At 39.6% G+C, this 56487-nt stretch overlaps 5 protein-coding genes across 9 annotated transcripts in view; 2 read left to right on the top strand and 3 right to left on the bottom strand.

Moving 5' to 3' along the window:
* The first annotated feature begins 5866 nt into the window (after positions 1–5866).
* On the top strand, positions 5867–22739 carry LOC127358411 (sodium/hydrogen exchanger 3). Of its 2 annotated transcripts, none has more exons than XM_051391494.1 (16): positions 5867–6382; positions 13144–13446; positions 13636–13796; positions 14808–14886; positions 15062–15239; positions 15349–15569; positions 15673–15875; positions 15989–16078; positions 18236–18306; positions 18396–18525; positions 18637–18782; positions 19202–19325; positions 19753–19926; positions 20368–20422; positions 20522–20608; positions 21240–22739. In XM_051391494.1, the coding sequence occupies exons 1-16, from the start codon at positions 6076–6078 to the stop codon at positions 21533–21535; spliced, it is 2625 nt and encodes an 874-aa protein (XP_051247454.1). In that variant the 5' UTR covers positions 5867–6075; the 3' UTR covers positions 21536–22739. The 2 variants fall into 2 exon arrangements, with proteins under 2 accessions (XP_051247454.1, XP_051247455.1); XM_051391495.1 differs by lacking the exon at positions 5867–6382 and adding an exon at positions 11310–11868.
* Positions 22740–22913: 174 nt separating this feature from the next.
* Positions 22914–26528, bottom strand: olah (oleoyl-ACP hydrolase). The gene is made up of 7 exons (XM_051391562.1): positions 26233–26528; positions 25924–26127; positions 25296–25434; positions 25054–25153; positions 23860–24029; positions 23698–23780; positions 22914–23453 (listed from the first exon to the last, which is right to left on the bottom strand). Exons 2-7 carry the CDS (start codon positions 26051–26053, stop codon positions 23311–23313), a joined length of 765 nt encoding a protein of 254 aa, XP_051247522.1. The 5' UTR covers positions 26054–26127; positions 26233–26528; the 3' UTR covers positions 22914–23310.
* A 956-nt stretch (positions 26529–27484) lies between these two features.
* On the top strand, positions 27485–47089 carry ago3b (argonaute RISC catalytic component 3b). Of its 4 annotated transcripts, none has more exons than XM_051391493.1 (20): positions 27485–27654; positions 27812–28107; positions 33315–33486; positions 33650–33770; positions 34036–34244; positions 35137–35273; positions 35760–35894; positions 36176–36263; positions 36364–36511; positions 37086–37205; positions 37564–37686; positions 38434–38567; positions 38977–39161; positions 39313–39472; positions 39770–39860; positions 40182–40376; positions 40520–40654; positions 40875–40976; positions 41357–41556; positions 41660–47089. In XM_051391493.1, the coding sequence occupies exons 2-20, from the start codon at positions 28089–28091 to the stop codon at positions 41766–41768; spliced, it is 2583 nt and encodes an 860-aa protein (XP_051247453.1). In that variant the 5' UTR covers positions 27485–27654; positions 27812–28088; the 3' UTR covers positions 41769–47089. The 4 variants fall into 4 exon arrangements, with proteins under 4 accessions (XP_051247453.1, XP_051247451.1, XP_051247452.1 ...); XM_051391491.1 differs by having other exon boundaries at positions 38401–38567; XM_051391492.1 differs by having other exon boundaries at positions 37564–37707.
* A 2289-nt stretch (positions 47090–49378) lies between these two features.
* LOC127358438 (free fatty acid receptor 3-like) lies at positions 49379–53449 on the bottom strand. Its single transcript, XM_051391539.1, has 2 exons — positions 53146–53449; positions 49379–51682 (listed from the first exon to the last, which is right to left on the bottom strand). Exon 2 carries the CDS (start codon positions 51643–51645, stop codon positions 50647–50649), a length of 999 nt encoding a protein of 332 aa, XP_051247499.1. The 5' UTR covers positions 51646–51682; positions 53146–53449; the 3' UTR covers positions 49379–50646.
* Positions 53450–56483: 3034 nt separating this feature from the next.
* Positions 56484–56487, bottom strand: part of si:dkey-211g8.9 (free fatty acid receptor 3) — a 3275-nt gene continuing 3271 nt past the window's right edge. The window contains exon 1 of the mRNA XM_051391538.1: positions 56484–56487. This exon is cut by the window's right edge and continues 3271 nt beyond it. The gene's annotated coding sequence lies outside the window, so the exon portion shown is untranslated.

Raw genomic sequence — 56487 nt, 5'->3', positions numbered from 1 at the left:
TTTTAGATAAATTCAGTGTTTTATTCTGTCTGATGCTTTATAATTAGCTCTTTGGTTGTTTTAACTGCATACATTTTTAATACAGGACATGGCTATTTCACATTATATTTAATATAATAACAATAACTGATAAATTGTACACTTAACCTACATTCCTGATATTTTATGGAAGTTTTTATACAATTCTCTGTCTGTATTATGTATTTTCTTACTATTAAATATCTTGTGTTCAGGTCTTAAAAGTTCTGATGTTAAATAATAATTTATCAGAGTTTTTATCTGAGATATTTCCCCCCATTAAATACAGTAATTTACCCTTTTATAAACATTGAGTAAACTGTCGACCCCTCACTTACTGACATATAGTATGGATATTTCATATTATATTCAATGTAAAACAATAAATTGTTCAATGAACCTAAATAATGAACACAATAACTGCAGGATGAATCAATCATCTGTCTTTTTTTCTATTTTTAACAATCTTAACTACTTAATAGGCCTTTTGTTTTTAGACATATTCAATGTTTTATTTTACCTGATGGCCTTTTATCATTAGTTTTTTGATTGTTTTGACTGCGTACTTTGCAGGACAAGGCTGTAGTAGAAAGTGAATAGTTTTAATGTAATGTTAAGCTATTGTCTTATTGAAGTTTATAGCAGACAAAGCACAGGCGTTACTAAGAACAATATATTAAAGGTTTCTTCTATTCAAGAGTCCCAGTAAGCCACAATAGTGTCACGGTGAGCTTGAAACTGAAGCATTATTAATCATTCACTTTATTTACACCTGTGGTTTTTAACAGTAATGGCTAGAAGACTAGTGCTTGTATCATATACTGATTATTCTGTTTTTATTGTGCGTATGTGATGAGGTTATGGGAGTCTCTAGTGGCCGTCAGATCACTTGCAGCACTCTGGGCATGAATTAAGTTCAGCTGTTTAAGGGTACTTGGAGTTTAATGCTCTTACAACCGCCCGGGCTTTTATTCAGTAGCCTAATAATTACAATTATAAGCCTAATAATTTTAATAAAGACGTTTGCATTTTCGTAATAGCTGTCTGAAATAGTTAAATAATAGAATAAATACATGTAAATAAGATACTACTTTATTGTTTACATCTCACCATGTAAAGTCTGTAAAATAAAGTTTTAATAAAGAGTTAATTCAGGTGTGTTATTTTGACAATCTTCAAACTTTTCTCCTCTGTTTGCTCTGTTGTCTCTCTGAACAGCATCACAAAGGAAGGCTGAGGGTTTCCTCACACCAATCAACAATATTAAAACAAAAGATATCCTGAATGAGCTGATACATTTCTGAGGTAAGTGACAAATCTTATGGTCTGCTATGAAAGAAATGTAAATTTTTAAGCTGACTCATGTTTGTCTGCAGAATCTATCAGGTGTTAAATGATATATTGGGTGTGGCGGTGATACTTGAATGTACAGTACCGAAGTCATTGTGGTCACTTTCTGTGTGTAACGCAGCATTAAGGTGCTGTGTCACTGTGTTTTTTATAATGCAGACATCCCCTGTTCCTCAATTATAATAAACTATAGGGGTTGTACAAGCTTAATAATACCAGATTGGTGCACATATCAAAGGTCACCTCTTATGTTGGCTCAACATTTCTGTGTTACTTACTTGAACTGTAAACCTAAACACGTCCTTCATCTGACTGATGTCCATGCAGGTTTCACTGCTCTTATTTAACATCCTCTCCTCTGTAATTTGACACCATAAACAGACTGCGAGGCAGACGAACACGCAGTGACTTTTACTAAACAGCTACATATAGTAGTGGGAAAAATGCAGTTGTATTTGTTGTGCTATGTTTCAGACTACTTAAGACCTCCTTGTTCCCCTTTTGTCACAACGACTGTGTTGTAAAGATGTGCACAATATTGAGTCTGATAGAGAAGAATAATCCCACTTATTTGGGTTTGTTGTAGATGTCATGATTGAAAGTACTTTGTAGTCTTTAAAAATGGTTCAGATAATTATTAATCAATATAATATATATTGATTATGTGGAGGGTTTGTGAGCGTGAATAAAAAAGCAGAGTCATTTGGCTTCTCCTTGATATTTATTAAACGATACAAGCATGCCAAATCAATCAATAAGGTGTTGTTTGGGGGAAATGAGGGAAATTCCAGTTAGGTTTTTATCTCTTTGACTTTCTCTGATGTTTCTTCCTCTCTGTGACTCATCATTCTCCACCGTAAACGTTCCTATCACAATAAGTTCTCACAACAATCAGTTTACACGGTCTGTGCTTAAATCTATAGAGTGACATACTCTGGTGGTGTCTGAGCTTTGTGTGGCACTGTGTGTTTCTACTGTGTGCACAGTTGGCTATGTGTACATACGATCACTGAGCTGCAGGTATGGCCCTTAAACACTATTGTTCAGACACGACTATAACTCTTATAACTGTATAAGATGTCAGGAAATATTGAGTAATGTTATCCAAGGCTATTTTAGAGCCGGCTGTGACGTCTTCAGATTGTTTCTTTTGTCCGATCAACAGTCCCAAACCAAAAGATATTAAATTTACAATCATATAAGATGAATAAAAGCAGCAACTCCTCATATTTCTCAAGCTGGAACCAGAGAATGTTTCTCATTTTTGCCTGAAACTGTTATTTTCTGTATATCGTCAGATTAATTGATTGACAGATGTGCACAGAGTTCACAGTATGCCCTTTGACAATATATGGTTTTAATGTGGATTGCTATGAGATGTTGTGCAGATATTCATTATTTTGATGATATCTAGCGCCACCTGCAGGTCAGAGTTTTCACTCATACAGTTAAATATCTCAACGTCTAACAGATGGATTGGAAATGTTGTACATGACATTGATGAGGCCCTGAATCTCCACCATGAGGCTGAGCTTTGTGCTTTTATGTGAAATGTCTCAACAACTTTTGGACATTAGATTCATTGTCAGGATAATTTGTAATAACTTCGGTGAGCCTCTGATTTTTTCATTTAGCGCAATCATCAGGTCAGATTTTAAATTTGTCCAAAATTTGGGTTTGAAACTAAATACTGACAAAACTAATGACATTCCCATTAGCATCAGTTGTTGATCTTGATAAATAATTTAAACAAACAATTGATTTATCAGATTTGTTGATTATTTTAATTTTGTTGGTTTGGAATAAAATTGTTGACTAATCACACTTTCACGACACTTTCACTACAAACTGATGTTGATTTCTTACATTTGTGACTCAGGTAAATCTAATTATAATAACATTAGGTCATTCTTTTCTTTAATTTATACCACAACCCCTGGTGGTCTTATCTGGTTCCTCTCAACAAGTAAGTCAAGTCAGAACCACAGGCACATCTTTGTTGGCTGCTGGCCTCAGAAAGACCCGTTGATTACCACCGACCTTAGACACAGGTCAGACAGATCTATCTTAAGACAGGGAAGCAATCAATGTAGCCAGTTTACTCATAAACTGTCAACAGAGCTGCCGTGCAAACATGTCTCCTGAAGTCCATGCTGGTGTCCCTGGAACAGCTGACGGTGCAGGTTTCAGTGTGGTTTGATGTGTTAAGATGAGTTTTATTTTCTGCTTAATGCAGCTAATAATAACAAGAGCGGAAGAAAGAGGACAAGTGTGTTTGGAGATTTCTTAATAACTAATTTTGTCATCTGCCACACAGGATATAAATTCAGTTCCAGAGTTCAACTGAAGACAGCCCGATTAAGAATTCTGTCTCAGTCTGATTCATTGAAAGGCAAATACAGACACCCTGTCTATTACCCTCACTAAACATCCCCAGCTCTCTATGCCAATGAGACAAACATCAGGAAAATATTTCCTTAAACACTCTCTTATCTGGACATTTGTTCTTTGGGACTTGTAAAATATTAAATTTCTCGAAAGGAACTAAGCGCACATTTCCTCAATGTCATAAATGTATGCCGTGACTTATCCAGAGTGAGAATGAAAGTATCCCGAGGTTCCTTCCAAGGAGAATAGGAGCTAATATGGTTGTTTAAATTTTAACTAAGGGAATTTTGCCCAACAAGGAGGCAAATCTTGATTAACGACTCATGGAAAAGGAACGGGACGTCCAAACTAAGGTTCATTTGCAAGTCTCTGTCACCTAAACACACCTGTATAGTGGCTCAACAGAGTCACTGTTGTGCAGTGGGGGCATGAGGAGGGAAGGTTGGGGGTGCAGGCGCCCGCCTTTCCAGTAAGGGAGACAAATGGGTCAAACTGCCTTCCTGTTCTCATATCATTGGATACTTTATATATGTAAAACACTGAGAAATACACACATAGATAGTCACAAAAAGACAAGGATACGGTGAGGGACAGAAGGCTCTGTTTCACTGAAGGAAGCCACCAGTAGGAGGTCTCAGTTCATTCTAGTGATTTATTATTCTTTATTTAGACAGGAAGGTGGCAAGTATATTTGTTCTTCCAGGAAATCCTGGTTAAGATGACAACAGTCAATCTACATAGAATTAGTTTCATTAGGTGTTTAATAGAAAATTATATTTTTTTAGTTTAAACTTTTAAAAGTAAAAGTGAAGGTAAAAAATGCAGGTGAACATACCTGAAATGTGTGTTATATTTTTATATTTGTGCTGAAAAACCTGCAGGGTTGAACAAGGAAAGTAACTCTCCCGTCTCCCTGCAACCTCTCACAACAGGCTGCATGAATTGTTACCGGTTTAAAAAAAGTGTGATGTTTATGTGGGAATTGTTAATCATTTTATACAGAGTAAACTTCTTTTATGATTACAAATAAAACTGAATTGAAAATGTCCACTATAAATAATACAATGCATTTTAACTGAATTCGGAAGTGATTTTCAGAAAATTTGGTTTGTTATAAACTTGAGGAATTGACCATGATACTGGTTAATTGTTGATCTATGCAAAAACATTAACCTGCTGAATAACTTCCTCTGGGACATGCAGGCAACATCTGTTCTACATCTGTTATTAATTTTCTAAATAAATAATGTTTAAATTGAGAAGTTTGGACTTATGGTACTGTTTATTGCTTCTTTATTAAGTTTAGAGAGTCAGGTGAACCCAGGACGCTTGGTTACAATATTATTATGCATCTTAAATCAAACTGAGACTATATTAAACAAAAAACACTTTGCAAACCTCCGTTGATTGTCGGAGATCTGCACTCTTCTTAATTTTTTCCTTTCATTAATTGATTTTCTAATAGACACTATACGCGAATCTGGGAAAACATTGCATCTATGTAAAATTAATCCTTGGTCATTGGTTCCGGTGTGCATCTTGACAACGTTTGACTACAACGCTGTTTGTCTGATTGGATAAGCGCTTTTCTAACTGCAGCTTCTTGTCTTAAGATAAAAAAGAAATGAGATTAAGACTAAGTGTTAGTGAATAAGTCTCTTAATATCAGAACAGAATCAGTCAACATGCTGGAGTGGAAAGCAGTGACCCCTTAACCTGGCAAGTAAAAGTAGAATTCATGGTCAAAAAAAGATGTGGGATGTAATTATATATATTTTTTTAAATGGAGAAATATACCACCCACTTTAACCAAGCTCTTATTAAGTTCTTATATGTGACAACAACAGGATTCCTTGAAATTTGTTTGTAAAAGGACTTTAAAAGTACAAGGAATCCAACAAAAGGGTTGCTTCTAAAATTTTACAATAAATTCTGTACAAAAGGTTTATACTCAGTGAGAAGTGTATAAAGCATTCACAGTCAATAATGAAAGGAGTAGAGCATCAAATCTTCCATTGAGTGAAGTGGCCAAACTAGCTGGTCTGGGTACAAAGTGGGTGGAGACTAGCATCAGGATGGGCTGAGCTTCACCTGCTGTAAAAAGCTGCATCCTTGCCAGAGAGGAGAACAGAGAGGCCACAATGCTCAGCTTAGATAAAGATGTAGACATATGTAAGAACAAAGTGAAAGAAACCTAAGCTAGAAGGACACACAGACGAGGAATGAAAAGACTCACACCCTATCTGAGGTTGACCTGAGCACTTGACCCAACCTACATAACAGTTGCCTAAGAGTTTGTGGAGCAATTTTTCCACAACCATGGCAGCTACTTGGCAATTTGCACTTTTCCTCTGCATGATGCTGATGGTGTCCACAAGCCCGAGCCTGGCAAATGATAACACAGAACACTTCACGACGGCGAGCAGTGATCACGGGACCGCCTCAGGCTCGGACTCCGAGCAGGGGACGCACCCAGGCAGTGAGACAAGTGACACCTCACATGGGGAGAGTGGTCATGGAGGAGGGCCCATCACAACTCTACCTATTGTGAGCTGGAAGTGGGAGCATGTTTCCACCCCATACCTGGTGGCCCTCTGGATCCTGGTCAGCTGGCTCTGCAAACTCGGTAAGTCCTAACAACTCTTGTGCATGGAAGGCTGATCTGTCCTTAGAGACATCTTTTTGATAAATGTGATGGAGTGGCTTCATTAGGGGTAACATTTGATTGAGGGTAGATTGATAGAGGGCAGAATGAATACTTCAATGTAAGGGTGGTAATTAGATCCTTTAGTTAAGTTAAAGTATAAATACAGCTATTACAAGTAAAAGTTTTGTATTTATAACTGCACTTAGGCTAAAGTATTATCAGCAAACTCCATTTTAAGAATCAAAAGTAAAAATAATATGAGGAATTGCTCTTGTATTCTCATATATTGGATTTTTATTACTGATGTGTTAACATGTGAGCATTTTAATGTGGCAGCGTGTTGAGGGGGAGCTAATTTTAACTACTTTTATACTGTAGGGTAGTTTCATTTTTAAAAGCGAATAATACACAGTTATTGTGTTGTTTGATGATGATTTGAACTCATGTAAAGTGTCGTTAAGTATCGTGAATACATTATATAAATGTAATGTTACCAGTTTATTTGGTACACCACGCAAAAACTACAAATTCTGCCCTCGTGGAGGTTATTATGTCCAGATTTTTAAGTGTTCATTGAACTGTTCCTTGGAAGCTGGAGTTTATGATCTTGTTGATTTGTTTTGAATTATAATAAGTGTATCCATCCCTCTTATATCAGTGAATATATAGATTAATTCCCCCTGAAAATTGCCTCTATGTTAACAAACAAGAACATGACTATTTCTATATAGTTATTGTTAATCCCTACGGGGTCGCATTCCCCTTGAAATCAATGAAACAAGGCAGTGGGAACACTACCGCTTCTGTCCACAGGGGGCGCCAGAATCAACACAAAAACATCCTTTAAGTTTTATGTAGAGGCTTTAAAGTTTCCATGTGTAAGATTCTGAAGCATTGTACGTATTATTTTTATATATGAATCACTTTTATTGCCAATGTGTGAACGTGTTGTAACGTCATTTTAAAAATGAGACCTTACCTGACTTTCTCGGTTGCCTGTGGACTGATTTTTACTCGCCTCTATGTGCAGTATCAACTAGTTAACATTAGCTCATAATTGAAACGTCCCATCACAACACAAAGTCCAAATTAAAAACTAAATTTGTGAAATGTATTGTGATCACTGATATGGCTTGCTATTGTGGACAAATTGTAAGATAGCTAGAAAAATGCTGTCAGTAAGCTTCATTCAGACTCCGGGGCTGATCTGGAAACGTTTGCAAAATTACTTCACCAGCTAACGTGACGCATGATACTAAATTATGAATTTATGAATTATGAAACAGTGTTGACTTTAGCCAACAATAATTGATGTAACAGTGGATGCGGCGGCATTCAACTGGCTGTGCGGTGTTGGTCTGGCATTGGTTGCGTTGTGTGGCTGATGGGGTGATTTGTAAATGGCAAGTTTGTTGCATGTAGTCAGCGGTTGAGTATCTGATTATGTATATTTAATTAAATCCAGCATTGCCATAAAGCAGATATTTAGGGTATCTTTCTCATTTTATTCATCCATTCACTCGTTCCAAGATTTAGGGTTTGGTTGCAACTGGGTCTATAAAATATGTATGAATTAGAAAAAATGTGTTTATTAGATTTTAATTATTTAATTGGACCTGAATGACACAAATGGGGGCCTAAAGAGAGTTTGACCTCTGTTAGATATCTCACCAGATGAAGCCTCAGTTCTTGTCTTGTTGTGATCACAGAACATGGTCATTAGTATTTCATGTAAACACAACAGACGTAACTGGGTTGCGGCACTGTGGACAATGTAAATGAATGAGTGTGCATGTGTTTACACCTCCAGTGACATAAATATGGGACTGCGATTTTCAGTATATGATGCAGGAAATGACTGTGTGGATAACAAAACAATGAAATAGGACACAACTAGCTAACTTTTTTTTTAAAGTCTGCAAATAGTTACACTAGATAAGTCAGTTTTGGCAGCTTCAGCGTTAATCTGTGCTGCTTCTGTGCAGAAAAATGTTACAGCTGTGTTTGTACTGACAGTAACTTGCATGAGAGATTATTAATGAACAGAGAGATAGAAGGTTTCTGCAGCTACTAACATTTGTCTTTTGAGTTCTGGTGAAAAGTGAAATACTTGACTCAACATAGTTTAAGTTTATTTAAATCTAAAAACTGATTAGCAAGTACAGGCCTTTAGCAAATTTCTTGAATTAAAAAGATCGCAAAAGACAACATATTTCAACATCGGCACACTTTTACCTTAAGGTAATTTAGAGTTCACACTCGAAATTGTTTAAACAAAAATATTAGAAAGAAAAAAGGCTGAGTAGAGGGCAAACATTTACACAAGGATTAGAAGACACCTCTATAAAGTTTGCTGTTTCACATAGGGATTAAATTTAGACACTTTAGAGATAAGGCTTAGTCGGGACGACATTGTAATAAATGTGTTCTGCTGCGGAAAAAGATTAGCATGTACATAACTTTAAATATGTTTAGAAACTGGAAACTTCTTGTTAAGAGTGTACATTTATAATTAAAGGAAGTGGAACAAAGTAATCAAAACACAAATAATATGTGCATGCTATAAATGTTGACTCTACATAGTTTACTTAAGTGCAGACAAAGGGACCTTCTTTCTACAAATTTTATTTCCTCTTTACAGATTTACAATGCTTGCTTTCTTTCATCCTCCTCACTGCAGTCAATTTCCTCAGCTCTGCGCTAATTGAAGGACAATGGACAAGAAATGCAGGTTTAATAGTCCGTCAGGGTCTGGAAAGCTTCCTTTTCACCTGTCAGTCAGTGCATTAAAATAACTCCTATGGGCGGAAACATTTTGTATCATCAGACTGGAATTATTACACATTTCAGAAGTTTTAGGTTAATTTCAGGTCATGGAGTCACTAACTACATCTTGAAGTGTCCTTGAGCAAGATACTGAATCCTAAATTGCTCCTGATGCTGTGCTGTCGGTTAATGAATGTGTGTAAACAGGATTGGTTATTAATAAGCAGTTGGCACCTTGCATGACAGTTTGAGTGTGTGAATGGGTGAATATGACGTATATTAAGACTAGCAGTCCATTTACCTTTTACTCTCAGTGTCTCTGACCTTTTCACTCCTGACAGGTCCACCCTCATAATGTTGTAATTTAAGTTCATTGTCTTGTTTTACTCATTTGAAAAGAACGTGTAGCCAATTGTAATGGTCACAAATGACACATTTCATGGAGTAAAAATAGTTTTTTCACAACTGCCTGACAAACAATAACTACTGCACCTCCCAGTCTGATAAACAACCTTAATATGACCTCTCGTTTTCACCATGAAGTTGACCTCTCGTTTACAGGTGTGCACAGAGCTGTGGCCAATTTGGAATGATTGAAAGGTTTAAGTTTAAGGCCAGTCGCTGTTAAGCAAGATATATTAGGTCATTAGTTAATAAGGTTGAACAGGGGACGTCATGCTTGACAGTGCAGGCTATGCAGTTTAATGTTGGATCATTTACAGTATTTAGATCACACCAGAAACCAACAAGAGGTCTATTAGACATAAATCTGCTTCCATTATTCTATCGACCAAACTTAGTTCTGGTCGTTAAACATTATGCTGAATTATATTAAAGGACCAGTGTGTAGGATTTCAGTTGCATCTAGTGGTGAAGTCACATATTGCAGCTAACTGAAGTGGAAACTAACATAGTGGTTCACACCTGTGCTTGTGTGAGAGCTTGCGTATCAAATCATTAAACCAGTTCATCTTACCAATGAGGCTATTGTCCCTTGTCCTGCTCAAACAGTATGGGACTGTTGGCCAAAAGAAACAAACAACATGCAGATCATAATGCAACAGGTTCAGCGAATCAGCGCTTATGGGAGTAAGTACAGTATTTACAGGAGGAGAGTCCATTTCGCAATGTAGGCTAATCATATAATGTAATATAAATTTGAGATGTTGAATAAATCAAAAAGTCTCTTAATACTTTACGATCTTCTCTGCTCTGTCTATGGCACTCAAGCCCATTGATTACTACTGAACACATACATCTTTGATAATGTCTCACAAATATACTGTTTCATTCTTTTAAAGGCTCAATCATTTCCTGAAACAGCTGGGAACTTTAGTTTATAGTAAATGTTACTCAAACAAGAGTAAATACTGCATTTGATACAGACAGACTTGGTGCTATAGTACGGTATTTACCGCATTGGGACGGAGGGATTAAACTACAGGGCCCATGTTCATCAAAATGAAGGAACATGTCACCCAGTTCAATAGTGTACTTTTAATAGTTTGGACAACAATGGAGCTATATGGTACAGAAGAATGAGATATAACAGGTATTTCAGTCTTTCCATTGGATTTATTGACAGTCAAAAAAAACAAGGAATAATCTTATTAACTGGAACATAGCTTCATTATTTCATAGTAGGAGTTTATTTAGGGACTGCAAGTAGACAGTTTTCTAATTTCTCTCACGTCAAGGCACTGGGAGTCTTTAACCAGGGTTGAGTAACGTAAGTGTCAATCATTACTAAGCCCAAAGCTGTGAGACAACCCAGTGTAAATGTTCCTTCTTAGTAACACACACAGGTATTCGTTCCACATCTATCACATGACCTCTGCTCCATCACTTACTCCCTCACTCCCACACACACACACACACACACACACACGCACACACACAATAAATGTGTCATGACAAACTAGAGTAGATGCGTTAGAGACCGGAAAGCACAAACAAAGCAATGACTGGTGAGTGTTTTAAATGTGACTGAATAACTGGAGACTTCTCTTGGACATCCGTTACCCCCCCTTTAATCCTCCAACCTAAACACACACACAGACCCACACACACCCACACACACAGAGGAGATACTGCACATATAAAAGGCTGAGTCCAGCACACTTCTGATCACTGCTGACCCACAGACTGTGGAGGGAATGAGGATACAACAACGTCACAGAGATGAGCACTAGAGGGAAAGAGGAGATAGAGTAGTGAAAAGATAGTGATAGTAAACAAAGCGTGAGTAAGACAGAGGACGCACTAAGCCACAAAAAAGGAGGGATCAGGGAGTGTGACACACTGTTCAGTGTGGCCTTGGTACAGACAGATCACCTCCTTGACATCTGAGGTTGCACAGGCACAAGACAAAGGACCTTTTTTTTGGAGTGCCCCTTTTCTTTTTTACTATTTTTTAAATTAATTTGTTCAAATGCAACGCTGTGGATATGTACACCTGTGGCTGTTGGGGTCAGTGTTACTGATCTGCCTCATCTCAGGGGTCACACGGGTGAATGGGGACGTGGCGCTAACGCATCAAGAATCCCGTTTGAATCCGTCCAAATCGAACTTGAATCAGACTGAACATGGCCATGGCTCCGTCATCACAGGAATACCCATCGTGACCTTTAAGTGGCACCACGTGGAGACCCCTTATCTAGTTGCATTATGGATATTGGTGGCTGGTTTGGGTAAATTAGGTATGTAACAAACATTTTAGGGAATAAAAGTGTTTTTTCATGATGTAGATTGGTAAATGAGATGAGAAAAGAAGTTAAGAGGAGCCCAAATAGCGAAGCATCAGCCTGTTATGTCACACCTAGTTTGGATGTTGCAGTTCAACAAATTCCTCTCTCAAAGAAGATAATGTTGAGCTATTTTTAACCCACCGAATCTAAAATAATTACAATTTTGACCTGTTAGCACACACACAGGAAAACTGCATATGCATGAATGATTATATCTCATATTGATGTCTTTTCTTACATTTTCTGAAATAAAGAACATACGTGACAACTCAAGAGCAAGAATAAAAACTATAAATACAGAAATCTGTAATGTGAAATAACTCTTCAAACTTTGGCTGAAAGCTGTTGCGGATGTTCATCGGTTGTATGTACCCCAATGATATTGGTAGAAGCTGATTGAGAGGGCCTTTAACCATGCACTGTGATATGCCTTTAATATTGTAACAAATAGTGTCACTGGCTGCGAACGGTTGGCTGTCTTATCAACACAGCATGATGTTCCAAAGAACAGAAGAGTTTCTTTTATTTTTATGCATGTTTGTACTGTGTTGGAAGCACCACCGATTGTGTGGAAGTTCTAGACCTTTCCTAGTCACTTCATTGTTTAATATTTTATCTCACTGAATACTAAATACCACAAAACATTGTGTGTTAGAATTTGTGAAAAAAGATTCGTGCAAGCTTCTTTGGGTTCTCATGTACAAATGTAAACACCACATTGAAATATATCAGACTTTCCTCCAAAGTGTCCTTATCTTAATCTCCCACTACTTTTGAATGGAACATATCAGAAATACAAAAGTGCAGCCCCGTGTTCAGTAGGTTTGATTATTGAATAAGCTTTAGCGACACTTTGTCAGGCCATTAATCCAAGTAACCTTAAGCAAAAGTCTGTGTTTAGTTACGCAGAGAGATTTCTAAACTGTCGCAAGTACCACCGTGCTGGTTAATCATATGCCCAGGTCAAAAAGTGTCACTTTCTCAGTCGAGCTCAACGGTTGATCATTTGCAAATTTTGCAACCTCGCAAAGAGTTCTACTTTGATGGTTTAGTTATGATGCATTGTGTTTTAAACATTGTCAGTCCCAGGACCCAAAAGTTGAGTACAGGCTTGTCTCAAATCCTAAGAAAATTCATTCTTGTTATTGGTTAATATGAAGTTGCTACTTGCTGGCTAGAGAAAGTCCAATTTCAGGAGAAACCATATTTTTTCTTCTCTTTTCTCAGTCATCGAGGCCAACCACCATGTGACCAGTGTGATCCCAGAAAGTGCCCTCCTCATCTGCTTCGGCTTCATTCTGGGTGGGATTATTTGGGGTGCTGACAAGGTGCAGACCTTCAAGCTGACCCCAACAGTGTTCTTCTTCTACTTGTTGCCTCAAATCATCCTGGACGCGGGCTACTCCATGCCAAACAAGCTCTTCTTCAGCAACATGGGGGCCATCCTGATCTACGCCGTCATCGGGACCTGCTGGAACGCAGCCAGCTTGGGGCTGTCGCTGTGGGGGTGTCACAAGGGTGGAGCCATGGGTAAGAGCAACTTTGTAGTAGTTATAGTTATAGTGTTACTAGTTATTGCGATGCAAAAGGGCATCAAATCATTGGATTTTAAGGCAAGGGTGATTGAAGGGCCTGATCTCTTACAGGTTCTTCCAACTTCCTGTTCAGCTAATTAAATAAAAGCCCAATTTAGTGCCTCTCCTGCCCCGTGTGCTGTAGGTGACCTGGACCTCGGCCTGCTGCAGTATCTTCTCTTCGGCAGTCTGATGGCCGCTGTGGACCCCGTAGCCGTCATCGCCGTGTTTGAGCAAGTCCATGTCAACGAGGTCCTCTTCATCATGGTGTTTGGAGAGTCGCTGCTCAACGATGGAGTGACAGTGGTGCGTATGCCATTCAACTGCCGTGCAACTGCTGTGCTTAACTATTTATTTTTTTATGTTACTAAAGAAGTAGGACAGTTTGTGAGCTTGCTGAGACATCCATCAATGGAAAGTACACTTCAAATACATGAAGTATTAAGAATGTAAACATTATGCTCTTTAAAGTAAGGACCTTTACCCTGACTGAGGTTGTGTCATATTGCCTGAGCTTAATCCCTCACTGGTCATTCAAAGCGCTCTTTGAGGTGGTTGATTTAATAAGAATACGTGGTTGTATGTATTATGAATCATGAAATTCCACTCTATTCAAGGTACAAGTGTGATTTACTTATCGTTCTACACCACAGGGTTGCAAGTTGTAGTCCCTTTATGCCACTCACAAAACTTTACACACCTTTCTAACAGGGTTTAAGACGTATTGGAAAAAAGCACTGTGGTTTTGTCGTGTCAGAATCTCCAATTGTGGGGATTTGAATGTGGTAATCATCAGATGTTGCACGCACATACATATTGTTGTTGTTGTTGCAGGTGTTGTGTTACAATAATCTGCACGCTGCTGCTTTGTTCCCAGTTCCTCTTTCATTCTACACTTTGACCACAAATGGTCTTCATCATGAATAGATGAGATGAGATGACGCCCCACACATCATCTGTTAACTGGATAATCAACAATTTACATGTGACAATGATATGAATAATTTATTTGCTGGAAGTGAAGGAAACACTTTTCTAAAAAATATTCAAAACCTGTGGAGGCCAATTAAAAAGACATGTTCGTGAACAAAATAAGCAAATAAAGTTATTTGTGTAATATCTTTTATACAATGTCAATTGCCATTTAAGGCACAAAACACAAGACAGACATTGTGAGAGGCAAAGACAATACAGGAGCTGCAGATAAGGAATAATACAAAAATACAGTAATTATAGCATGTCTGTATGCCATATCTAATCTTCTTCTGCCTTATTCTGCATCCAAAGATACAACAATTTATTTTCTCCTTCTCTTAGGTGCTCTTCAATGTATTTGATGCGTTTGTGTCACTGGGAGGAGACAAAATTGATGCTGTGGAGATCATCAAAGGAATAAGTAAGGAGTGACTTTATTTACCCATTAATAGGGAAGAATGTAACTGTGCACGCAGCGATAGACTCTACCAGAGGGTTGGTTTCAGAGATGATGTGTGTGTGCATACATTTTCACAGAGGGCTTTTTTTTGGAGGAAGCCAAGCTGACTCCATGTGTCCTCTTTCTCCTTCTCCAGTTTCCTTCTTTGTGGTGGCATTTGGTGGTTCCCTCGTGGGCTTTGTGTTCGGCCTGCTCATCTCTCTTCTGACCAGATGCACTAAAAACATCCAGATCATTGAGCCAGGCTTCGTCTTCGTCTTGGGATACCTCGCCTACCTGACTGCTGAGATGCTCTCCCTGTCTGCCATCCTTTCGTGAGTACATCTCTTTTATATTATTTGTCTCCATTTTATTACATATATAGAAGGATTTATGGAAGGAAGCATGAAAGTCAACAATGTTTATGTGTTTTCTGTTCTGTAGGATCGTCTTCTGTGGTATGTGCTGTCAAAAGTACATCAACTCAAACATGGACGAGAGGTCCGTCACCACGGTCAGATACGTCATGAAAGTTTTAGCCAACGGATCAGAAACCATCATCTTTGTGTTCCTCGGCATCTCGGCCATCGATAAGGAAATCTGGGTGTGGAACACGGGCTTCATCCTCCTCACCCTCCTCTTTGTCTTGGTGTATAGATTCATCGGTGAGATTTAGTCTTTTTGCTGTCAGTTTTGTGTACATAACAGCAAATTATCTGACGTCAGAAGTCACAAAACAGACTGTCTTTGTGTGCATGTATACTACAGGTGTCTTTTTCCTCACCTGGATCTTGAACAAGTTCAGGCTGGTCCCTGTGGAGTTGATAGATCAGGTGATTATGAGCTACGGTGGCCTGCGAGGGGCTGTCGCTTACGGCCTGGCTGTGATGCTGGATGAGAACAAAATAAAGGAGAAGAATCTGATGGTCAGCACTACTCTCATCGTGGTGTACTTCACAGTTATTCTTCAGGTAACCGCTTTTCTGTCTTGCTGCCAAGATAAAATACAATAAACAGCTTACTTACACAAAACACATAACTGCTTGATTTTGCTAACTTTTGCATGAATCTCTGTTTGTTGCAGGGAATAACGATGAAACCTCTGGTCAACTGGCTTAAAGTAAAGAGAGCTGCAGTGGGCGAGCTCACACTCATAGAGAAAGTGCAGGACAAGGTAATCTTAAAATTGAACAACAGGAAGAACCATACATTACTAGGTGTGGGGGAAAAAATCCTTCAGGTCCAATTCTGTGGCTGGTTCAGATGAGTTTATTAGAGACAGAAGTTCACGTTTTTTGTTTACATACATGCAGGTCTGTTTCACAAAGCAAAAAGGCCAATTGAATTCCAGATCTTCTGGATAAAACAGATTACACTTCAGTGTTACTTAGATTGCTATTGTAATGACAAAAGGCCATTGGTCTGAGCCTTCCTCACAATACAACAAAAGGTTTCATTCTCAGGGATCTGGTAATCAGTAGCTGCTTTTCCACCCAAATTTCTCAGAACTTTTAGTCCCAGGACTACTTTTCAAGGAACTTAAAGGTTCCTTCAGCAAAGATTGGGAAAATTCTACAGTATACACCCATTAGGTTATATAGCTCTAATTACAACATATAAAGTTTCTTTTTATCAATAAAAATGATCACAGCTGCGCAACTCTTTTGATTCAACTTACACATCTTAAGCTTAGGGACCTTTTCTTATTTTAACCTATTACGTTACCTGTTTTAAATACTGAGGTTACCTGTGTTGTAAATATTAGAATACATTAACACAAGCATATGCATCACATGCCTTTATTCATATATTTATAAAATAGTTTAAAGGTCCAGTGTGTAACATTTTGGAGGATCTATTGGCCAAAATGGACTATAATATTCATCGGTATGTTTTCATTAGTGTATAATCACCTGAATATAGGAATCGTTATGTTTTTGTTACCTTTGAATGAGACGTTTTTATCTACTATTTCTACGAATGTCCGCCATGTTGAACCACCATGTTTCTTTCTACAGTTGCCCAGAAGGGACAAAACAAACTCCTCATAAGGCCTTTTTTGTATTTCTTGAGAGCTTTGGTTGAATCAAGGGGTTTCAGCTGGTTGCAGTCCGCAGTCTCACCGCTAGATGCCACTAAGTGTTAAACACTGTGTTAAACATCTGACCAGCCCTTATTGACTACCCTTACTTACCCGATCAACAATCACATTATTGATAAAGATATTTTAATGCAAGGCTTTTAGAGAAGAAAGGTGCAACTTAAGAACGATAAGAACTCAGTCACACTGTCTCACTTACTGCTGAAATATTTATTTAATTCAGGTATATAACATTTCCACAGTAAGGCAGACAGTGTGCGGGAGTTTTTCCTTGTTGTTTTTAGACACAAAAACAGCCACTATATACACATTTGGTTCCACAACTATTTATGTATCTGCAAAAACAAAGAAAAAGGCCAATTCAATTCTGGGCTTTCCTGGATGAAAGAGGTTACACCTCAGTGTTACTTATACTGCTGTTGTAATGCCAAAACCCAAAAGGGAGAGTGGCTCAGATGCTGAAACAAGTTGGGTTCCCATAATAGAAGCCTGGGTTCTCCTCACAATACAACAAAAGCTTCCAGGGATTTGTTAATCAGTAGCTGTGTTTCCAGTTTTAGTCCCAGGAACTACTTTTCAAAGAACTAAAAGGTTCCTTCAGACTATTTTTTGTCTGTGTTTCCAATCGCGGTCTAAAGACCCACAAAGATTAGACAAATTAGTCTACACCCATTAGGTTACACCCATATACCATTTCTTTTTTATCAATAAATATTGTCACAGCTGGACGACTCTATTGTTTTGACTTACACGTCACCTGCAATTCAGCATAAAGACCTTTTCTCACCGATACACTCTCCATTTTTAAATACTGAGTTTACCGGTCTATAATGGTGAATTTGAGCGCCACTGCTTTAGAAAACAAGCATAAGCATTACTTTTTTACCTTTTTACATATATACTAGTATGCTACATACGTACATATAGTGCCAATTGAAGCTTCAATCAATCAATCACAAATACTTAGTGCTGAAAGCCCCATCCCAAAAGTTCCTGTACTTTTGGAAAGTGCTACCCGACTTTTTGGGGACTAAAATAATGACCCCAGAACTTAATTTAATTTAGACGCAGTTCCTCCAAAGGTTCCTACTCCCTGGGGAAGGTTCCTCTGGTGGAAACACAGAAATAGTGTGTCTCAACACAGAGCTTAGAAAGGCAGGCACTTAAATGAGGATTTTCTTCTTCAGGCTACAGTGCAACTTTTACAGAATCTCTGTTCTTGTTGTTCAGGTGTTTGATCACATGCTTGTTGCCATCGAGGATATATCTGGACAAATAGGACACAACTACATGAGGGACAAGTATGTAAAGACGTGTTAAACATTTTAACAAGTAAAGTGTCTTTAACTCTTTGAATGAAGCTACAGTTATCTCTTCTCTCGCTGTGAAGGTGGAATAATTTTGAGGAGAAGTGGATGACGTGCATTCTGATGAAGCCATCGGCGAGGAAGAACCGCGACTACGTCTTCAAAGTCTTCCATAAGCTGAACCTCAAGGACGCTATGCGCTACGTGACTGAGGTGAGGGTTAATGTGCTGAAAACATTTGTGGACCTGAAACAGACCTTAAGATTCACCAGTACTGGTCAGCAGCAGCTGGTAAAGGTAAACTCTGATGTCTTGATGTTGCAGGGTGAACGTAGAGGTTCTCTGGAGTTTGTCCGCAATGAAACTGCATTTATCGACTTCAAGAAAAAGTTTGATGACGATTTCTCAGAAGTCATGCCTGACATCATGGCTGACACCTCCGACGATTACAGCGATACGTCCGACATGAGGTGAGCAGCAAACACTTTTACCTGATTTACACCATAATCACAGGAGAGCTGCGAGGTAGTCTAATACAAGCCAGCTGGAGAACAAACTCTTTAAGAACAATACTACTAAAAAACTCCTTTTTACACTTTTCATTTCAACTGTGAATGTAAAGACGTATACATATTTAAATATAAGATACCAAAAGCATGCCAACAATTAAAGAAGTTGAATCTAGAGTTGATCTACTTTGTTCATTGAACATCTGCTTACTCAGATCTGGCCGGACACTGCGCCCTGGTGGCCACAGACAGTCACAGCATTTGTTTTCACACTTGGAAACAAACCAAACTAGTGGAAATTACCTTGCAGTGGCCATTTATCTCCAATTCTCCTCTATCTCTTGTATGAGTGATAAAGTCATGATTTTTCCCCGCTGTAGAAGAGACCCTGTGCCGTCAGTGAGCCTGGAAATGCACGAGCAGACCATGAATGGTATGAGGCCGTTAGAGGACGTTAACAGTCACCACCTGCTGCAGCAGCATCTGTACAAGGGCAGGAAACAGGCAAGCAGTCACATCATTATATTATATATATATACATTATATATAATCGTTATATATACTGCAATAATAATATTAAAAGGGAACTACAGAAATGTAGTATTGCACTTTCGTATAGTTGGATTTTTATTCTCTAATATTCCTCAGAAATGTCTTATCCTACATTTCCCATGATGCAACACAATAGTGTCTTTCATTAGAGGCCTCCTGCCGCCTAATTGCCCATTTCTTTCAAACCCCACACTCTCAGTTTGTAGTAAGTAAACTGAACTGAGTGTCCCTTTAAAAACAATGACTGAAACTTATGATAAAGGTTCTGGATGAGTAATGAGTTACAGGCAGTCAGATGACTTTTCTTTGTCTTAACGAAATCCAGCTCTCAGATTCTCATATTGACTTGTTCTATGTTTCTATGCTGTCTGGTTTATAGCACCGACACAGGTACAGCCGGAGCCATTTCGATGTCAACAAAGATGAAAATGAGGTGCAGGAGATCTTCCAGAGGACCATGAGGACTCGCTTGGAGTCCTTTAAGTCTGGAAAGATGGGCGTCGCTCCACTAAAGCACATTACTAAGCACTTAAAGAAAGACCAACAGCAGAAGGTCAGAGCCTCAGAATTCATTTTATTAGACAATTTACATTATAACAATAACATAAGGGCTGCATATTGAACCTCGGTTGTCAATTAATTGCAAACAAACAAGTATCACAAGCTGTCATCAAATATTTGACCAGATTTCTAATCTTTAGAACTTATTTTCCAATTTTATTGAGACAATTAATGTGCAACTGATTGTGTTAAGATAAGTTTTAAGATTTTAAACTTTAGTTTCTGCTGTTGAATCAGAGAAACTTGATTGTATTTATTAAAGTCAGGTAATAAAAAAGTATAATTTGTTATTATACCAAAAATCTCCACTGGTACCAAAAATTACAAATAATATCTCGTCCTACTAATCACAAAGTGTGTTAGAGTTTTGTTTTTCACATCTTGTAACTTAGTTTTAGTGTAACATACTAATTAAATGATTATTCTACTGCAGATGCCAAACGGAAAATCATTGGACAAAAGTAAAACCTACCATTCTGGTGATGAAGGTTTGTATCTTTGTTTCAGTTTTAAAAAATGAATCAGAAGTCTTGTTGAAGCACTTAATGAAAGCCCTTTTTAAAAAAACAATTTCTCTCTCTTTGTAGATTTTGAGTTCTCAGAGGGAGACAGCGCCTCCGGCTTTGAGGCATCGGCAAGTTCATTCCCCATGAGGGTCACCTACAGAGCTGGAGGTAAACATGTCTACCTAACCTGTGGTGGAAGAAACAACCATATACTTTACCTTCTAAGTACCAATACAATATTCTAGAAATACTCCATCACACATAAAAGTCCAAGTAAAAGGACAAAAGTATTATCAAGGAATCAAGGAAGCATTATATTGTTGTAGCTGGTCGAGGTGCAGGAAGTTGTAATTACTATACATACAGTTAGGCATTATAAGGGTTGGGACCCTCCAAGTGGTCAGATAAGAAAACAAAACACAAAGTATTGCAACTCAAAGCTCCACAGATTTTTTGGATCTTCTCTAAACTTTGCTGTTTTTATGAAATATTGGATAATTTTACCCTTATGAGCCTCAAACAGTTATTTAGATAAAACCATTTGAAAAGTTTAGAGGGGAAGTTACTCTAAAAAACTTAAGGCACACGCCAAAAAAGGTTCGTAACCACTGGTTTAGTCTTTTAAAATCTATTGTTTCATTTAAAATCTTATTCTGAAAAGTATCTACTAACTCACAGCTGCCAGATAAATGTAGGGGAGTCGAAGTATAAAGTACTAAAATATGGAAATACTGTAAATAATTAACGCACTCTCCACCAAACCTTGGCAACACTAATTCAGTTTCTTTCATTCATCCAGCTGGAATTGAGAATCCTGCCTTCATGCCAGACCTGGACCCCATGGCGCAGGTGCAGATCCCTCCGTGGCTGGCGGAGGCCGAGGTTGACAGCAGCATGGTGGCTCCGTCGCAGCGAGCCCAGCTGAGGCTGCCGTGGACGCCCAGCAACCTGCGGCGCCTGGCTCCCCTTCGCATCAGCGCTCACTCCACCGACTCCTTCATGCTGGCCGACGCTCCTGCCGCGCAGCAGAGGGACAACGACCAGCTGCCGCCGCCTCCGCCCCCACCAGCACCCCCACATGGAGACCACATGTAGCGGCACGCAGCCCCTTCTTCATCTCCCTTTAACCTGGCTGCCAAAGACAGAACCTAACCTCAAGACTTTGCACTGTCTACTCTCAAAATATTGACTAGGGAATGTTTTCTTTTCCGTGCCAATGTTTAATCTTACTCCTGAGTGTCTGAACGAAACATTCACGATCCCATAACCTTTGTGCTCTTGACACAGCTTCCATTGTTGGTCTAACTTCACCCTTCACTGAACAGAGGGAAGCTGCAGGAGACCTTGTATGCACAGTGGCATGTTATTTAGCAGCACACGTTGAACATTGTCACATCCTCTCCTCTGGTTCATAGTGAACCAGTCAAACATTTCAGACCAGTCCCTGTGGAGTACCTTATCCCTGAATGCAGAAATGTTTGTCAACAATGTAGATGTTTATGAATTGTGTGATATGAAAATAATTCCAACTCTGTAATCTGATTATAACATTTTTGTGTGTTTTTCTCATTTGAGGTTGAAAATGAAACTTGAAGAATTAGAACATTGTAAAAAAACAAATGTGTGATAAAGACATAATATATTTATTCACAAATGAAGTTTGGTATTATGTGGACGTTTCCACCATCTCAAATCGGTTAGATATATTTTATGTACCTCCAACAAAGAACACTTTGACTGAACGACCTTTGAACTGTATCGATTTAGAAATAAATGAAGGAGAAAAAGAAGTATTTTGGAGTCAGTTACACTGTATTAAGTAAAATGATTGGTTTGATTGATTAGATTTTATTAGAAAGGTAATCTACTACTTATAATTTATTAGTAATTGATTAAATCATTTATCAAGAACAAAAAGCCAAACATGGGCTGCTTTTCTGTTGCTTTTCTCTTTTTCATATTATTTTAAAATCAATGTTGGACTATTGTAAAAAAAAATGTAATATTGTGGCAAGTAGCTGCTCTATATACATATATTTAATACATGTTAACATGCCCAGTTACCTCACTAAGACTGTATGTGTTGAGAACCAGGGTCAGAAACCTTTACTATTAATAAAATCTGTCTGCAAAACATACTGATCTTTGGATTTGGGATCGATAGCTAGCCTGGCTAAGGACACTCACGACTAGTAGCCACCACTACTGATGTTCAGCAAAATACAGAGGAAAGGAAAAGTTCAGACAGAGTTGGGGGTGCTGAAAAAGTGTCTATATAATGAATAAATAATAATAAATGGTTTTTGTATTAATTTGAATGGTCAGGATAATTTCTAGCCTATTTAATAGTTAACATTTTACACTAATTTTATGCTTTTTTTTAGCAGATAAAACTAATATAAAATGAGGTAAAACTTCTTTCCTGCCATTAAACCCGTGTACACGTGAATCCCAGTAAAAAGAAGACAAAGTCTTTTATAAGTTTAAACGTTTTTATGAACTAATTGTTTCCCCTCAGCACCTCTACGTCCAGCCCCCACGGTAAAGGTGTCAGATTTTAGTTAGTTATTTTAAACTGGGCTGCAGATGTGAATTAGCCTTTTAGCAAAGTCTTTACATCAAACTGATTAACGTGATGTTTTTCACCATCTTTTGTCCATTTTCTATTCTGAAAACTTACTTTAAAACTAATCAGATTAATCAATTATCAACAAATTGCAGCCCTAATAGTGACAGACTGACTCTTTAAGTTGTTTGATTAAATTTGTCACACAATATGTTGAAACTTATACAGAATTAGTTTCCATCACAATGAATTAGTAAAAAAAACAACTAATTAGATACAAAATACAGTGACTGTACATATTTCATTATAAATAGTCCATTTCTGATGTTTCCAGGTGCTTTGTGACGTAATCTAATATAATTTTTTCATTCCCAGAGTCCTTCAGGTAAAAATGAGATCCATCGAGCATCCTGACAGTGAAATCACCCGACGTGATGCTTTTCCAAGCTGTTGATAAAACACAGGAACATGATTAATGACATAAACATGGAGACGACTTACAGACAACAGATGTCTTTCTCTAGAACACTTTGTTATTTGGCACATCTTTAAACCCCTATTCAGTCTCCTAAACTAAATGAATCTGCAGAGACCAAATGTTGCATAATTTCTGATACTGAGCTTCCAGAAACCTGCATAAGCTCTGTCTATAATAGAGGTAGAGTGAGTGTGTAAACATCAGAGGACTGACCTTGTAAGTCATGAGGAATGTCATCCTTTCCATCAAAACATGTGACGGGGCAGGAGAGGAGTGGACTGTCGGGCTTGTTACACCTGCAGGAAAGTCAGCAACTTCCAGTGAAATGAATGGTTAAAAACCAGATTTTATTAAGTAAGAAAGTAGTCGGCGCACCTGTAGTTCTCCACAACGTGCAGGTCGGCCTTCAGGGCGGGAAGGAAGAGCTTCAGGACTTCGGGGTTCGCCAGCAGCTCAGGAGGAGTTCCTCCAATCGAACTCATCCACTTGAGAAAATCTTCATCGGATAAGTCGCTTCTCTTTGGGGTTTTTATACGCGTCTCTGACTAAAAGATAAAAGATAGTACGTTACTGGTAGATCATCGACAACAAGGAGTGAGAACTAGAAGTGCTCGTTTGTTCCAGTCGTGTACAGAAGGAACCAGATGTTTGTGCACGTGCACGCTACTTCCAGCTCAGTTTACAGGTTTGTTTTGCTCATTATGCAACTGTCATTAAACATTTAATGGTGTAGTTCAAGATCTTCCTCTATATATATTACGAAAGATATTAAATTAAGACGTTGTTGACAGCTGTGGATGTTGGAGGGTGTCACAAAGGCATCACAACTGGACTGATTGACCATATTATTAAAATGATTTCAATCAGGCACATTTGCAGCCTCACAATGCAGGTTTAGTTTAGTTAATTGGTCTCTGATTATATTTTAATAAATAACCAGTTTATCCAAATTGCTTTTCTTTGCAGAACATCATAAGGAATATTATTCTCATTGTGAGCAAGAAAGAAATATAAAATATTATGGGGCCTGTGATGGAACAAATTTAACTGGAAATCTGGACGTTAGTGCACTCAGGGCCGGATCTAGAGCAACAATCACTGGGTGGCAACAGGGTTGTATGACCACTTTAACGGGTGGCTGATTTAATATATTATATCTATTATAGATTTTTTTTAGCATTCATCTAATATTTGCTTGAAAAGATAAAATTAAGATATTTTAACTGAAAAACATTACATTCTTGAGTTTTCAGACATGTTTCAAAATACTTTTCCTCTTCTTTTTTCATTAAATTTAAGCGGATCATTTAGTCTAAAACGTGTCCATAGCAGATTACAAATTTATATTTCATAATTTCTTATTTTCTTTCTCTCTTATTTTTCAATTTCATAATGATGGCTCATTTTTAGGTGAGCTAAATATGCAACACAAGTCTTACATGTCACTGTTTGTAACACGGGGGGCTTTTATCCTTTGCTGGAATGGCCACCCTTGGGGGATAAACTAAGAGTATACCCCCCCTCCATACACCCACTGTACCTGTGGTTAAACGTAGTAAATAAACTCACATATGGTGCAGAGGCACCAGACAGGAAGATGTGAACCGGTTCGAGGTTGTGCAATCTCTTCAGAGCATCTGCCACAGCGAAACTCGTGAAGGCACCAAAACTAAAAACAGATCAGGACAGTGCGAACGTTAAAAGACAAGAAAGATGTACGTGGTGGAATAAAAACAGAGAAACACAAAGAAGCTCACAGGAGATAACTGAGCTGTGATGTCATGACAGATGTGATGCTACTGTCATCGTACCTGTGGCCAAACAGAGCAAACGGCTTCTCCTTCAGCACCGGCAACAACGCGCCGATAACCTCGTCCACAATCTGCTGCATGTTCTGAAAGAACGGCTCTTTGGCTCGACTCTCTCTGCCTGGAAGCTTGACAGCAAACACTGAAAGAGACGGTTCAGAAACACTGCAGGTAGAAATATAATCACACTGTAACATGTGTACACTTTGTTTTCACAGTGCAAGGACATCACGTTCAAGTTCCTCCATCGTTTGTTTTCTTTTTACTGTAGGTGAAAGGTTACATTAGCAGTAAGCAGTCAGAAACAGTATGAATGTAGAGCTTAACAGTGCAGAGGGAAGCACTTACAGGGCTGCACGATATTGTGATATTGCTATATGATTCACCAGTAGTGGAGAAAGATCATTTTTGAATCACAATCTTTCATTTTAACTGAAAAAAAACAACAAAAAATCAAGAATTTGTGACATTTTTGGGCTGGAGAACAAAGTTTGTAGGCCAGGACTTCTCTACATCTCTACAGTTCTTCATTATAAAGCTCCTTTGTCAAACATTTTATTAAAAAACAAAAAATTACAGCCATATTTCTGCAGCCCTCAGCCCTCATACCACCCCCCTCCAGGTGCGTTACCTTCTATGGAGCCGTTGAGGACGTTGCCCCAGCGTGCGTAGTGTATGGACCCTCCACCTGCCCAGGGGAAGCATATCAGCCTGCTCACGGCATCTGGCCTTCTCTTGAAACAGTTGATCACCTTCTCCATCTTAATGCAACAGAAAGGGGCGAAGAGCCAACACTGATTCCCATCTGCTGGGCCTGAAGTCTGTGCTCCTCCTTCTGTTGGAGAAGAAAAAACACACATCAACCAACAGAACAACTCACCCTAGAGCAGAGGTTGTTTCAAACTACGTCAGGGAGGGTTATAAAGATGTTAAGACACACCTGTTTGTTGCTGGCAGCTCCATCAACTTCTAGAAAGCCAGTGGTTGTCCCTCATGCTGAAGTGAACTAGTTCCTGGTTATTTTCCTCTGTGGTTTTATGTGTGGGAGCTGTTGTAGAAGTTATATCTGTGGATTGTGGAGACATCTACAGTGTGGAGTGTGTATGTCCATGCACTCAGCTCAAACACTCATTAGACACTGCGTCCTTTACTGGTTCCTGTCGGATTCATGTGTTATTGGTCTTTTGGTGCCTGGATGGATGGACAGGAGTTTATTTCAACACAAGACGTAAATAGAAACAGAGAAAAAAAAAGTTTCTCGGAAGTGACGTTGTTGTTCTACAGTTGGTATTTCCTGACGGGTTTCCCTCTGTAGAAGAGGAGGAGGAGGAGGAAGAGGAGGAGGAGGAGGAGGAGGAGGGTTTCGTCGAGTTAGACAAAGTTAAATAGCGCAATACCGGAAATCCCACGACAAAAAAAAGTCCAACATTCAAAATTGTATTCAAGTAAAGGTTCTTTAGAAGCATTCAATCATCAGAAAAACTTACTTAAAGTATCAAAAGTTAGTACTAATAATGTGTTTATATAGAATATTATAATATATTATATTATTGTATCATTAGGATGAATTAACTTGTCAATTCTAGTGAATTTTATTGGTGCATTTGGTAAATGTGGAGCCAATTTTCACAACTTTATCTACTGATGAATAGTTAAATTACATATATAAAATGATTAAGTGGTTCTCAGACTGAGGAAGAAAGAAAGAAAGAAAGAAAGAAAGTTTAATACTATTGCTTTCTTACTAGTAGTGTAACTAAATACTAATACATTTCAGTAATAATATCACAGTTACCCCACAATAAGTAATGACTTACAACCTTACTTTTATTGTCAGCCCCCTTCTTATTTGAAATCCAATAATCCTTATATATATATATTAGGTTCATTTTTGTAATTGTGGAAGAAACTAGTTTGGAAGATGGAAACATTTACATTCAGAGGCTGGAAACATCCACATTACTCTGATTTTAACCAACAAAACTAGATTGTAATCGTCATAAGCCTGAATTTTGTGGCGAAGGAGCACAGTTACAAATTCTGTGGCGAATAGCAGAAAAGTAATATTCCTAGAAGTGTAACTAATTACTGTTGTTGTAAATAAAATAACACAAGTTATTCGTTTGCCGTGCTTTTGTTTTGAAAGAGCGCGTCCCGGAAGTGGTAGCTCCGTGTAGCCGTTAGCTTTATATCCGCGGGAGGGAGGGCGGCGTAAGCGCAGACTTCAGACCGGTTTCTAGCCGATACCGAGGAGGACGCCGGGTTAGTGAACCCCCCCTCATATCTATTTGATAAAGAACAACACCGGATTGTGACGTTAACCCACCGGCACGACGAATTCAAGCTCTCAACCTCTCACCGGGTAAATGTCCCGACGAGCCTCGCGCGTCGAGCCGCCAGTTAGTTGCTATTTGTCGTCGGCTAAGAGCTAACCAACTGTTAGCTCAACGTTCCTCCGCGACACCAAACTGTCACAAACATTTTCCAAACACCGATTACAAATCTTCTTCTCCTTCCAGATTCAAGAGCAGCCGCGTCGAGGGGAAAGGACGGAGGCCGTTGTTCAACTTGGAGCTGTCAGTTTCACGGTAAGGGGCGACCGCGGGGAGAGCGCTTCCAGCCGAGGGGAACCCCAAGCGGCCCGGTTCCACATCAGCGACCGAAGCCGGGGAGCGGGTTGCCGCGAAGCCGGGAGGAGCGGCGTGTCAGCCGGGGAGGACCCATCGGGCGAGGTTTCAACCTGCGGAGGGAGAAGTGATCACTGGGTGCCGGGTCATCCGGACAGAGACCTCATGAATGGAAATCGGAACAACAGGTGGGACCACCCCCCCCCTTTGACTAACAGCCACGCTTCACAGTGCTAATGTGGCGTTCAGGTGCCGGCTGCACTTGAGTTATTTGTGTGCAGTGTTAGACACAAGTTTGAGCCCCATGGTTGAGCGTTAGGGAGCTGCAAAGTGTGTTGAGTTGATCAGCAACAGGGGTTGGTGAAGTTGACAGGATATGATGGGAAGTGGCGCAATTAGGGCTGCAACGATTAATCGAAATATGATCGAAAATGGACAAAATGTAATAGGCAAACTGCAGAAGCTGCAGGTTTTTTTGGGGGGTAAAAATGTGACAAAACAAATTTATAATGAAGTATTGTAGTGCTGCAGAGATTCACTGGCCTACAAATCTTGTTCTCCAGATTTAAGAAAACATGTTTGTTTGGTAAAAACACCCCAAAATCACATAATCGTGATTTTTATAGTTTTTTTTTTTCAGTGAAAAAGTAAAAAGTGTGATGCAAAATTGATCTGTGCCGCATTAATTGTGAATCATATCGCAAATATCTGTCAAAATAATCACAATATGATGTTTAAACTCTTACGTGCGAAGCTGGAGCTCAACTTTAAAAACTCCAATTGGCATAATATTAGGGCTGCGTATTGGAAAGAATCTGGTATCACGATACACGGGTTACGATTCAATATATATGCGATAAAGAACGGTATGCATTTGTATTCGTATCACAGTAACATCCAACATCATAGCCCTCAGTTTAACGTTTACAACACTGCTGTGTAACGTTTAAACACAAAGATCAATACAGTGTTTTTGAGAGTCTAAGACAAATTAATATAATAATAAAATAAATAATCCTGACTATCCTCACATGGATTGACTTGAAAAAAGCTGCCAGCATACAGTGTTATATTGGTTTCCTGATTTATTTTGGGCTCCGCTTGAGATGAGGAGCCTACCTGTGAAACAATAATGTAACGTAAAGTGAATTTATATCGTCCAACGCCTCGTCACAAAACAAAATATCACAATGACATTCTTTAGATATTTTCTTACATACTATAACTGGGTTGATTGTTCCTCAGTGGTATTTTACCGGTCACTTTTGCGCCTGTGTGTGTGTGTGTGTGTGTGTGTGTGTGTGTGTGCATGCCTCAAACCAGTCTCACGGGTTACTTGTATTGTCTACGTCATTCTTTGTCGGCTGTCAAAGGCAGGTGGTGATCCCGTCAGGTGTGCCTGAAGTCTGAGAGAGGCTGGTTCACTTTCAGAGAGAGGTGTGTGTGTGTGTGTGTGTGGTGTGTGTGTGTGTGTGTGTGTGTGTGTTTGAAGGACAGCCTTTCACACCAGCTGCTGCCATAGTTACCCTAGCCATTGAATAATGTTCAGTTAACCGCTGCCTGTGTTAATTACAAATCAATTGAGCATGGCAGGATATTAGTCAATTTACTTTGTTACCGATGGCCAATGTGAGTCACTGCTTGTGTATTATTGATGTTGTTGGGGGCCAGTGGTGGACAGGGAGGGGGAAAAATGGGCCAAACTGGTTCACTGATACTGACCCATTCATTCTCCACCCATGTTCACCCCCGTGAGCAGTACAGATCAAAGCTTTATCAGAGCGTAACGTACATTTTGAAACAGTGCCAGGCTTTAGTCAATGGGCTCATGCATATTTAATAAAAACATAATAACTGATTTTCCTTTTTTTTAAAGTAGTCTGCTTAACACACATAAAGAATTTTATAAGCAGGAGTTTATACACACCTGAGGGTAAGAAAGGCTAATATATATATATATATATATATATATATATATATATATATATATATATATATATATATATATATATATATATATATATATATATATATTTGGGTTTAAAAGGGAGGATTTAATATTAAGACTTTTCCCCTCTTGCGGAGGACATGTTTTGCAAACTGCAATCGTGTTTTCTTCCTCTGAAACTTGGGAAAACTTCCACAGCGGCGATAACATGTTTGGCTCTCTCGTCTAAACTGAGTGTCTCCACACAGGTGCAACAGTTTGACGTCTGGAGTGCGACAATAAGTTCTGCGCTCGTTGACTCGAGCAATGTTGGCTTTGTTTTATCAGCTTTAGTGGCCTCAAAATATAATTGTGCATCCCTAGTATGTCAGATGTCCCAAACCAGTAAAATTGCCCATCACAACGTCCCTGAGCCCATGTGGATGTCTTCAGATAGCTTGTTTTATCTGACCAACAGTCCAAAACCCCAAAGATATTCAGTGAATAATGATATAAAGCAGCAAATCCTCACATTTTTGGCAATTTTTAGTTGATACATTCTGAACTTTTACTTGTCACATCCTCCTTATTTCCTCACTTATTCACATGTGCTCAGCTTCTAATGTGGCAATTTCCAACCGGCACGTTGAGGGCATCATAATGTTAATGGATTGGGGGAGGGGAACAACGATGAGGGGGGGTAAAAAAATGGACTACTTAACAGCATGGGATTTGATAAAATGATTTTTCTTGTCAGCGGACAGCTGATGCACCAGGAAAACTTTGTGTGTTTCTTCGACAGGCCAATCTTCCTCTTGTTCAGGCTGAAATGATGAATAATACAAGACTCTGTGAACACGATGGTGCAGCAATCTGTAATTGTTTATTGAACTGAGAAGTAAAAAAAATAAATGCTTCATAGAGTTGTTGTTAGTGAGAAGTTTTGGGGATTTCTGATCTCCGGTAGAGCTCGGTTTAACACTGCAGGTTTAAAAAGAGTCTCTCTGCACGTGATGAGTGTTTAACACTAGGAGTATGCAAAGTAGAGGAGGTTAAAACAACATTTATTTTTAGTAGTACAGGTTTTACACAGTTCTAGTCCTCAGTGGGACTGTAGTGATGTTAGGACTGTACAATGTGACATCAGTGGAGGGCTCTCTTAAAGTGCGTGGGTTGAATGACAGCTCTGTGTGGAGTGCTACTAGCTGTACAGTGCATTTGTACAATGAAGCAGCCTGATAAGTGGTCATTAATCTCTCCATTGTTGCTATTCTACAGTGAACCTTTGTGTTTTTGGGTCATTACTGGTGCAGTAACCGCTATCTTTTGTCTTGTTTTCTATAACTCCTCAAAGAAATCTGAGGTTGGACTCGGTTTGTTGTCTCTTTTTTTTTTGATTTGCCCATCTTTTGTTTGTGCACAAAAGTTAAAAAATAGAAAAGTAAAGGTTCACCAGGCACTCAGGAAAAGAAGAGTTGTATTAAAAGCCTTTTATATAGTCGGGCATATTCGGCAAAATATTGGGTAAATAGTAAAAACAGATTGATTATATCTGGTATTGTGTAGTGAATAATAAAGTAACTGACAAATACAGAAAACACATCTATCGCAATGACATCAAAATAGTAATAAACTAAAAATAATGACCACATAAATAAAGTCAAATACAGTCTGTGTTTTTGTCACCGGAGCTCAAAGATGAATGAGACGAATCTGTGTGCACCTGTTTTTCCTCCTCCTGTCAGTGTGCCTCTAGTTGCCATGGAGAAACCTTAGCAACATGGGCGCCGTCGCCGTGGAAACCGCACCGGGGAAGAAGCGACCTGGGGACGCCTCGGCAGAAATCGCAGTCCTTTTTTTTAACAACCGAGAGATGACTCCTCGCGGGGGGAAGTCAGGGGTCAACCCTCGAACTCTGAGAGAGAGAGAGAGAGAGAGAGAGAGAGAGAGAGAGAGACGAGATCCCTGAAACAGTTTAATGCTCTCCAGCTGCTCCGTCGCACTTTCATGGCCACAATCGTCATTATTTCTTTCTTTTTTTTTTAAGTAGTTAATTTTTAGCACCGCTCGCTATTTTAACAGCTCGAGCTGCGTGTGTGTGTGCAGACTTTATACGATGTAGGTCATTGTGTGTGTGTGTGTGTGTGTGTGTGTGTGTGTGTGTGTGTGTGTGTGTGTGTGTGTGTGTGCAGACTTTATACGATGTAGGTCATTGTGTGTGTGTGTGTGGTTCCTCTGAGTCACATTTGTGGAAATTGTGTGGTTTTTGTGATGTCAGTCTTTTTGAGTACTTTCCAGTTTGGCATTTATGAAAATTGGTGTCAAATTGGCGTGGTGTGTCATACCCGCCTACTTCTCCTCCCGTCTGGCGAAAGGCCGCGTCAGTCAGGAGAAATCTGCGAACGCTGAGCTGGTCTTTATTTAAAATGTCACCAAACTGCCGCAACCTTTTTATACGGTCATTATCAGATTGATGAGGTAAAGAACAGCGTAGGCCCGTTTGTTTCAGTTTTGCCAGTTTGATATGAGGCAATCTTTGACGTCTCCTGACCATCTTGAGTCCCAGCACCTACCGACAGCTCTTATTAACCACTTCCTTCCTCCAGTTCGTCTGCATCTCAGAGCTCTTAGCTTGTTTGACAGCGTACAGTCTGGTGATTCTAACTGTTCTGTTTTAGCTCGTTTTGGAGACTGAGTTTACGTAAATGCAGACAGTGGATATGTTTGTGTATGGATTGGATTTTGTAGGATTATGTGCTATTATGTTACATGTTGGGGATTTAAAAGAAACTAAAAAGAAAAACAAAGCTTATCTATCTTCTGTTAAGATATTAAGACTAAAATATTGAGGCAAATTACTCTACATTCATTTATAGACGCTGTAAGTACACCATATTTTCATTTTCACCATATTTTTTTCAATATCACCTTTTTACTCGATGTTGAGTTAGCAAGCGGGTTGCCTACCTACGTCCAACAGATATGGAGCAACATTCACTTGGAGTCGTGTTTGAGTCCAATTTTCACTCTCCTCTAAGCTCTGTTTTTGTTTCCACCAGCTCCTCGGGGGAAATATATCTGGATTTCTTAGCTGCTGAATACTCCGCTATGTTCATCAGCTGGTTGTTAACTTTGGCTCTCTGCCGTTTGGTCAGAAAGTGTACAGTGGCTTATTGGAGCTTTATCACTGGAAACAGCTGCCTGCTGCTTAAAACGAGAACCAAACAGAGAGTGAACCAAACCTTAAGCGTCCGGTGATTCATCAGTACGACTGACTGGTTTCACATTACGTCATTAGACTCATTGTTGGTACACAAATATTGATTAAATCAGCTTTAAGTATCACTATAGGTACCATAATATACAAGCATATTCACAACAACAATCTTATAACTTATCAAGAATGCCAGAGTGTGACGTAAACAAATGTTGTTGGGTTCTTTTTGCTTATTCATTTTTGTGTTTTAGGAGCCGTTGGAGCCCAAGCCCTCTTTTCGTTGCCACGGCGACCTGGCTATGGCACCATTGGGAAGCCCATCAAGCTTCTGGCCAACTGCTTCCAGGTGGATATACCCAAGATCGACGTCTATCTGTATGAGGTGGACATCAAGCCCGATAAATGTCCTCGCCGGGTCAACAGGTAACAGAAGAGACTGAAACTGGTTTAGGTTGAGCTGGTCTTTAATAAAACAGGCTGTCCTCAGCAGACTGGACTACTTTAAAATGTCTTGTGTGAGCTGTGTAAGCCTTGATTCATGCATGTTGATTGTGGTGAAATGTTTTATCTCTGGTGGTCTTTTCAGGGAGGTGGTGGACTCCATGGTCCAGCATTTCAAGGTGACCATCTTTGGCGACTGTCTGCCAGTTTACGATGGGAAGAGAAGCCTCTACACTGCTACCCCGCTTCCTGTCGCCACCGGTGGGGTAAGACTCTACACTGAAGTTTGGATGCTGGTGTTTTGTGTCGTCTGGAGCAACAAAAATCACAGTTCAGCTTGAGAAAGAATGTCAAGGTCACAAGTGTTGTGTGAACGGCTGCTCCAGTCTTCTTTTTGTCAAAATTCTGCCAGTGGGACACCCTGAAAATAGGCTCACACTTATGTTATAGCCAGTTAAAGTTATATTTAACAGAGACTGGAGACGCATCATTGATCAGTAAGCCTCAATAACCCTTGTTGTTCCTCTTCAGGTTGATCTGGATGTCACTCTGCCAGGTGATGGTGGGAAGGACCGCCCATTTAAAGTCACCATTAAGTTTGTGTCGTTGGTCAGCTGGCACATGCTGCACGAAGTCTTGACGGGACGCGCTGTGGCCGAGCCGGTTGACCTCGACAAACCCATCAGCACCAACCCGGTTCACGCCGTGGATGTCGTCCTTCGACACCTGCCCTCCATGAAGTGAGTTTCCTCCCTCGACCGCCTTTGTTTTCCACATGAACAGCTTAAGTTTATCACCGCCTGAAAATGAAAATGAAATCTGTGTTTTTCCTGGCATCATTTATTTGTGTGCTCCTTTTTTCTGTTTTAATTGACTTGATGGATATGTTCACATAATACAGCCATCGTTTAAGCATGTTCAGAGAACGGCGCTCGTTTAGTGCGTTCATGCACAACACTGTCTGTCATACTAAAAAACTTCAAACCATATTGGAAGCTCAGTGTAGCTAAACATTTGAAATAGTCGGTGAAATTATTTTGCTCAAATCATGACTATTACCTCAAAATAATAAAGATTGATGATTACTGTGTATGCTGCATTTTGTCTATCTGACCATGTTAGTAATATTCAGTGTCAACGTCAGGAAGAGGAAGAGTTACGATCTAAAGAGCACTGAATTAAGCATGAGAAGAGTATTTCTTGTTGATTGGTTCTGGTCATGAAATATGATCCGAGGATACTTGCATCCTGCAGCCACTGTATAGCTCCGTTAATTTATTATGCAGTATTTCAACCACAGTGTTGTCGCATATTGGAACAGCTGCAGTTTGGTGGAAACGTGTATGTACACTACAATACCACAGGTGGATACGTTTTTAGTGTATTAGGTGGCCCAATTTCAATATAACAAGGACTTACGGATTAGAAGAATCTTTCATGGTATCTACCTTAAGACATGCCATTTGGCGAATCGATTACGCAATAAAGCTTTTAGCAGTGAAACCTTTTAGGCTCTTGTGTTGAGAGAGCTGTAAGTCAGGCAGCATGTGCGTTAAGCTGCACCAGGTAGAGTTTTATATTTGTGCTCTTCTAACCTTTGTCACCTTTTGTGAACCCCTCTGCCTTCATCAGGTACACGCCTGTCGGACGATCCTTCTTCTCCTCCCCAGAGGGCTACGACCACCCACTTGGCGGAGGAAGAGAGGTTTGGTTTGGCTTCCATCAGTCAGTGCGGCCAGCCATGTGGAAAATGATGCTCAACATTGATGGTGAGTATGCATGGTGAAACATTTAAAGGCTTTCTTGTTAAGAGTTTGATGAGAAGATAAATTCCACTCTCGTTTCTGTGCAATAAATATAAGCCTACAGCCAGCAGCTGGTCAGTTTTAGCTTAGCATAACAACTGGAAACAGGAGGAAACAGGCTGGCCAGGCTGTCTCTGTCCACAGGAAACAAAATCTGCCTACCAGCACCTCTAAAGCTTGCTTACAGTTTATATATTGTTCAACAAAACTTTGTGGTTTTACATCAGCTATATGCTGGACTATTATACTAGTTTGCATAAGACTTACATTCTCTGCAGTATTTCTTCTAATGAGCAGGCACTGGTCATTAATGTTTGTCTTAATGCATAAAATGTGTAGAACCTTTATCGAGTAATCTGTGTGCTTCATGGCTCTAAAAAAACCTTAATCCACCTGCACCTGTGTTTTTGTCAGTGATTTACAGTTTGACCTTGTCCTGTATCGTTTCAGTGTCAGCCACAGCTTTTTATAAAGCCCAGCCAGTCATCCAGTTCATGTGTGAGGTCCTGGACATTCACAACATCGACGAGCAGCCACGCCCTCTCGCTGACTCCCACAGGGTCAAGTTCACCAAAGAGATCAAAGGTATGTCACAGAGGAAAGGCAGTGCTCGTTTTCACTGTGCTGCAGTATGAGGCCTTAACCCTACACAGCTCTCTTGTTGTGTGGGGAGCTACTGTAGCTGGTTGATGTTGTAGTAGACTGAACAGTATCGCATGTTTTTGTTTTATTTGATGCGTATGGGGGAGGTGCAGATGAAAGCTTGTTGGTGGAGGAATTTAAAGCCTACTCAGTTGTTCCACTCTCTGAAGAAAAGTTTCAATCACTGTTGCGTATTTACATCGATGCCTCCACCATCTTCACAGGTCTGAAAGTGGAAGTGACACACTGTGGAACCATGCGTAGGAAGTACAGAGTCTGCAATGTGACACGACGCCCTGCCAGCCTCCAGACGTATGTTTCTATATCGCACTCCAGTGGCTGTTAAACCGCAATCAAAGCTGTCGTCAGCTTACACTAACTGGAGATTCTTGCTTTTCTTTCAAATCCACAGATTTCCGTTGCAGCTCGAGAATGGTCAGACAGTCGAACGCACGGTGGCGCAGTACTTCAGAGAGAAGTACAACCTGCAGCTGAAGTACCCCCACCTGCCTTGTCTGCAGGTGGGCCAGGAACAGAAACACACCTACCTGCCTCTGGAGGTAAGGACAGTATGCAGGTTTTACAGGTTTTTCTATTTCAGTCAGTCAAATCTGATGTATTTGTTTTAGTCATAAATCAGGAATATCAAAATACAATCAGTACCATAAAACATAATTTACACATTTTTATATCCCACCTGCTGCTTCATAATGTTGAGCCTCAGTATGTGTAATGGTTAGCCTGGTTCCAGATCTCAGAGACCAGGCATCTCAGATTTGTTCAGCTAATCATACATCCGACAGCTGAAGAGACGGTCGAGTAATCAGAGTAAGGAGGTGGGTTTAAGAATAGAGACGTCAGCTTCCTGAATAGGTAATTAGCTAACTAGCAACATAGATGAGAAACACTGACAGGAAAATGGCAAGCATTGAGATACAAGTTGAGGATCATCCCTTGCTCCTGATTGGCTTGAACAAATAAAAAATAAAAAACACCCTCATTTACCAAGAAATCATAAAACCAAACATGAACACAAATTCAGGCTCACTGAACGAAGTGAAACAAAAAAAGTGATTAAATCTGATTATCAGCCTGTAGGTAAAATGCTTGATTAACCCGAACTGCTGTTTTTAGGTGTGCAACATTGTAGCCGGACAGCGCTGCATTAAAAAACTAACAGATAACCAGACGTCGACCATGATCAAAGCAACCGCTCGCTCTGCACCAGACAGACAGGAGGAGATCAGCAGGCTGGTGAGTATCCTGTGGACCAGTTTCATTTTCGTTTTTATATTTTTGTTTTCAATTCAGTTTAGTTTCATCAAGATTTTTCCAGAGTGGGTTTTCTCGATTTAGTTCTTTTTTTAGTTTTTTTTTTTTTTCTTGTTTTTTTTTATTATAATATTGGAGAATTAGTCCAAGGCCAGTTTTAGAAAGTTCAGAATACTTTGTGAAGGTAGTTGACTCACAGAGAGTCATTTCCTGTAGATTTTTATTACTTTCAGTTTCAGTTAGTTTTCATTTTAGTCTAGTTTTTTTTTAGTCTTCGCTTTTATTTACCATTAATATTATTATGTTTTTGCTGTTATATAAAAATAAATATCTCTCTTAGGTGAGGAGCGCAAACTACGAGGCCGACCCGTTCGTCCAGGAGTTTCAGTTCCGCGTGCGAGATGAGATGGCTCAGGTGACGGGCCGCGTCCTGCCGGCCCCCATGCTGCAGTATGGCGGCAGGGTGAGCTCTGAACAATTTATGGTACCTTCCCTTTAAATCACGCTTCATATGCATGTGTGTTTGTCAACGTGTGTGTGTGTGTGTGTGTGTGTGTGTGTGTGTGTGTGTGTGTGTGTGTGTGTGTGTGTGTGTGTGTGTGTGTGTGTGTGTGGTTGTGTGTGTGTGTGTGTGTGTGTGTGTGTGTGTGTGTGTGTGTGTGTGTGTGTGTTTGAGACCACAGGGTTTCCTTTAGTCTGTCATAAAAGTTTGACTAATAATAATAAATAATAAAATTAGTTGAACAATTTTATTGGGGGAAACCCTTTTTATCTCTTTTCTCTCATACATAACTGTTATAGTTTTCCCTGATTGCATCCTGTCTGTGTCTCACATGTTTTCTCCTCTTTTTGTCTGAACTTTTACTTTTTGAATTTGCTGTGGTTTTATATTCTTTTACACATGCATGCTGTTCTAAGAGATCATACATAGAAGCAGTTTTAATTTGAAATGAGTCTCTGTTTTGCATGTCTGCCATAAACAAAATTGTTTTCTTGCAATACACGCTAAATGCATGACCAACTTTTTGTGATCAGCCAATCAATCAATCAATCTCAGCCTCTTGAATAATCACAAGCCCTTAATCCTGAGATCCCCACTGGCTGCCTGTTTCCTTTAAATCTTTGAATCCATACTTTGTTTGTGTCCTTGTACTGTACGTGTCTGTGTGACCACCAGCCCCAGCAGATCAACCCTGCACTGTCGTTGCAGAACCGCACTGTGGCCACGCCGAGCCACGGGGTGTGGGACATGAGGGGGAAGCAGTTTCACACCGGAGTGGAAATCAAGATGTGGGCCATCGCCTGCTTCGCCACCCAGAGGCAGTGCAGAGAAGAGATCCTCAAGTGAGCTTTAAAAAATGACTCAAACATTGTTTAGTTTAGTTTAGTTAGGGAAGAAATTATATGAAAAAAATTTATGTAAGATTAAAAAAGCTATGAAGAAAATATCATATTTAAAGAAACCAAAATTTAGATTAATTAAGATTAATTTTGAGAAATACAAGCTAACAGATTTATTTGGAGCAATTAAACTCTAAAAAATTAAACAGCTAATTTTACAATAATATAAAGATTTTTAGAATTGCTACATTACTTCGAACAAAAATTACTATTGTAGAAGAGATAAATTACAGCATAAGTGAAGAAGAATTCTGACCATAAATCATAATAAAGCAGTACTCTGCTGGCTGTGACATTAAAAACATTCATGAAAATTATATTTTATGGTAATTTCTGTTTTATTCCTGCTTAGGAGCTTCACTGACCAGCTGCGTAAAATCTCAAAGGATGCTGGGATGCCAATCCAAGGCCAGCCATGTTTCTGTAAATACGCCCAGGGAGCTGACAGCGTCGAGCCGATGTTCAGACACCTGAAGAACACCTACGGTGGGCTGCAGCTCATCATCGTGATCCTGCCTGGGAAAACACCCGTCTATGGTACAAAAATTACGTTTGAAATGAGAACCCCACCACAACAGTAACAAAAATCAATCAATCACACCTGCTAACGTTTTTAAAGACAAACCTGAAGTGCATACAGTAAAAAGTGGATGAAGAGTTACAGGAATATTTCATCTCTGACCCACAGCTGAGGTGAAGCGGGTGGGTGACACCCTCCTTGGCATGGCCACTCAGTGCGTGCAGGTGAAGAACGTAGTGAAGACGTCCCCTCAGACCCTCTCAAACCTCTGCCTCAAGATCAACGTCAAACTGGGAGGAATCAACAACATCCTGGTTCCACACCAACGGTAAACACAACACAGCAAATAAACCACTAAAGAAGATCTTCTGGGTTCTTGCTGCTCGGGCTCATCAATGCTTTTTACTTAGTCACATTCTTAAGTGGATAGGTAACATAATCAGGCTTTCTGACATCAATTTCTTGTCTAATTGTTATAATTTTGGACTTCACATGCAAAGGGCAGCTGTGTACCGGTTTGTTGTTCTTCCCACTGTGATCTGTGTCTGTCTGTTGGCTGTTACAAAGACTGCAACACATCATGACTGATTTTTTATTTTTATTTTGCCTCCTCCTATCCATCCAGACCTTCAGTGTTCCAGCAGCCTGTCATCTTCCTCGGGGCTGACGTCACTCATCCTCCAGCAGGAGACGGGAAAAAGCCATCTATTGCAGCGGTGAGACTTCACTGCAGAAAAAAAAGCCAATTGGCCGACAATGTTGTCTTTTCTTTTCACTGACACTGCTACTATCAATCTGGCTGTATTGTTACAAGTCCTCTCTCTGAATTAATGTTGCACCAATCTTTTTGTTGCTACTGGTTGGTGATGTGACCGTGCTTCAGAGCCGCATCTACTCTTGTTGATGCAGAACAAAGCTACACACGAGGTTTTAAAAGGCTGCTATAGAAATTTGCAGAAACATTGTTCCATAAATTCTCTTCAGTTCAATGCTGCTTTTGCATATAATCGCTGATCTGACTGTTGTTGTCCCTAAAGGTGGTGGGCAGCATGGATGCCCACCCCAGCAGGTACTGTGCTACAGTGCGGGTCCAGAGGCCCAGACAGGAGGTCATCCAGGACTTGGCCTCCATGGTGCGAGAGCTCTTGATCCAGTTCTACAAATCGACTCGCTACAAGCCAACCAGGATCATCTTCTACAGAGACGGAGTGTCAGAGGGACAGTTCAGACAGGTACAACAACTTGTTTCTTCCTTTTTTTTTTTTTGCTAAAGTCATAAATTACAGGCACAAATTAGTCTTTAAAAAACCAAAAGCCTTACAGTAATTTACTATATGTTTACTCAGGAAGTCTGCCCGTATTTTTCTGTGTGTAGGTGCTGTATTATGAGCTGCTGGCTATCAGGGAGGCCTGCATCAGTCTAGAGAAGGATTACCAGCCGGGGATTACTTACATCGTCGTACAGAAACGCCATCACACACGCCTCTTCTGTGCAGATCGCAACGAGCGGGTGAGTAACACAAAGCAGTTCTTTTGTTAGAAAACATGAATTGTACTTCGAGAGTGTTGTTATTATTATGGCTGCCTACTCTCTCCATCTGTTTTGATTTGGTAAATTGTGGTAGAAGGTTATCTACCAAAAGGGGTTTGATTTCAGATCATAGGATTTTCTTTTTTAGGCAGCGTGACCTTCTCTTAAATGAGTTTGTTAAATTGTGTTTCCCTCTCAGGTTGGACGAAGTGGGAACATTCCTGCCGGCACCACAGTGGACACAGACATCACCCACCCATATGAGTTTGACTTTTACCTCTGCAGTCACGCTGGAATCCAGGTGAGCTTCAGGCAAAGTCACTAAAAAAAACATTAAACTCACTGAAAAAAACAGCAACAAGATGGACAGCTATAGTAATTAATGTACTCATTTTGTTATTAACGTTAACGTGGGTATTCCTTCTTCTGTTTTCACTGTATAGAATTATTCTTGTACACGTGTGTGGTTGCCAGATTGTTGATTTGAAGCCATAGTTACATGTTCTTTAAAGTTCTTAAACTGTTGTGGTTAAAGAGTAGCAAGGAATATTTCATAGTCCCCAAACACACTGCATCCCCTGCAGCTGTTGGCTTCACCTAATTGTATCCACGGACTGTTTGTCTCCTCTCCATTGAGCTGCTTTCTCTGGGGTGTGATTAACTCCTGTTTCCTCCCTCCAGGGTACGAGCCGGCCTTCCCACTACCACGTTCTGTGGGACGACAACTGTTTCACCGGCGATGAGTTCCAGCTCCTCACCTACCAGCTGTGCCACACCTATGTCCGCTGCACGCGCTCCGTCTCCATCCCCGCACCGGCTTACTACGCCCACCTGGTGGCCTTCCGCGCTCGCTACCACCTGGTTGACAAAGAGCACGACAGGTGTGGAGAAACGATCAAACATTACAAACACGTAGCATCAGTGCAGTCAGTTCGATCTCTTCAATCAGTGCTAACCATTCTTTCCCTCATTTCCTCCCGACAGTGCGGAGGGCAGCCACGTCTCAGGGCAGAGTAACGGCAGGGACCCCCAGGCGCTGGCCAAGGCAGTTCAGATCCACCACGACACACTGAGGACCATGTATTTCGCCTGAACACCCCCAACCCTCCACTTGCCTCCATCTTTCCCAGCCACTCAGCCAGTCTGCGCGTCCGATTTCCACCAGCCACCTCGCCTCATCGCCCACCACCACCAACACCCCGGGGTTGGTGAAGCATCGGTCAGTGGGAACTCGCTATGACGGCGGCTGCGACTGCGAGGCTGCGTAAGGATGTAATAATAAGCCAGAGAGGAGTTACAGCCACATTATGCAATTTGAAACCAGCCAATCGTTTCTGTGCTCCCGCTCGTGCATCTCTTTCTCACCTACATCTCCTCTGCTGTATTTAAATCACAGTGGACTCTGCCGCGTTTTAAAAGCTCGCAAGTCACGTCCTCGCCTTCACGTTTCTGACAGCAGCTCAAAGTTTTATTTTGCTGTTTTTTTTTTCTTTCTTTCTCGTGTGTTTTTAAAGAATGGCGGAGCAGCAGGGAAAACAAAGACTGATGATTTATTTGGTGCATGGTTGGGCATGAAGCAGAACCAGTGAGGACCTGACTTTCTCCGTAGCCTCATGTTGAGCCTAATGTTGCTGGTTTATAATATAGACGTTTTTTTTTTTTTTTACATGTTTGTGGGTTTTCAGCTTGTCTAGATACAATACTGTATGTGTTATTTCTCTGTCGAGCAAATGTGTGATTGCCATGGCAACACATTAGCTGAGTACGCTTGTAAACGGCAGGCTGCCTTAGCTTCTGTCTCCCTTTAAGCCAGTGGTTCCTCACAGTCGTTCAGCCAGACAGTAAGAAGCGTAACTCTGCACTCTACCAACACAGACACTGAATGAAATCTTAATTATTATTATTATTTTTTTTTTTTGTAAACAAAGCCACGTACAGCCATCGATGAGGTATTGTGTATCGCTTGATGCCTTACTGCGAGGCGAGGTGCGTAAAGAGGACTGGTAGAATACAATGCCATGGCCACAAAAAATGGACTATTTTAAACTTCTCTTACTTATAGTTCAGCTTGGTACAAAGTGTAATACCAAACGTTTTCTTGTGTGTTTTATTCCTCTTGCTATTTATGAGTTGTTTGTTTGTTCTCTTTTTAACTTAAATTAACATTCATTTTCAGCAATAGAGCAGAGTTAGACCCTTTATATCTTCTGACGACCATAAAACCGTTTCTTTCTCTTTTTTTTTTTTACTTTTCCCACTTTTTACATGAGGAACTGACCAATGTAGTTGTCAAGAACTCCTTCAGTGCAATAAGGTGTTAACACAGAGTGAGCGGGTTCAGTGGTGAATGTTTTTTTTAGACGAGTATTGGCGCAAACATTGTTTATGAGTGAGTTTTGGCAAGTGACCATGAACTTGGATTTGGGAATGTACAGTATTTTGACATTCTTATGAACTAGCGGGACTGATGGCGCAGATGTGAGCGTCAGTCGTGAAGTGTGATGGAGGTTTCGGAGAGATTAAACAAAGTGCCTGATTTGGTTAGAGGGTGAACGGTTGGTTGGATGGAAGGTTTTTAATCGTATGTTGGTTTCCGGGTGCCTCTGTTGATGCATTTAGTGAAAACGGTCTCCCTGGCGAACTGTAGAAACACTGCACTGCCCGACACACGGGGCTGGACTCGAGTTGATCTCAACGCCATGCCAAGTTGGTGTGATTATTCCTAATGTTTTGGTTCCTCATCATCGGGAAATAATTACTTCCATATCGACTTGACACGCTTTGTTTCCTTGCGATCGTAAAATATTCTGCGATCAGAGTTGGACGAGCTTTTCTGGAGATCATAAAAAAAAAAGTGTTATCATCACACAAAAACACGTAACTGTGACAGAATAACTGGTTTATGATCTCTCTCACATTATCACACAATAATTGTTTGATCTTAAGAAAACAGAGTCGTGTCATCACTTTAGTAAAAGCTTTTTTTTAATAATCTAAACGTACATTCAGTGGCTACTTTGTTAGTTACACCTGTACAGTTAATTCAATCTAATACAGCTTGAGTTGTCCATAAAGCCCGCTGTTAGAATTCCTATAATGCAGTTTATTTGTGGATTTAAACTATATGTTTCATCATTAAGGTCAGTCGTGGTGTCGTACTGGACTGTAACTGGGGACGGCAAAAGGTTAGACGCACCTTAATATAATGTAGTCCAGTACAACACTTCCTTTAACTGTGACCTCAGTAATAAAACCGAATTGAGTTTATACACTTCTGATATTATAAATTCCGTACAGACAGATGTTACAGCAGGGCTGTTGTATTACTGGACTGCGTTAGATTGTACAGATGTACCTAAAAGTGGACACTGAGTGTAGTTTTCTTCACTTTCTCTGGCCCTGCAGTCATAAATGTGAATTTCTGAGCAGGCGTTTACATCCAGCCACACGAAGGCAGATACTGTCTACTCGGATGTGTGTCCTCACTTGGTGCACTGATAGGACTCGCTGTTTGCACTCATTCATATTCAGATGTCAGTCTTTATCACCTAGCTTTGTTGCTTTTGTTTTCAGAGGAGGTCTGGGCTGGGTATCTCCCCCAAAAATGGTTTCACTACTTGAAATTCAGCACAAATTCTGAGTAGGGCTGCAACTAGCGGTCATATTGGTCTTCAAATAAGCGTTTTTATTCTCCAACAACCCGAGGAGCTGTGTCGGATTTCTAGTTGTGTCCTACCAACCCAAAGACAGTTTATTTTCATATATGACAAAGAAAAAGCATCAAATTCTCACATTTGAGTTCCTGAAATCAGCAAATATTTGACAGTTTATTTTTCTGTGGATCGACTTATCGTTGCAGCTCTTGTTCAGAAACAGTGCTTCTCCTACAAACACCAGAATTACCATCATTCATCATGACATCATTATGTAATAGGGAACAGATTTTCTGCTACATCTCGACACACTGGCAGCTTATCGATCTCAAATTATAACCAAATAATCATCGATACAATCCCATTAAAAAGGACCTTCAGTCGTCGTTACCCAGGTATTTATCTTGCGATGCCCAGCCCTCGAGGGAGCCGCCTCCCATGGCCTCGCAGTATAGTTTAATACAGACGAAGCCTTCAGGTTTCATCACTTGGACCAAACCAACGTGCCTGGTCGGTGGGGTGAGGGTGGAGGACTTGGAGGAGGAGGAGGAGGAGGAGGAGGAGGAGCTGACGGGCTCTGTACTGCTAACTGTGCTAGCCACATGTCACCAGAACCAAACCTAAGCTGCTATAAGAAAACACATTTATTTAAGATTTCATCAGATACATTATAGGCTATATATTGATACAGAGAGACTAAGAGGATATGGTATTTTACTGCACTTAAAAGAAAACGCATGTGTTTTAAGGTCGAACAGTCACGATGCTGAGATGTTTGCTTCTCGTTTTGCCTTCAGTTGAAGCATTTTAATTCTAAGAATATCAGAACAGATGGTTTCCCCCCCCCCCCTTCGGTGTTTGTTGTCACGTTGAAGCTGTTTCTTAATGTCAGACATTACCAGCATTTGATTTTACTTGAAGAAAATTAGTCGTGGGCATGTTTGACATTGTTGGCTAGTGCTCTGCTTGTTTTTGTTTTTTTTTTGGAAAGTTTATATATCGAGCCTTATTACAGTAATCTCTCTTTCCACTCATAACGCCACGTACAGTAAATAAAAACCTCTGGAGCCCGTGGGCGGGGCTTTGTGTCTTACAGCGCTGGACATCAGATGCCTTTTTTTTCCTCAACAGTAAAAAGCATTTTTAAAGTCTGAAGTGAGATATATTTATATGTAAAGATATTGATGTAATGCACACACCACTTATTTTTTCTAACAAAAAAAAAGTCCTATTTGAAGCAGAAAGCGTGATTAGCTGTAGTGAAAATATGGCGTTTAATAACCGTAGTGGTCTGTGCTAATTCTTTTTCCAAATTTGATAATAATGCAATAGGTTTTACTCGTGTGAAAAGCAAAAAAAAAAAAAACACGGTTTGCGTTTGCTGCATCGACCTGCTTTTGTGGGAGACTGTCGGGGGTTGTTTTTGTCATGTAAGTGATCTGATGAACCATCAACCCTCCTCTGCAAAAGACCTGTGAAGACCTCCCTCTACTGTTGTTTTTATCATCTCAAATTTAAAAAAAGAAGCTCATCGAAGACGTGAGAGACTGAATTTTGATGGAGACGTTTCTTAATTCATGTGCTGCATCAAAGATTATTCTTTTTTTTTATTTTTATTTTTTATTCTTTTTGCGTATTCATGAGCAGAGGAGGGTTGAAAGTTCATCTTCGGACCCGGTGTTGTCCGTTAACAGACTGTGCCTTTCCTGATGGTGCTGAAGAAAAAAAAAAAAACAACAACAACAAAAAAAAACTAAAAATCAAAGAAATCTTAACTTTCAGAAAGGGCGCCGAGGCCCGAGTCTACATTGATAAGTATATATTGATACATGACAATACTGTAAGGTGTGATTGTGTTTGTGTGTGTGTGTGTGTGAGAGTGTTTGTGTGTGTGTGTGTGTGTGTGAGAGTGTGTGTGTACCTCTGACATATGCCAAGAACACAAAATATGCAGAACTGATCAGTTGTGGAGCTGACCGGACCAAAAGGCCTGTGGGGATCGGTTTAGTAGACGGGCACTCACAAGCACAACCCAAAAACTAACATTTCTGAAGAATTAAGAATAATAATAATGATAATAATAATAATAGGGGAACACTCATGACTCTGTAGGTAACGAGTAGCTCAGTGTAGACATTATGTAGCAATATTTATTTAACTTTATTTCTGTCGGGATGCCTCCCGTACTGCCTGTAAACACATTTTCCTCTTCTTTTTTTTTTTTATTTACTTGTTCATTCTTGAATGGACGGCAATAATGAAGCAAAGTTTCTGTGCAATCAGTTCGTCTGGCCTTCCCTCACTGTATGCATGTCACTATCTAACACCTTCTCCCCCCCCCACACCACACACACACACACACACACTTTTTACGATTTTTATCTTCCAATGTGAAATTTAGACGTTTACAGACTTGGGATAGTTCTTCGGTTGAGTTTTTACTCCACGAGTGCCCGTTTCCCATGTTAAGGGATTCCCCACAATAATAAATCTTTAAACCTCTGTGGTTGGCTGCATATCATACTCAAAAAGAAAAATAATGTTTGGGTTTCACAGTATATTAATGTGCTTTTTTTTTTTTTTTTTTGTTGGTTTTTTTTTTGCCTGATTATTAAATGGTGACACTTTTAGAAGTAAAAACTGTATGTCAAGACCTTTTTTTTTTTTTTGTCTTAACACTCATCTGATCCTGGTCCTAAGTTGAGCCTTTTTATTTGGTTGTCATATTTAATTTTTTTGAATAAATACTCTATGTATGAAATGTGTTTTTTTTTTAACTTTCTTTAAGATCTATACTCATAAAAAAGGAAGTGGAAAGGACGGTGAACACACTCGTGTAAATAGTTCACGACCTTTCCAGAGAGGGGGTGGCAGGTCTGAAGGAGAAAGCTCATGCTTGCTGCTTGCACTTTGCACAATCATAAAATGAATTCCATGTGATGACGTTCACATCAGGTATCACTGCCTCCAGGTGTTTACATGTCAGTATAAACGTCAATATCAATCTGCTTAATTATGGTAAGTTAAACATCTTTTATGTGTGCTTGTTAGGGATAGATTGGATCCCATATTAAACATTTCTTCAGATTATCAGTATTTACTGTAGGCTCACTTAATGGCCCCACCACTGATTGGTTACATGTAACCATAGCAATGCAGCATTTAATTAAACATATGCTTAAAGTACATATATAATGTATATAAAGTATAATATATATCTTTTACTTCAGTATAAGTAGCAATATACCACAGTGTCAAAGTAAAAGCACAAAGATATCAGCATCAAAATGTACTTAAAGTACCAAAAGTAAAAGGATTTATTAGTTGATTTTATATTTTGTGATATATATATATATATATATATATATATATATATATATATATATATATATATATATATATATATATAATGTGAATCTGCAAAGTAACTTAAGTTATTTGGAGTAAAAAAAAAAATTATTTGTTGTTATTTGTTTAAAATATTTGCCTCCAAAATGTCGTAGAGTGGAAGTATGTTGATGAAATGAAAGTGAGTAAATGACATCAGCTGTACTTTGTGTTCAGTGCTGAACTAAGATAGCGAACATTATACCTGCTCGCATTTAAGATAAGATTTCCAATAATTGATAATCTCAGTATATGCCTGTGCTGAAGTACAGAGCCGATAGCAGGGCTGTTTAACATCAGACCAGAGAACAGTACTGTAGTTTGGTAGAACAGAGGAAGAACAAACTAGTTTAGTTATTAACTATTATTTATTATTAAATATTGTAACTCCTCCATGCACAGCAGGCCTACTTGACAGATAGGCAGGTTGTGATTCATTTTAAATAATTAAAGTGTACAGACTGTTAGTTCAAAATAAAATGGCCCTTTTCAGGAACCTTCGTCAGACATTATAGTAACATCAACACTTGTACTTTAAAGGAAACTATGGGACCCACAGATAGAGTTACACAGAAATATGTCTCATAATTCACCAACAAGCCTAATAATAAACACACGAGTTCATTAAATGGGGATGTTTGGGGGATTTTGAGACAAGAAAAACTCACAGCAACAGTTACAATTTTCTCTTTTTCCATTTAAAACCAAGACGCATCCAATAATCAACGTTCACCAGCTGGATAACAGAAGTAAATTAGATTCATTGAACTTTTTATAAATTGTCGGCGTGCACAATAAACTAATAAAAATGAGACTGGCTGTGCTGAGCGCGGTATACAACAGGACACTATAAAGGGATGTTATCTGTGTACATGCACTCCACCTGCAAAGGAGCGCTGGGTTCATTATTATTGACAGGAAATGGCCAGAGGGCGGTTATCAGTCACTTCCTGTTTGAAGTCCCCTCAGAACAGACAGAGACACACTTTATAACTGCGGCACTGTGTAACCTCTGTGTTTACACTTCCGGCTGTCTGTGCTTACAGCTCCATATTAGCTTGGCAGGTTACAGTCTCCACTTCCTGCTTATGTAGTCTAACATCCCTCCGGTTTTTTAATTGCTTTATCCCTCGCTCCTGTAAAACACTCATCTTTGATTAAACAGCGTCCTTGTTGCACCGTGACTCACAGAAAAGGATATTTAACCTGCATGTATGTGCCCTTATGGGAAGAGCTTAAAGGTCACATGGGAGAGCAGCATCATTTCAGGTCATTAGAGGAGCATTAAAGAAACCCTTTTGTATTTTGTGAGATATCTAGTTTTCATTTAGTTGCCAGGGTAACTGCAGTTGGCTGAGAACAGCAAGCCTGTTGCGCCGGATGTGTGCAAGTTCAAACTCTAGTTTTAACTTGAATAATCACTAAGTTGTGATTCAAGCGTTACTAAAATAAAAGCGGTTGAACCACAGAGAGAAGCTGACTATAGATAACAACTAAATAGTTACATATTACACTAAAACAGCTGTTTTTTTACATTAATTGCAGCAATTTTGAGGCACATTAATCGAGTAGAAACCTAATTTATTGATGTGGTTTTTCAATATCGATCGAGCTTACTGTGATGTGCTACAAAGCCAGTGCCAGTCAGAAACATTTAAAACAGTAGTTTCTAAGCCTCTAGTGTCGACTTTACACCCAAACTCACACACAGCTGAAGCAACCCAGTGCAGATCATTTCCACGTCAATGTAACATTTTATAAATAACTACTTATACGTGGTTTTCTACGTAAGTCACACTTAAAGATCTTTATAAATGAGGCCCCTAGTCTTTGAGATATTTATAACCACCGTAACCCCAGTCCTCTGAGAACAGAAATGTATTTTGAGTTGATCTACTGCTTGGATGGGCGTGACACTCTCCCGGGTTAAAACTGTTTCTGGAAGTAATTTTCTCCATTTAAAAAGTTATCCTCAAATGTTCATCGACACAGAAACACAGGAATCTGCTGCGTAATGTTACGATCCCACAGGTTTATGTTATAGTTGCAATTATTTCGTCTTTGTTGCTGAGAAATCACGTTTTGTCTGTCAGTTTTGGCCCCCTGGTCGGCTCCAAATACTAGTGATGTTTGTTTATAGATCACAAAAATGAAATTTCTGTGAATGCAGCGCCGGATGTTGGAGTTTCCCACCTCCACCCTCCACGCCACTAAAACAAACTGAACCATATGTTAAACACTGAGTCACTAAGGCAAGTATGTTGCAATGAGTACACTTAAAGTGATGGTTTGTTTTGTCTTTTTTGCTCTTTATTGAACTCGGAAGGATTCTCTAGTGGACTTCTGAATAATCTACTGTAGAGATCCTCAACAAACCATTTATTACTGACAATAATTACTGCAGATCTTATGGATTATTAGGAGCCATACTAGCTATACTTTAGCAATGACGCTGCTTTATCAGACTTTAAAGCTTACTGCCAAGTGAAAAACGTTCTCTACTGAAGGATCGGCGACAGTGTCACAACGTTTACTTACACATGATTAACGGTTATCAGTCTAACTGGTGGCAGCGTTTAAAGCCTTATTTCCACAGTTCTGTTGTGCCATCTGTCATGTCATGTTAATGTAAAATGACAACAATGCTGATTAAACTACATTTTCAGCTTTGAGTCAACAGATAATGAACTGAAAAAAAACTTGCACGTGTTTATTGTGTCCCATTTAAGCTCTATAAAAGGTACTGACATGACATGAGGAAGTACACTAACTCCACTGTCAGCCACAGTGATCGGTTCACCTAAATGAAGCCCCAGAAGCCCCTCTCATTGGTTAGAGTGAAATAATAATTCCCAACCCTTCATTTTGTCCATTTTGCATGAAATAAACTCTCAAAAATAAATTTTTACATGAATAATTTCTCCAGAACTTTCAAGGAAGGGGTGCTTCCTTGTATTTGTCAGTCTTGGAGGGTTTCTGGTGAGGACAGTGAGCAGCTGCTCCTCCACACTTCAGGATGTGCAGCTTCGCCATGATGTTCTTGCAGCAGTGGTCTAACATGCTTCTGACAGCCGCTGAGGAGAAGTAGAAGATGAACGGATCCAGGCAGGCGTTGAAGGTGCTGGAAAGCAACGCCACGTTCCTCCACTCCTCGCTCTCAAAGCGAACAAACCCCACCACATGGGAGGCATTGTAAGGCCCAAAACAGACGGCAAACACTATCAGTGTGCCGAGCGCCAGACCGATGGCACGCAGCCTCCGACGTCTGCCGATGTTTGGAAGACGGGACAGGATACGGATGAAGTTGACGTAGCAGAAGCAGCAGATGAAGAAGGGGATGCAGAAGAGAACGACGAAGAGCTCCAGACGGATCGGCAGCAGGATGTTGAGCTCTTCCGCGCTGAAGTCCAGGTAGCAGGTAGGTGGAGGCGTGACAGGGTTGTTAGTGGCACTGTCATTGCTGCTGTCACTGTTGGCACCTTTGCTCCACTGGACATAGGGAATGATGTAGACGACGCTGAGGTTCAGAGAGGTCACCAACCAGAACATGATGCTCGCCAATATGGCGTAGCGAGGCCTGCGCCACAGGGAATACCTGAGGGGGTAGGCGACCCCCAGGTAGCGCTCCACGCTCACAGCAGTGAGGAGCAAGGTGCTGTTGTAGATGGTGACGTAGAACACAAAGCCAGTGAAGGGACACAGAGGGTAGGGCAGCAGCCAGTCCATGCCGTCGGCGGCCTCCTTCATTTTAAATGGCAGGAAGGCGAGGAAGATGAGGTCGGAGATGGTGAGGTTGAGGAGGAGGATGTCTATCGGGGCGGCCTTGCGACGCACCTTGCGGTAGAAGGTGCAGAATGCCAGGATGTTGGCAGGGACCCCCATCAGAAAGGTGAGGATGTAGATGGAAAGCAACAGGTGACTGCCCAGCATCGCGGCTGCTCGCACCAGAGACAGACTCTCTCAGACACTGCACAAAGAAAACATCATCGTACTGAATGGACTCTTCTGATTGTGAGGACTAATGATGAAGAAGAGGATTTCTAAAGTTTAGTTTAACTTTAGTTCAGATTGAAATATCTCAGCTATTCACGGTCCTTTTCTCGTAGGAGCAACGTTGTTTATTTTTATTTAGGTTGCTTTTTTTTTGTTGGCAGAGGGGTGTGTGGTTTCAACACTTTTCACTGATAGTAGTCGTTACACTTCCCTGTGTTGCCACCATAAGGTTGAGATTTTTTGATTTTATTGCCATTAAATTTGACAAATATGAATTTTCCACTCAGGATGAATGTTATCAAATCTTATTACTTTGGTTTATGACCAAATATCAGCCTCTGCTGTACTTTGGTTTTAGTGCTAATAAGCAACTAATAATAATAATTCAGACGGTGGTAAACACCTGCCGAACATGTTAGCATCCTTACCGCCTCCTGAAGGAAACCATACTTGTGCTGCATTAAGACATACAATTACATTCATGTGAAGGTTTTCAAAAGAGATGATTCAGCATCGAAGGAAACCTGATCCTAACTCTGTAAAGAGTTCTTTTTTCTCCTTTGTTTTTTTTGGAAATTAAAACAGTAAAGACAAAAGTTGTTTCTGACAATTAAAGAAATAACTCCTGTTTCATTCATTGGAACTATTGCAAGTAAAGATGCAGAACTTCTGCTTCAGATATCTCACAAAAACTTTACATACTCTTTTAAATGAAATGAGGGGATTTAAATAAAACAGGTGCCAACTGATCGAGTGAAAAAGCCTTCCTTTGGTTAAAGGGTTATAGAGTAATTTCTACATTTTTCTTTTTGACAACGAATCCCATAAAAAGATCAAAACCAGCGATATGTTTGTCCGTCTTTTAATACTTTTTTAAATTGGTATTTCATTTACATCCAATCACAAATACTACATTTCCTTTACACACGGTGAACAAATATCCTAAAACTCCTGTTTAAAGCATATGTTACTCAAAAAGGAGTAAATTGTTAATATATTTTCAGCCGTGGATTTGGTTCTGTATTGAGTTTTAGGACAGTATTTGTAGGACTAACTAAAATAAACTACAGACATTCACCGTAATGAAGGATGATAAAGAGTTTTTGGATAATAATTGAGGCTGTATGAGGATTCGGATACAGAGACAGTTCTTGTTAGAATGATCAATTAATTGTTCAATTCTTTTTCTGATGGACTTTTGTTTAAAGCTTTGAATTTCAGCATCCACTTCCTTCAGTTTAATATTTATATATATATATATAGGTTATATATATTCATATATTTTATTTAACCAAGAAGTCACAACATTTATAATATAAAAATACATTATATAGATGCAATACAGCGCAGTTATATTTAGTTAGTTTTAAAAAAACAGGAACCACATCATTTAAAAATAAGAAACAATACAGTAAAGTAAAATATGTGACTACTCACCTCTGTCAAGCTTTAACAACCAGGCTCTCCATCACTGTGCGGCCGTCCTGTGTGATGCTGCAGCGCTCTGGCAGCATGCTTCGCCTCCTGGAAGCAGACTGTTTGTTCAGATCACAGGGCTGCACTTAATATGTATGTTCTACTGAATATCTGCTATCTCGCCTTCAATAGGGGAAATTTAATAAGCCTCTGGACACAATCTCTGTTCCCCCGCTCTGTCCAAACATCGTCTCCCAGCAACGGCCCAGAAGCTCCAGCTTCATGCAGGTTGAAATGTGTCGCAATAACTTTTTTGTGTGAAAGGACATGACAGTGACAAAGCGAAGAGGGCAGGTGTTTTTTTGCGTCAGTTACAGCAGTGATTCTCAATCTGGGGGTCGGGGCCCTCACTAGGGGTCGCCAAAGCTTCACAAGGAGGACGAGAGGCCTTTTTGATTTTAAGGGGTGTAAGAAAGCTTTTAAAATTTTATACATTTTATCCAAACTTTTGAAGACCTGAACACAAACTTAACTCTCTGCTAAACAGTCTCCTCCTGCATTAGAAAAGTACGCAGTAAAAACAACCACAGAGCTAACAGAACAATGGATGTCAAGGGGAAAAAAAGACAGAATTTGTGAAAAAACAACCCCATTAAAGGACCAGTGTGTGTCGGATTTTGTGGCATGTAGCAGTGAAGTTGCAGGTTGCAACTAACTGAACACCAGTCGTGTCTGTATTTAAAGACCTGGGAATGGGAACATGAAATGTGAAGTGTGTAGGTGAAACTAAAGTGACTATAAAGACCCTGCCAAGAGCCAGCGTTTAGTTTGTAACTTCAGACCTATTGTAGCAATTTGGCGGTCCACGGAAGGCGACCTGCTGCATCTGTAGATATTCCCATTCTTAGGTAACAAAAACACAATGATTCCTATATTCAGGTGATTATACACTAATGAAAACACACCGGTGAATATTATATTCCATTTCTGTCAATAGATCCTCCTAAATGTTACACACTGGACATTTAAGGGGTGTAAGAAAACTTATATACATAAAAGGCTGAGCATTTTGTTCATTTCTGTGAAGAAAACTTTGGATTAAGATTTTTAAGACCTGAACACAAGTTGTACTCACAGGGTCTTCAAAGTACGCAGTAAAAACAACCAAATTGCTAACAGAACAATGTCAGGGGGGGAAAAAACACTGAATTTGTCAAAAAATAAGCCTATTAAGTCTTTATGGTTGTTAAAAAATAAAAAAAAGACATAATATAGACAGAAACGTTCATAAAGATATAAGGAAAAATCTAAAAATTCATCCGAATCACTCATTTCACACGAACTTCCTGCACAACTATACAGTTTATTCGTTGTTCTGTACTGTCATTGTTATGCATTGAACATAATATGAAATATACATAAAATATGTCACCTAGTCAGAGGTTGTCAGTCCACTCAATCATAGAAAAATGTTGGAAACCACTGAGTGACAGCGTCTGACCACAGAGGAGGGAGGCTTTATCTGTGTGTGGTGCCCAGCAGAGGGCAGAGAACTCAGGTTTGTTCACTGCAGGTTCCCACTAAAAAAGATACCACTTTTATTTTGTATTCACAGCAATGCTTAAAGAAACATGAAGTGGCTTTAAAGGGGAAGCGAAATGGTTTATCGTTTTATAAACCCAACACAATCAGATCATGCAGCATAAATTATGTATTTTAGTAATGGGGTTCTGCATTAAAGATAAAAATAAAGAAAACACAATGAGAAAATACAGTTCTAGACAATCAAGGAACCTCTAAATGTGATTGAATAATAAGGAAAATATTTAAACACTATTTAATATTTACAAATCAAACCATGAACCTTAAAAAATAAAGATACTAAATTGAGTCAAATGTGTCCTTCTTGCAAGTTTTGTCAATTTATGGTGGGAAAAAAACTTATTTTACATTGATACTCTAAAATAAAATAAAATTAACTATAAAGTAACATCAGCAGATACATCAAAAGCTAGATTATAAGTCTGTGGACTCACCTGTTACCACATCTGGCAGCTGACTGGTGTTGGTGCCAGGCTCTGTCACTGAGGATCAAACTGCCCCGAGGGAACCAGGTGGGTTCAGTCACTCAGCTCCACTGTCAGTCTGTCAGTCTGTCAGTCAGTCTGTCAGTCAGTCTGTATCTCAATCCTTCCCACCAGCCCCCTTTTTATACTGTCTGTCAGTCAAAACAAGGTTTTCAACAACAAACCTGTGATTACTCTGCGGCACGCTGCCAAATGATCCCTGGCAGATCTGCACCGCTGGAGGTTGAACATTAAAAACACATTAACACCGGACACAAAATCAGTTAGACTTCATAAACAAGTCTATTTTTTGTACAAAACCTTTTTTAACTGTTTTTTATTGTTTATTTAGCTTTACCTTAGCTACACAGATACAGTGATTGATAAAGCTTTCCACACTGTGTTCTAGGGCAGGTGTTCCCAACCTTTCCTCCTTATAGGACCCCTTTTATATCATTTAGTAAACTGATTTCATATTAAAAACTGTACAATTAACCCAAACAGTGAACTCAGTAACTGCAAGAAGTTTGTGTAAAACAAGTGATTTGGATGAATTCTGAGCAGATTATTTCCCATTTATGTAACTTTTAATACAATTCTCTGTGTGTATTATGTATTTTTTTTAATAATTTCCAACAATCAACAGAATTCAGTGTTTTCTTTCCCTGACGCTTTATTTTATATTTATTTTGCAGTAGACATTTACTTTCCTTCACAGAAGTGAACCAAATGCTGAGATATCGGCCTACTGTGTATATTTTTCTTACACCCCTTAGAATCAGGACCCCCTGTGAAGCTGTGATGACCCCTAGTGGGGGTCCTGTCCCTCAGGTTGGGAACCACCGTTCTAAGGTGACCAGATCCCAACAAACCAAATGTGGGAAAAAGTATGTGTGGGACACATTACCAATGCTGAGAGTTAGTCTTGCTAACGAATAAACATTTCTATTCCGCCCCTTAGTTTCTAACACCTGTATGTGAAGGACTTAAATATATTTTATTTGAATGCAACTTTCCCAACGGCCACTATAAGTAAATACAGAAAGCGAAAAAGGAACTTAGGTACTTTCCATCTTATTCAGCCTAAATCTGCATAGCAGATACAATGATCTTGTCTTAACGTGTGAGACGTGGGACAAGAGATAAAAATGCTGTGCAATCCCACATAAAGTGGGACACAGTAGGGTGTGTTCTGGTTTCTATTTCCAAACCATTTATATTTGGTTTCATCAGCTTCGTCCTCCAGCTGGATGTCTCTGTGTGTTGTAGCAAACAGGAAGTTACAAATACTCATTAA

The sequence above is a fragment of the Dicentrarchus labrax genome, unplaced genomic scaffold (genome assembly GCF_905237075.1).
Source record: "Dicentrarchus labrax unplaced genomic scaffold, dlabrax2021, whole genome shotgun sequence".
In the NCBI taxonomy this organism is placed as follows: domain Eukaryota; kingdom Metazoa; phylum Chordata; class Actinopteri; family Moronidae; genus Dicentrarchus; species Dicentrarchus labrax.
The sequence above is the reverse complement of the archived record's forward strand: the minus strand, read 5'-3'. Positions and strand labels throughout refer to the sequence as shown.

Coding starts and splice junctions, on each gene's coding strand:
- LOC127358411 (XM_051391494.1), top strand. CDS start 6,076: ATGGCAGCTACTTGGCAATTTGCACTTTTCCTCTGCATGATGCTGATG. Junction 15,240..15,348: donor TCCCTGTCTGCCATCCTTTC/GTGAGTACATCT, acceptor TCTGTTCTGTAG/GATCGTCTTCTGTGGTATGT. Junction 20,609..21,239: donor GGTCACCTACAGAGCTGGAG/GTAAACATGTCT, acceptor TCATTCATCCAG/CTGGAATTGAGAATCCTGCC.
- olah (XM_051391562.1), bottom strand. CDS start 26,053: ATGGAGAAGGTGATCAACTGTTTCAAGAGAAGGCCAGATGCCGTGAGC. Junction 25,435..25,923: donor CCTCAACGGCTCCATAGAAG/GTAACGCACCTG, acceptor CGTCTCTTTCAG/TGTTTGCTGTCAAGCTTCCA. Junction 25,154..25,295: donor TTTGCTCTGTTTGGCCACAG/GTACGATGACAG, acceptor ATCTGTTTTTAG/TTTTGGTGCCTTCACGAGTT.
- ago3b (XM_051391489.1), top strand. Junction 33,771..34,035: donor TTCCTGTCGCCACCGGTGGG/GTAAGACTCTAC, acceptor GTTCCTCTTCAG/GTTGATCTGGATGTCACTCT. Junction 39,162..39,312: donor TGGGAAAACACCCGTCTATG/GTACAAAAATTA, acceptor TCTGACCCACAG/CTGAGGTGAAGCGGGTGGGT.
- LOC127358438 (XM_051391539.1), bottom strand. CDS start 51,645: ATGCTGGGCAGTCACCTGTTGCTTTCCATCTACATCCTCACCTTTCTG.